Genomic DNA, 72,089 nt, shown 5'->3' with positions numbered 1-72,089 from the left:
GAAGGTGGTAGTCTTTTTAAATTTGACAATGTGTGGAATATTACAACATGGATATTAAATTAAATTAGTTTAGTGAAAATTTGTTTGCTGCGTACTTAGATAATTGAATTCAAAGAAATACATTTTTAGTTAACAAATATGGATGTAAATAAATTATAGGTTATGGAATTGCTACACCAAAAGGTTCACCCTGGCGCGATAAAATTTCATTATCCATTCTTGAATTTCAAGAAAAGGGAAATATACAAATGCTATACGATAGATGGTGGAAAAAAGCAGGAGATACTTGCTTACGTAAAAGTAACAGCAAGCAAACGAAGGCAAATGCTCTCGGTCTGGATAACATTGGTTAGTAATGTTGATAAGACTTGTTTTGATTTTGCACCTTCGCTGAGAACTTTCATTTTCCCCTAATTACAAAGGTTGCTTTGCGTAGAATATTCTAGATTTTATGTTCAAAAACAATATTGAATACAAACATTTTTAAATATATAGAGTTATTTTTTATTGAAGGTGGTGTATTCGTGGTCCTTTTTGTGGGCATAGGTTTGGCCGCTTGGGTTGCTGTATTCGAGTTCTGGTACCACTATCGCACTAGAAGTCGCGGCAGTGTATATTGCGAAAATGAGCACAGCACTGTAGAGAGGGTTATGACTGAAATGGAACTTAACGACTTTGATTCCGTATATAACTGGAACAAAGGAAACTTAGAAGAAATACAGGTTAAAGACCAGAAGCTGACTTGCAAACATATCACAGCATATTGTTGTAAACAACCACCAGCTCAACGTCCACTTTGCGGCGAAATGCTAGACGAATTTCGTTATGCATTGCGATGTATGGACTCACACCGACGTCCAGCTCTTAAGCGGAGTTGTCCAACATGTCATGTATTAAATGATGTTAAAGAGGCTGTTGACATAGAAAGTAGAACATCAATGGCCGTACACGGCAGCCTTATTGGGAGTACACCTAAATATTTATAAATGCACCATACCTCAGGCATCGCTGAGCTTAATTGCTTTATTTCCTAGCAATAAAAACATTGACTAAAATTGCGTTAGTATTTGTATTCTAATGCGCAAATCGATCTAAGTCAGCTTAATATAAGAGTACCCATCAGTTTGATTAATAAATGTAGGACAAAAAAATGGGACTGTGTGCATTGGACGATTTTGACTAACGCTAACACTGGTTGGACGAAACGGAAGCCAACAGAAACTTACGAAAATAGATATTAGAAACGCCCGATCAATGATCAACAGCAAAATACAATTGTAATAAAATTATTAATATTAAATTGTAAATCAAACAAGAAATAAATAATGAATAAAGCTACATATATACATAAAAACGAGTCTTGTTAGTTACTTCATTCATAATTCAATAACGGAATAGTTCATAATCAATACATGTATACCTTAGCCGCAGCAAAGCGTGCACAAGGTCCTTTAGTACATATATAAAATCTTCTCAAATTTAGCTGCTCAACCAATATTTCCACGGAGAATAGTGCGCTGAAAATTCGATGGCGGCACCATTTAGCAGCAGATCCTGAATCCCGTCGACAATTTAGCGGAGTAGCGTTACTTATATGGGTTTTGGAGGCTGTTCTGGCCATACATGTTAAGGTACATTCGCAACCATAAAGTCCCAAGCTCATATGCAGTTTTGAGTCAACCAGAAGTACAGTTAAGTTTTGGCGCAAGCTTGGCATGCAAACAACGATGTTAAGCGTCAACAACGAGTTTGACGAGCAGAATGTAGTTCATTCATGTTAATTACCCCAGGCCCGAAGCTTTCGATGGGACCGGAACGAAACTGCTTAAGGTGAGTTGAAATATTCAAAAATAAATTTGCATAGCTTTTTTAAAATATTCATCACTCAGAAGAACCAGTGAAAAAGGCCCCGTAGGCAGCATAGGAAGCTGACACTTTCTGAACGTTTTTAAGAAAAGTTAATTTTTTGCCATATTGTTATCGCACCTGTAGAATCTTCAACAACACTCGAATAAAATATTAAGGAAAAATTGGGAAAAATTGCAGAGTCCGTGGTACTCAATGCAGTAATTTGTTACTAAATAAGTAATGTAGGAAAATTTATATTGAAGCAGTCAATATAAGATTGCGCGATCTTACCGACCGCATTTTTTTTATTTAGTGGAATTTGTCGCCTCCTTCTGGATCTTTTTCATAAAAATTAAAAAATTGAACTCAATGTCTTCTGAGTTCACAAGAAACACTTTCTAAGTCATATTTAGATTTCACAATACATAAAATTTCATAACATTGTATCATCTCATATTTTCATATGATCAAGGATTTATATGGTTTATACCGGTTCTGCCTGCTTGCTTAAAGTAAGCAGCGAATTTTACGATCATTTTATTTTACGAAATTTATCAGTAGACTAACGGTGTCCGAATCGTTTACGTGTTCTATGTTTGAATAAAAAAACGTTTTTGAGTCCTCATCCCTTTACGTTTTTGAAATTACTGTGTTTAAGATTTTCAAGTACAATGCCTAGGGAGTGCGTAAATAGTGTCAACAGTTTTTAAATCGCAAAAACGTAATTTTACACCGCTTGTGCTAAAAGCTTACGAACTGTATTTTGATGTTAAAGTTGGGGACCAAAACAAAGCATGAGCTCCTCGTATCTGTTGTAAAACTTGTGTAACATGTGAGAGAACCTAAAGACCATGTTACATACTGCTATTTTTGCCTCACGAATATTAAAGATATTGGACCGAAATCTAAACATTCGGTTCTTCTTCTTCTATACTGGCGTAGATACCGCTTACGAGATTATAGCCGAGTTAACAACAGGACGCCAGTCGTTTCTTCTTTTCGCTATGTGGCGCCAATTGGATATTCCAAGCGAAGCCAGGCCTTTCTCCACTTAGTCCTTCCAACGGAGTGGAGGCCTACCTCGTCGGGTACTGCGTCGAATACTTTCAGAGCTGGAGTGTTTTCGTCCATTCGAACAACATGACCTAGCCACCGTAGCCGCTTCCTTTTAATTCGCTGAACTATGGCAATGTCGTCGCATATCTCATACAACTCATCGTTCCAAACAATGTGATATTCGCCGTAGCCGATCATATTCATCATATGTTGTCATCGTTCATGCCTGTGCACCATATAGCAGGACGGGAATTATGAACGACTTATAGAGTTTGGTTTTTGTTCGTCAAGAGAGGACTCTACTTTTCAATTGCCTACTCAGTTCGAAGTAGCACCTGTTGGCAAGAGTTATCCTGCTGACATTGTTGGTGGTGTTTACACTGGTTCCAAGATAGACGAAATTATCTATGACTTCAAAGTTATGACTGTCAACAGTGAGGTGAGAGCCAAATCGAGAGTGCGATGACTATTTGTTTGATGACAGGAGATATTTCGGCGGGCCCTCGTTCACTGCCACACCCATTTGCTTTGCTTTCTTGTCCAGTCTGGAGAAAGCGGAACTAACGCCCGATTGGGAGTCGCCTTGTCTGAAACCTCGTTTTTTGCTGCCGAAAGGAGCTTTGAAATCGACGAAGAGATGGTGTGTGTCGATTCTCCTTTCACGGATATTTTCCAAAATTTGACGTATGGTGAATATCTGGTCGGTTGTTGATTTGCCAGGTCTAAAGTCAAACTGATAAGGTCCAATCAGTTTGTTGACGGTGGGCTTTAATCTTTCACACAATACGCTCGATAGAACCTTATACGCGATGTTGAGGAGGCTTATCCCACGGTGGTTGGCGCAGCTTGTGGGTCTCCCTTTTTGTGGATTGGGCAGAGCCCATTTAAATTCCAATCGTTGACCATATTTTACAAAGAAGCTGATGCTTTCTCCTTATCTGTTCTTCGCCGCCTTGTTTGAATAGCTCGGCCGGCAATCCATCGGCCCCGCCGCTTTGTTGTTCTTCAGGCGGGTAATTGCTATTCGAACTTCTTCATGGTCGGGCAATGGAACGTATGCTCCATCGTCATCGATTGGGGAATTGGGTTCACCTTCTCCTGGCGTTGTACTTTCACTGCCTTTCAGCGGGGTGGAGAAGTGTTCCCTTCATAATCTAAGTATGCTGTGGGCATCGGTGACTAGATCACCTTTTTTTTTTAGCAAATGCGTCCCGCTTCCCTCTTCAACTCTCGGTATCTATCCCATTCCGCACGTGTTGTGGTCTGCGACCCGACACTTCTCATCGTTCCAGCTGTTCTTGTGCTTTTTCCGAAAACCAATGGAGACATCCATTATCATAAGTATAAAACGTTACCAGGGAACCTTTAGTTGATCCTAAGAAGATAGGTGCAAAGATGGTAGTTTGCATATTAAATTGGGTTTAATTAAGAATTTGTTTTAAGGGAATGGACAGAAATGGAAGAGGGTTATTGTGTCTCAAACAAAAATTTCCAATAGTCAGTGGAGCAAAAATTAAGGAGGGCATATTTGTGGGTACACGGTTCCACCAAGACACTTCTGCTATGGAGAAACGGTACCAAGGCAAGTGGAGTGCCAGTTTGCTTGCCGATTACTGTTGGACATTGATCCGAAATATCGCCGAAAAACATCGACAGTAACATTTAAAAAAACACTTTGGTTAATAAAATAATATAACAATAATATATCTATAGGTGGTTAATAAAATAATATATCTATAGGTGTTTTTTTCTATAAAAATCTTCATAGAAAAAAACTACAGGTGATAGAAGAAATCTGTTGCTCTTTTCTGCATTTTTGACATAATAAACACTTTGTTCTGTTCATGTCACAAAAAAGTGAATTTTCGTTTACCGGTGTTATTATGGCAGTTATACTTGTATATTATGAAAGAAGATGAACTCAACGCAGCTGCAAAAAAGTGAACAAAAAAATAATTTGTGGATGTGTTAGATAAGTTATCCAATGAAGCTATTCATCTCAGTCACGTTTACGATGAAAATTTTAAAACCCGTCTTACAATGTTGAAAGCAATCAATGCTCGAAAATTTAGAAGACTTTCCCAAATTTTCCTGTCGTTTGGAGAATATTTTGCACTTTATCCGTTTCTGTTTCAAGCGGTAATCCTTCGTTTAGTGCTATGGCAAGGATCAAAAATTTTGATCGATCTTCGTCACAGGGCAAGATTTCAGGACTAGCTACACTGTGTCTAGTAGCAGACTTAGCCAAGAAGTTGGATTTCCAGACTATTATGGACGCATTCGCTATCGCCAAAGCACGAAAAGCTCACTTCTAAACTTCAAATAATTGAAGATTGGAGGAATTTAAGCTGCATGTTCAAAAATTTAACCATGATAGGTAGGTAGGTAGGAGTGCAGCCCTGTTGCATTTCGGGCTCTGCACTTGTCGTACATCTTTATGTTATTGCTATCCCGTTTCATCTTCTCTTTCAAACCATTTTGCGCTTACGATGGAGCTACTAATTTCCGATATGCTTTGTGTAGACATCCATTCAAGGTTTGGTGCTTGGTGGGTTCCAAATGTTCTGTGTCGGATCTGCGATAGGGCTGGGCATTCACAGAGAAAGCGGAAAACTTTTTCCTTATTCACTACTAGTTCACAGCCTCGACTGATGTTTATGTAGGGCATACCCATTTTGGACGCATGTTCTCCAAATGGCCAATGCCCTATTATAGTAGCAGTTACTTTGTAGATACTGCTCCTGGACTTATTTAAAAAGTCGTTAGTTCTTTTTTTGTCATATGTTGGCCATATCTGTTTAGCATTTTGATATATTTTTCCATCTATTGTTTGCTAATCGTTGAATTTTTATATTGAGCTCTCTCCTGATCAATCCCAGCGGTATTGGTATCCACTCTGTTTCGGATTCGTTTAGGAAAGCTCCTGCTTTTGCCATCTCGTCTGCTTTTTTGTTACCGAAAATATTCCTGTGGCCGGGAACCCAGTTCAAGTCTAGTCATGGGCGACGACAAGGCCAGGAGAGCCGCCTGGCTATCGGTGTATATTGTTTCTTTATGTATCCTTTCGTAGTTATCGAATAGTGCTTTGCAGGCCGTCTCTATGCCTAGTTAGAGAGAGAGATGCCCAGATCGTCGGAATATACTCCGTGCCTACCCCGCAGTCCATTTTGGACCCATCGGTATAGACTGATATGCTATCCTCCTTTCCATTCATGTCTAGAGGGTATCCTCACCTGGAAGAGTCTATTGAAAACCAGCATTGGGAGAATGTAGACTGATTCATTGATGTTTACACTGAGTTGGTTTAGGATATCATTATGTCCATAGTTCTTCTGATTTCAACCTCACAATTCTTTTGTTCTTATTGCAGAACATGCTGCTATTTGGAGAATATAGATCTCAATGGGTAGATGGTGCAGGATTATGCGCGTCAGTCGGACATGACTTGATTGCACCATGAACATTGTACCATTTAGGACGGGAAGTTAAAATTGGGGGATTTTAGTTTTGCTTGTGAACAGCATCAGTTCTGTTTTATTAGGGTTAACACCTAGTCCATTGTTGTTAGCCCATAGGTGCTACCTGCGCTCTTTCTATGATTTCACTAACTGTTGAAAAAAACATGCCTGATACCAACAACACTACGTCATCTGCATATGCTACTACCGTGTCGTCTATCCCACCATCTGTCAGAGAACTAATGATCGTGCTTACTACTATATTACTTACTAAAGGCTCGCTTTATATCAAGAAATGAAACCATTGTGTATTGTTTGTGATGTAGTGATTTTTTAATTACATTTATAACATCGTGAAGGGCAGTTTCGGTTGATCGGCTCTTTATGTGTGCATATTGGGACTTCGATAACGTATGCGCCATGGTTGTTCATACTTAAATGTAAGTCTATTAGCCTTTCTAGTATCTTCAGCATAGTGAGGGTGCGGCTTATAGGGCTAAAATCCCTGGCATTATCGTGTGTTCTTCTGCCTGGTTTTGGAATGAACACCACTATAATTCTTTCCCATCTTCTTGGGATGTAAGAACTTGAATGCTAGCTTTGTGTATATTTTCAAGCCTTAGCTTTGGTTCTTCCAATTTTTGCAGTATTATGGACATAATCCCGTCTGGACCTGCCGCTTTAAATGGTGAGATACTATTTATGGCATATTTGATTTTGCTTTTGTCTACTATCTGGCCTCGGTAATCAGCTGCGCTTGCCTGTGGTTCTGGTTGAACCCTCTTTATAGGCGTTAGCTGACTCCCAAGGAAGTGCGTTTTAATATGTACCTCCAGAGATTCTTTTACAGAAGAGGTACAATCAATTCCTTCCGCCTTAATGTAGGCAGTATTAGTATGTTCATTGGATAGCATTTTACTCAGCCTTGAGAAACCTCAACGCAACTTTCTATCGATGTGCAGAAAGATCGCCATGAGTCATTTTTAGCCAGATTTTGGTTCAAAAACTCTCATTGAAAGCCTCCATATAAGTATTACCAATTTTTTCGAGCATTCACTTGGCCTTGCTCCATATGATTGGTGGTTGTGTGTAAGGTACCTTAGTGAAACCCGGGGAAAATTTTTTTTAGTATGTGGCATATTAGTAGTATATGGGATGAGCAAAAATATATAAAATCTGGTCGATACTGACCCTTACTCAAATATATTCAATATAAAATGCTCGGTTGCCCCCGAACTTAACCTTTCCTTACTTGTTTTATTTGAATATATTGCATTATTATATTAAATCACGCATTTTTATTAATTTCCATTTGTCAAGAATGTCCGTTTATTTGAAATTATTATTAAAAGTATACAAAGATGTTTTATTTGAAGATATTATTAAAGGAATACAGATTTATTTTTAAAATTATTTTCGACGGAATCATAAAATATTCAAAAGACAATTAATTTATTTCCCAGCGCCTGCTAGCACTATGTACTCCGTTTGCTTGCTTGTTAACGAATGCCCTTCACCTGTTAAAACTGTCTGTGACGCATTCAAAAAATCACTTTAAATAATTTTGTCCGGTTTTTGAGACCAAATGCTGCTATATGCGTTGCTACAATTTGTAACTTCAGTGGTATCTTAACATTATTTATTATATTAAAAAAATGGAGACAGTCTTTTATTTTGTTTCTGAAATAAAATGGCAAATTACTGGATTCAACTTCTGTTACTTTATATTTTCTCAAAGTAGTAAAATTATTTATAAGCCATTTAGGCCTTGGGAGGGAAAATGTCTCCCATATCCCCTCTGAATCGGATACTGATATTATTATGAAAAATTGTATAATTTTAATATTAATGGAGTGATTATTGAGAGTATTAAATTCAGTATACTAAATTCAGTCTTTAAATAAAAAAGCAGCAACAAATGAAACACCTCTTTAGCATATGCTGCGTATTGTGATTTCTATTTTGTTCATGGGCGAAAAAGTAAGGTGTAGATGGGCGTAATCGGATCACTCTCACGCCCCGAAAATAATCCGCGTCAAAGCGAGGTTCTTCAACATATCGCTGATTTGCGCCCACGCCCCGACGGAAGAGAAGGACGATGTGACCAAAGATGCCATTTATGAGTGCTTGGAGCGAACCCATGAGAGCTGCCCGTGCCACGATGTCAAAATCGTGCTTGGCGACTTTAACGCCAGGGTGGGCAAAGAAGGTATATTTGGCACTACGGTCGGTAAATTCAGCCTCCACGACGAAACATCCCCAAATGGGTTGAAGCTGATCGACTTGGCCGGGGCCCGAAATATTGTTATCTGGAGTACTAGATTCCAGCATAAGAAGATTCATCAATCTACCTGGCTGTCTCCGGATCGAAAAACCACCAACCAGATCGATCATGTTGTGATAGACGGAAGACACGTCTCCAGTGTTTTAGATGTGCGTGCGCTCCGAGGTCCTAACATCGACTCGGACCACTATCTTGCTGCAGCTAAGATTCGCACCCGCCTCTGTGCAGCAAAAAGCGCACGTCAACAAACACAAGGAAGGTTCGATGTCGAGACGCTGCAATAACAACAGACAGCCGAGCGATTTTCTACTCAGCTGGCACATCTCCTCTTTGAGAGCATTCGTCAACAACTCATTATAAGGGAACTTTGGGACGGCATTTCAAACTCCTTACGTACAGCTGCAACCGAAACCATTGGTTTTCGGAAAGTGGAAAGAACAGCTGGTACGACGAGGAGTGCCGTGTCGCAGCGGAGAGAAAACAGATTGCCTACCTTGCAACGTTACGATCGACCACAACACGTGCGGGATAGGATAGATACCGAGAGTTGAAGAGGGAAGCGAGACGCATTTGCTGACAGAAGAAGAAAGAGGCCGAAATGCGTGAGTACGAAGAGCTTGATAAGCTGGCCGACAGGGGTAACACACTTGAGCACACTCTTGTAGAACCCCCAAAGGTGATCTAGTCACCGATGCCCACAGCATACTTATATTATGGAGGGAACACTTCTCCAGCCTACTGAATGGCAGTGAACGAACATTACCAGGAGAAGGCGAACCCGATTCCCCAATAGATGACGATGGAGCAGACGTTCCATTACCCGACCATGAAGAAGTTCGAATAGCAACTGCCCGCCTGAAGAACAACAAAGCGGTGGGGGCTGATGGATTGCCGCCCGAGCTATTCAAACACGGCGGCGAAGAACTGATAGGGAGCATGCATCAGCTTCTTTGTAAAATATGGTCGGACGAAAGCATGCCCAACGATTGGAATTTAAGTGTGCTATGCCCAATCCATAAAAAAGGAGACCCCACAATCTGCGCCAACTTCCGTGGGATTAGCCTCCTCAACATCGCATATAAGGTTCTATCGAGCATATTGTGTGAAAGATTAAAGCCCACCGTCAACAAACTGATTGGACCTTATCAGTGGGGCTTCAGACCTGGCAAATCAACAACCGACCAGATATTCACCATGCGCCAAATCTTGAAAAAGACCCGTGAAAGGAGAATCGACACACACCATCTCTTCGTCGATTTCAAAGCTGCTTTCGACAGCACGAAAAGGAGCTCCCATTATCCCGCGATGTCTGAATTTGGTATCCCCGCAAAACTAATACGGCTGTGTAAGCTGACGTTGAGCAACACCAAAAGCTCCGTCAGAATCGGGAAGGACCTCTCCGAGCCGTTCGATACCAAACGAGGTTTCAGACAAGGCGATTCCCTATCGTGCGACTTTTTCAACCTGCTCCTCGAGCAAATAGTTCGAGTTGCAGAACTAAATAGAGAAGGCACCGTCTTCTATAAGAGTGTACAACTCCTGGCGTATGCCGATGATATTGATGTCATCGGCCTCAACACCCGCGCCGTTAGTTCTGATTTCTCCAGGATGGACAAGGAGCAAAATAAATAGGTCTGGCAGTGAACGAGGGCAAGACGAAATATCTCCTATCATCAAACAAACAGTCGTCGCACTCGCGACTTGGCACTCACGTCACTGTTGACAGTCATAAGTTTGAAGTTGTAGATAATTTGGTCTATCTTGGAACCATCGTAAACACCACCAACAATGTCAGCCTTGAAATCCTACGCAGAACAACTCTTGCCAACAGGTGCTACTTCGGACTGAGCATGCAATTGAGAAGCAAAGTCCTCTCTCGAAAAACAAAAACCAAACTCTATAAGTCACTCATAATTCCCGTCCCGCTTTACGGTGCAGAGGCTTGGACGATGTCAACAACGGATGAGTCGACGTCGCGAGTTTTCGAGAGAAAAATTCTGCGAAAGATTTATGGTCCTTTGCGCGTGGCCATGGCGAATATCGCATTCGATGGAACGATGAGCTGTACGAGATATACGACGGCATCGACATAGTTCAGCGTATTAAAAGACAGCGGCTACGCTGGCTAGGTCATGTTGTCCGGATGGACGAAAACACTCCAGCTGGAAAGGTATTCGAAGCAGTACCCGCCGGGGGAAGCAGAGGAAGAGGGAGACCTCCACTCCGTTGGAAGGAACAAGTGGAGAAGGACCTGGCTTCGCTTGGAATATCCAGTTGGCACCACCTAGCGAAAAGAAGAAACGACTGGCGCGCGGTTGTTAACTCGGCTATAATCGCGTAAACGGTGTCTACGCCAATTAAGAAGAAGAAGAAGTTGCACAGGTCGTACCCCACAGTTGAATGCCATACATCAAAATCGGCTTTATGACCGCATTATACAGAAGCACTTTGCTGTCTAGGCTAAGTTCAGAGTTTTTATTTAAAAGCCAATTTAATATCGGTTGTTTATTCCATTAGTTTTCCCGGCACTCACCTTGTATTAAAGAAAAAAACTTCGGAAACGAAAATCGAAATTAAAAACTATAGCACGGCGCACGTCTGCGGTGTGTCGATTCGAAAACCAAAAGCGGCTATTGCCTTGTCCGTCGGTCCCTTTTGTTCTTTTTTTGTGTGGTGTCCTCATGTGTGTTAAATTCGTGATGTTGGTATTGTGTGCGTGTGATGTGGAATATGATGATGATGTGGTGTGAAATGAAGGTGTGTTGTGGAATGATGATGTGGTGAATGTAATGTGAGTGGTGTGGAAGTGTAATATTGTGAGGGAGGTCTGAGACTCATTTAGCCATCGGTATTCTGCTTGAGACGATTGTCCCATGTCTCTAATTTTCACAATCTTAATTTAGTGACTCTGTTAGTCAGGAGTCTCATTTTGGTATTCTGGCAGATACAGTATACTACTATACAGTATACTACTATACTGTATCTGCCAGAATACCAAAATTAGGCTGCTGAGTAACAGAGTCACTAAATTGCTATTGCGACAATAAGAGACATGAGACAATCGTCTCAAGCAGAATACCGTTATAAATTTGCAGCTCTAATCTTAATACGTGTCGTTTTACTAGAGTTGTGTTTCTCCACGTGAGCCTTCTATCTATGTGAATACCAAGATATGCTACTTCGTTCACTTGGGGTATTAAAGTATTGTTTATTTTTACTGCCGGGCACATTTTGGGACTTAGCGAAAACGTAAAATGCTTACATTTCTGTTTATTCACATTTATACGCCAGTTCGCTAGCCATTCCTCGACAGAACTTAAATGCTCCGCTAGTATTCTTGGTGCTAAAATGTGGCAATTGTTACGGCTGACTATGGCTATATCATCCTCAAAAGTTGAAGTTAATACATTTTTAGCTGTTGGAAGTTCTGCTGTATGTATTATGTATAGAATTGGGCCTAAAACGCTGTCCTGTGGTACACCAGCCCTTATCTCTCCTTCATCAGATATGAAATCACCCACTTTTACCGTAAATTGTCTATTATTTAAATAAGACTCCAATGTTTTATACAATTGTAATGGTAAAATTTTTTTATTCCTATATAAAAGGCCTTCGTACCACACCTTATCAAACGCCTGAGCTACATGTAGAAATATTGCTGAACTGTACTCCCTGCTCTATTGTGCCATGTTTAGTACGAAATCGGAATTGATGGGTTTGTATTGTATTATTTTCGTGGAGGTAAGGAGACATCCAGTGGCGTAGCTAGGGGTGGGCGAAGGGGGCCGTCGCCCCGGGCGCATCGTCTTGGGGGCGGAAAAACGATCTTCGCTGTTTTTTAATATTCAGAAATATACTTCAACAAATTTTTTTACAAAATTTATTATAAAAGATAAAGAGTTGTACACTCACAATGTAATAATCTGAATAACAATGCAAAATATTAATTTTTACTCGAATACTCTTCAGTTTTTAAATTTGTCTCATATCTTTTGTCTTATATCTTTCTTAAAAAAGTGAAGGAACTTAAAGATGCCCTTTTCTAGCTTTGTCTAGCGACGTGTCACTCTCACAGTTACCCTATGCTTTGAATGTAACAAATACTTTTATTTCTCCAAATTTTCAAAACTAGCATTTAAAAACTCCAATCCAGGAAAAAATTCTTGCAAATTGTGTCAAAAGTGTACAATATATGGTCGAAAATGGGTTTTTTCTATGGCTTTTAATAAGATGTCTTGTAAATTTACTATCAATTCCCTCAAAACCCGTATTGTAAGAATTTTGGAACTTCTGAATTTGTGTGGCTTCTAGTTCCTAAATTTTATATACTGAATATCGAAGATATTTTATAAAAATTCACTTTTGTTCGAACCACCTCATGAAATTTGTAGGTAGGTAGATAAAGGGGGCGGCAGAACATCCTTGGCCCCGGGCGCCCGAAGTTGTAGCTACGCCACTGGAGACAATAGTAATACGTTTTCAAATACTTTAGAAAGACAGGGTAGAAGACTGATTAGTCTGTATGAAGACGGCTGTGGTAAGTCTTTCCCAGGTTTATCTATGAAGATAATCTGCGACTTTTTCCATGAAATGGGATAGTATCCGAGAAATATTATCATGACCGGCGACTTTCTGATTCCAATAATTTCAGAAGGTGCAGTCTTAAAAGACTTCCGCATTTGCTACTGCTTTAGCTCCTCCACCGTTTAATTGGAGTAGTATTTCGTTCAGCGCTACAACCCACAGAAGTGGGGAGAGGACCCTCCTTGAGGATTCCCTCTACTCACATATATTTTGTGTGTTGCAGCGCCTTTTGATTCTATAATCTTTCTATATTCAAGCATCGATTGTATCCATCTGCACACAGTATCGTCTATGCCAACATGTGTTTTATATTATTGAAGGCGCCCTCTATATCTAGAAATGCAGCCATGGTGTATTGTTTGTAGTGTAGTGATTTTTCAGTTACACTTATCTCCTCGTGAAGGGCAGTTTCGGTTGATCGGCCCTTTATGTACGTATGTTGGGACTTCGATAACCCATCCGCCATGACTGTCTTATATGTAAGTCCATTAGCCTTTCTAGAACCTTCAGCATAGTGAGAGTGAGGCTTATAGGCTTAAAATCCTTAGCATTATCGTGTGTTTTTCTGACTGGTTTTTTCAGGAACACCACCTTAATTCTTTTCCAACTTCTTGGAATGTAAGACCGTTGAATGCTCACTTTGTATACATTTTCAAGCATTTGAACTATTGATTTTTCCAGCTTTTGCAGCATTATAGGCATAATCCCGTCTGGACCTGCCGCTTTAAAAGCGTATATAATTTTCCTTTTGTCTATTATCAGGCTCGGGTAATGAGCTGAGTTTGCCAGTGGTTCTGATTGAACCTCTGTTGTCGCCGTCTATTGAAATCCAGGGAAATGCGTTTTAATAAGTACCTCCAGAGATTCTTCTGCAGAGGAGGTCCAATCATTTCCTTCCACCTTTATGTAGGCAATATAGTGTTGCAAAATTTTGTTTCTGAAACTCTCATTGAAAACTTTCCCCAGTTGTGTTCTCAGGCTCTTAAGATCACTATTCCACCAGGGAGGAGACTTTCTCTTTTTCAGGACTGTTAGCGGAAGGGTTTTGCTTATGTTGTTGTTAAGAGATTTTCTATCTTCTCTACTTCATTATCAAGCTCTTGAGGAACGCTGATACTATTTTTAGCTCCTTTTTAAAGGCTTTTTGTTGCTGCTCTTGTAAATTTTTTTTGAAAGAAGTACTGAATTTCTCCCGAATTCTGAGAGAGTATCCAAAAGTGATACGACTTAGATGGCTCACTCTCCAAACATCCACAACAAGACTATCTGAGTCTGTTGATAGCGTGAGGTCCAGCACTTCCTCTCAACCCGCAAACTTTACAGAGCTGGGGAAAATAAAAGTCAACAGATTTTAAAAGAACCGGTTTTTCATTAATTAGATCGGTAAATAAATGTTAGAATCATATGTTTCTGTTTTCTAGCTACATATCTTTATATTCATGTAATAATAATTTGAAACAATATTTTTGACTCAAAGCCTCTGAAATTATTTATACATTTTCAAAACTGTACTCGACAAATTTTTTTCACCCAACATCAACAAGACAAAAATTTAATACAGATTTAATGGAAGCATAAAATGCAACTTCGTATTAGACTTATTTCTCAAAACATAAAGTATTAGGAACATTTCTTTTGAAAGGGATCCCCGCACCGTTTTACCATTGGGCACGGTTTTTCTCTGACAGCTCTGATCAGAACCATTATTAATGTATGTATGTGTACATCGAAATCAGAATCCTACATATATTTAATCATTCACTTAATTGGTAAATACAAGTACATACGTTGTCATAGATAAATGTAATTATTTGAAAATTACCCAAATATTTTCACGCAACGTTATTCTATTCATTTCACTAAAATTATAAACTAATAAATTGCGCCTATTTCACGTATTAACAAAAGTGTTTATAGTACGTCTTTGTTTACAATATACTATACATATGTATATTTATGTTGTTTGATGGCTTCTCATATCAAAAGATAGATAGCCTATATTCCAAATGCTACGCCAACGCACACATATAGGCTAGCAAGCAGCAAACAATAAGCATTATCCGGCAGCGTTAATCCGGATTAACTGGGCACTTAATCAGATCCAAATTTGTAGGTGACAGACGGCAGCTATGCGAGTTTGAAACTCTCGTAAATAGCTGATTGTAATTTTGATAATAATTTCAATGCAAATGGATAGAAGATAAACATTGCGATTGTTAGCCGATCAATTTTTACAAAACCATTTTTTATTACAAAAACATATCAACACGTTATTTTTAAAACTGCGTCATATCATAAATCTTCTTGTATTATTATACAGCTTTCGGTGCTGCTTGTTTTCCTTTCACAATGGATTAATGCAGTTAATCCGGATCTACCAAGGCTATAGAAGAGCATTCGCAATGGAGACTCAAAAGATATTGAACATGTCATTGTTAAAAGAGACGAAAAAGAAGTAAGGCTACCGATAAGCGAACGCAAGAAAGATTTACCAGACAAATAGCCCTCACAGACGACAGCGCTAATATGCATTAGCGGGCTTAATTTACATTTACTTGCGCATTTGACCCATGTTAATGCAAGTTAGCAATGCACAAAAATTTCGAGCATTTAGCTGAATTTACTAAATTTGAGTAGGCAACACTGCCCAAAAATGGCAAATTTCTGCTATGGTTTGACAGATGTCGCTTGAAATCTGCCGCCTTGTTTGTGTTTACAGTTTATGTGCAAGCATATTAACAAAAACAAATTTTAATATTTTTAGATGGCAGAAAATAAACAACACACAGTTTCCCATCCATTTTTTTCAAAATTCCTAACTTTATCGCACACTTTTATTTAACTTGTTTTTTTTAATAAATAAACAAATTTCACTATCAGCTGTCTAAATGCACAAATCTGCCATCTGTCAGAACGCATTAGCGTTGCTTAAGGCGCATTAATTTTGCTCGTCTGTCAGGGATAAAAGTTCTGACATACTACGGTCTTTTTAAGATGATGATGAAGGCGAAAGCGATGTCGAAACAGTGGTGCCGGTTTGTAAAAGTGTGTCCGGTGTCACCCACGGCAGGAGATAAGACAAGGGACAGAATCTTTGGAAGAAAATACACGTATAGTCGGATGGTTGGAGATTCCCTTCTTTTAGCAGCTAAGCCATTCATTCGAAGCAAAAATGATATTCGTAATTGGATATCTCTAAAATATGTGTTGATTGATTTGAAATATAATATTCATCAGTTGAGGCATATAGGCTTTTGAGAAATCGTCAAAAGAAGCAATACGCAACATTTATTGAATTTATATGCTTTAATAGAAATAGGAAGCGAGTAAAACTTAAGGAAATTAGTTTAATAGAGTACTTCATACTGGGGATACCCGATTTACATTTGAACAACACGGTTTTTTACCAAGAAAGGAATATAAGGGAATTAAAAGTACAAATAAAATTTTTTTAAAAAATGGTAAGAGCGGATGGAAAATATCCAACGGGCAATTGTGAACGGCGTATGTTTTAAATGTGACGAAGCTTCGCACATACACAACTTAAAGTTGCACAAATCAACAAATTAGGTGTTGCAAGTGCAAAACGATAGTCCATTAGTGCTACGAATATCCAACGGCTTAAACGAAAACTGAGAAGAATCTGAATACAATAACTGAAGTAAGGTTCATACCTTCAGTTGCAGACCATGTACTAAAGATTAAAGTGGTAAATGGCAGGAAATAAAATTTTTCCAGCTTTGGCAGATAACTGAGGTCTTTGTATTTGATCAGGGCACAACAGAATTTTACTGTTAAACTAAACCAAGATAAGTAACGTTGAGCAGTTCCAAACAAAAGCGAAAGTGGGGAATATTGAGATCGATATCGCATTTCATATTGTGAATAATACGGAGCTCCAATATGCGGCAATATTGGACGCCCAGTTTTAAGTCAAATAGATTTGATAGCTAGCGAAGAGAACGATAGGTTTCTAACGAAAGATAAACCAGATACTCGCCAATTGGATAGCACAAGAGTATGAAAAAAACTGCAACAGGCTGAAATAGCAGATTTTTGTATGATTTGTATGTAGAATAAGCGCCGAACCCAATGCATGATTTTTCACATCTCAATAATGTAAAAAAGTCGCCGATTGTTCTTATGTCTGAAAGGAATAAAAAGAAGCGACTATAGCAAATTAATTGAGAAAATTTTATTGTAAAAACTTCAGGAGTCTTGCATGTCCCTGTCGAAGAAAGCTCTATAAGATTTTCATATACGTTTGTAACAATGAAAGGTCAAAACGTCGTGGAGGTCATTTAATAAGACAATTTCTTGAAATAATCGAATCTCCAAACTTTTCTCGCAATAATTTTCCCAGCCTTGTTAAAAGCAGATGTTTTCAACATTAAATTCTTCAAATTTCAGACATAAAAAGTTGATTATCTCTCCACTGGCAGCAATGGTGTCACCAGCTTCATTTCGAAAGAAGTATGTACCGATGATTACACCAGACCAAAAACCACACCAAACTGCCAATTTAAGTAAAAGTAATGGTTGTTCATGAATAATGTGTGGATTTCCTTTGAACTAGAAACAACAGTTTTGTTTATTTACCGCACCACTGAAATGAAAGTGAGCCTCATAGGGGAACATGACTTTCTTAAAAATATCGTTATCGTTTTCAAGTTGTTCCAAGACAAAATCAGCAAATTCACGTCCTTTACGGTTCCTAAAGGAAGTTCTTAGCGTAGCAACAGACTATATGTTAAGTGGGAAAAGTGCCAATTTTCTAAGCGTTAGGTAAGAGGAGGATGAAGTCGTGTGTAGAAGTTTACGCAAGTGAGGAAAGTTCTCTGAGCGCTATTCCAAATGCGATAGAGAGGACAAGCACTGAGGCGAGTAGATCCTTGTGCCATTTACTACAGTAGCCATATAAACAATTCTTGGTGTGAATGAGACTCCGTGGCCGAGTACTAGCATTCACACCGCTGGATGAACGACTAGCCACAGTCCACTTAAAAGCGAAGTTCTTTAACATATCGTTGAATTGCGCCCACGCCCCGACGGAAGAGAAGGACGATGTGACCACATATGCCTTCTAAGAGCTCTTGGAGCGCCTTTTGAGAGCTGCCTCCGACACGTTGTCCAAGTCGTGCTTGGCGACTTTAACGCCAGGGTAGGCAAGGAAGGTATGTTTGGCACAGCAGTCGGTAAACTCAGCTTCCATGAAGAAACGTCCCTAAATGGGATGAGGCTGATCGACTTCGCCGGGGCTCGAAATATGGTAACCTGTAGTACTAGATTCCAGCATAGAAAAATTAAACAAGCTACCTGGGTGCCTCCGATTCAAAAAGCCACCGACCAGATCAATCATGTTGTGATAGACGGAAGATACGTTTCCATTGGTTTAGACGTGCGTACACTTTGAGGTCTTAACATTGACCCTGACCACTATCTTGTTGCAGCAAAGATAAGCACTGGCCTCTGTGCAGCAAAAAAACGATTATCAACACACAGAAGGCAGGTTCGACGTCGAGAAGCTGCATTCATAACAGATAGCCAAACGATTTTCTATTCCACTTGCACTCCTACTCTCTGAGAGCATTCGTCAACGACTCAGTATAAGGGAACTGTGGGACGGCGTTTCAAGCTCCTTACGTACAGCTGCAATCGAAACCATTGGTTTTTGGAAAATGTAAAGAAGGTACGACGAGGAGTGTCGTGTCGCAGCGGAGAGAAAACAGACTGCCCACCCCCAACGTTATGATGGAAAACAATACGTGCGGCATGGGACAGATGCCGAGAGTTGAAGATGGACGCGAGACGCGAGACGCCCGAAAGCGTGAGTATGAAGAGCTTGACAAGCTGGCCGACAAGAGTAATGCTGATACGGAAAAATGCGGCGACTAACATAAGGTTTCAAGACCGGAGCATACTCTTGTAGAACCCTCAGAAGTGATATAGTGACTGACCTCCAAGGCATACTAAAAATATGGAAAGAACTCCCCAGTCCGCCGAATAGCAGTGAAGGCATCACATCAGGAGTTGGCGAACACGACTCCCCAATTGAAGACGATGGAGCAGACGTTCCATTGCCCAACATTGAAGAAGTTCGAATAGCAATTACCGGTCTGAAGAATAACAAAGCGGAGGGGCTGATGGATTGATGGCCCGAGCTATTCAAACACGGCGGCGAAGATCTGGTAAAGAACATGCATTATCTTCTTTGTAAATTATGGTCGCACGAAAGTATGCCTAACGATTGGAAATTAAGCTGCTCTGTCCAATCCACAAAACCGGAGACCCCACAATCTGCGCCAACTGCCGTGGTAAAAGCCTCCTTAACATTGCATATAAGGTTCTATCGAACGTATTGTGTGAAAGATTAAAGCCCGTCGTCAACACAATGATAAAATCTAATTCTCTAAATCTGGCTTTAGACCTGGAAAATCAACAACCGACCAGATATTCACCATGCGCCAAATCTTTGAAAAGACCTGTGAAAAGAGTATCGACACACTTTTGACAGTACGAAAAGGAGCTGCCGCGTGCTGCTTATGCCGCGATATCTGAATTTGGTATCCAGCAAAACTAATACGACTGTGTAAACTGACGTTGAGCAATACCAAAAACTCCGTCAGGATCGTGAAGGACCTCACTATCGTGCGACTTCTTCAAACTGATGCTGAAGAAAAAACTTCGAACTGCAGAACTTAATCGAGCAGGTACAATCTTCTTTAAGAGTGTACAGCTGTTGGCGTACGTCGATGATATTGATATCATCGGTCTCAACACCCGCGCCGTTAGTTCTGCTTTCTTCAGACTGAATAAGGAAGCATAGCAAATGGGTGTGGCAGTTAACGAGGGCAAGACGAAATATCTCCTGTCATCAAACAAAGAGGCGTCGCACTTGCGACCACGTCATTGCTGACAGTCATAACTTCGAAGTTGTAGTCAACTTCGTCTATCTTGGAACCAGCATTAACAGCAACAATAATGTCAGCCTCGAAATCCAATTCAGAATTACTCTTGCCAGCACTACTTTGGATTGAGTAGGCAATTGAGAAGCAAAGTCCTCTCTCAACGAACAAAAACCAAACTCTGTATGTCACTCATTATTCCCGTCCTGCTATATGGTGCAGAGGCATGGACGATGGGAGCATCTGATGAGTCGATTTTGGAGAGAAAGATTCTGCGTAAGATTTGTGGTTATATACGCATTGGAAACGCCGAATGCCGCTGTCGATGAAACGATGATCTGTATAAGATACATGACGACATTGACATAGTTCAGCGAATTAAGAGACAGCGGCTAGGCTTCTTCATGTCATCCGAATGAATGAAAACATTCCAGCTCTGAAAGAACTCGACGCAATACCCGCCGGGGGTAGCAGGGGAATGCGAAGACCTCCACTCCATTGGAAGGACCAGATGGAGAAGATCCTGTCATCGCTTGGAATCCAAAATTGGCGCCATGGTGCGAAAAGAAGGAACGACTGGCGCGCTGTTGTTAACTCGGCTATATCGCGTAAGCAGTGTCCACGCCAGTAAAGAAGGAAAAGAAACCAAAAAACATCCGTTTGAGAGCCAGCTTAAGTAAGATGCGAATCATCCCTATTCAGGGTTGTGCGCTGGGTTTGGGACCGCCTCGTAAAAAACACCCGCCATGAAAAGAATAAAGCAGTCTTGAATAAAACATTATCCTGTTGAGAACGACCACAGACAACGCATTAAGGATTATGATGTAAGGCCATGCTTCAGGAATGTAGAATGCTGAATAGCAGCTGGTGGTGAACCCGATTCCCCCGTCAATGACAATGGAGCAGACGTTCCATTGCCCAACCATGAAGAATTCCGAATAGCAATTACCCGTCTGAAGAATAACAAAGCGGCGGTGCCGATGGATTACCAGCGGAGCCATTCAAATACGGTGACGAAGAACTGATAAGGAGCATGGATCGGCTTCTTTGAACAATGTGGTCGGACGAAAGCTTGCTCGACGATTGGAATTAAAGTGTGCTCTACCCAATCCACAAAAAGAATCTGCGCCAAATATCGTGGAATAAGCGTATGTTCATTTTTGAACTATTGTAAAATATTTTATTAAAATTAAGATTTCCAAAAAATAAAGTGTCTTTTCCTGAAAATAATGCTTCATTGGGTCTTACAAAAAACTTTCTGGGAAGTATTTGCACGATTTTACCAATTTTTATCATAAGGAAACATCATTATCAGAAAATTATTCTTCCTGAATTTCAGTAACATATCCCTCAGATTGACAGATAATTAAGGTAAAAAAACATAAGCACTGAATGTATCTAGTAATTCTTAACAAATAATGACCCTATAGAATATTAAAAAGGCTTAATCATAATCACTACCAAATGAAGAATCGTCATCTGCACTTGAGCTCACGTCTGGGGTTTATTATATCGACTCTGCACTCAAACCCGTCGTAGAATTTAATACTTTAATTGCCTCTGATGACAATGTGCTACTTTTTTTGGCGGATCTAAACTCAAATGGATCAAATGCAAAAGATCTTTTTTTATCTTTGAATTGATGTTCCAGAATCTTAATTTTGTCGGCCAGGTCCAAGTGCATTTGTTTGTACAAAGCATAAAAAATTTGACGGCGAATGCACTGTAAAGCATTGATTTTGTCTATAATACTTAATTCAAATCGTTTACAACAAAGGGTAAGATCCTTTTCATCATAGTGCTAAAACAACTACAATTCAATACCCTACACCATTTTTTTTTGTTTACAAAGACAAGCAAAGCAGTTTTCCTCGAGCTCCCTTATCAGAGACTCTTAAAGATTGAAAGAAAATTTACTGTTTCAAATTTTACACAAATACCATTTCATTTCTTCTAAAATTCATCAGACTTTCAAAATTTACACGAATGTAATTTATAATGAAGAAGAATATAATCCAATTTGAGTACCTACAAGTATTATGAGAATCAGATGTTTCATTAAAATTTTCATTGGTTTTTTTACAGGCTCTCTACAATTTTATTTTGCCCCGGTTCCAGAAAAAGCACTCTACGTCCCTACTTATTTAGCATTTAGTATATTATACAGTAATTTAATATACTATGCAAAGTCTTTAAAAAAAAACTCATTCAGCTTTCTTGACAGTACACAGCAGGGCCCCTTGAAAATTTTTTAAGCTTTAACTTGATAATTTCCAAAAAAAAATTTCGGGCTTTGGCCAGCTTTTCAGGAAAATCGGGTATAGTGCGACGCTTAGATTTAAAAGTAATTTTTCCATAGAAATAATAAATTGTCGAGGTTATTAAAATACTTCCATAGTATGTTTATGATATATCAAATATGAGTGATATAAGTAATAGTTGCTTGCGATTAGCAATAGGTATACGATCGTATAAATGAAATTATTTAAAACCAGTAAGGAAGGGATAAGTTGCGCAATCCAACATTTTGTACTCTTGCAACTTGCTAGAATCAAAGCCCGGGTAAAACCTTATATTAAGAGGCTAAATTTAATATATTGAGTTAATGTGGAAAACGTGAACCGGGGAGTTCAAGGAATTTTTAAAATATAGAACTCACAAACTGAAATTCTTCATAAGAATATATTGAAGTACCAGTGTATGAGTAAAACACGCTCCCTCATTTTCTTTGAGGTAATTTACATATTGGTTGATATATGCCGTATAAAGTCACCCGGAAGTTCAAAAATCTTTGTAATAGGCGTATGAGAGCTAAAAAAAGTATTTTCCCGATGCAAGCCATTTTTGACATACAGACAAAATATTATCCCTGAATTTCAATTATATATTTAGCTCACACTTTGACCGATATTTTGGTAACAAGTCAATTATAGGTACTGGGGTCCAAATAGTCGGTAGCTAGGGATTGAACAGTTTTAGTTCGATTTGAACAATTTTTTCTCAAAAGTGACATACATAGTTTAAAGGCATTATTCGTGCAAAGTTTTATTCCGTAATATTAATTGCTTCTTGATTTGTACACTGCAAAGTGGAAGAATAAAATTATATTATATGGGCTTTAGGACCGGTTGTAGTTCGATTTGGCCATTTTCGCCCAGTAACATAGAAATGTCAGAACAATGTCACGTACCAAAATAATAAAACCTGTTCGACGGGTCCCCAGATATGTAATTTCACCTAAAATTGGGCAGTGCTACGCCTTTCGATTAAATTTTACGCAAAGCCCATTCATAGTGGAGCCATGCGTAGAAGTTCACACAAATGAGAAGAACTCTCAGAGCGCCATTCACTTGGGAATGGCCAAAAATTATTATTTTACATATGCTCAAGCAGCTCACGATTTCCGGTCTTATTTCAAGTATCCTCTGGGTAGCCTAACAAAATCCGTTTGAAGGCGGACTAAAGTGAAAAGCAAAACCTCCTCTCCCCAGCGTTGTGCGCTGGGATTCGCCATGTAAAAAAACATTATCAACGAAAAGGAAACAACACCCTCGGAATGACCCCCCTTTTTTTGACAACCAGTGCAAACGTGTTAAGTATTATGATTTGAAGCCATTCACGTGGTCTCTTAATTGGGAAGGCGCCACTGCCCAGCTGGTAGATGTCCTCGTTAAAGTAAAGGCTGACATCACCGTCAAAAAAATGTAGTGGACGGGACAAGGACTGAAGTTAGTAAGTCCTTGTGACATTTACTGCAGAGGTTATATAAAAAAGCGCAAATTCGGTGTGAAAGAGGCTCCGTTGCCGAAGTTCTTCGGAAGAGAAAAACGATGTGACCAAAGATGCCTTCTATGAGCGCTGTGAGCGAACCTTTAAGAACTGCCCGTGCCACGATTTCAAAATCGTGCTTGGCGACTTTAACGCCAGGGTAGGCAAAGAAGGTATCTTTGGCATAACGATCGGTAAATTCAGCTTCCACGATGAAACATCCCTGACAGAATTTACCGGACACCGAAATATAGTGTATTACAAGATTCGAAAATAAGAAAACTCATTAAGCTACCTGGATTTCTACAGATCGAAAAGCCACAAACCAGATTGATCATGTTGTGATAAACGGAAAACAAGTCTCCGGTGTTTAAGATGCGCGTACGCTCCGAGTTCCTAAAATTGACTCTGACCGCTATCTTCAAAAAACTCCAGGAAGGTTTGACGTCAAGAAGCTGCAATCACAACAGAGAGCAGAACGATTTTCTACTCGACTTGCACTCCCCCTCTATGGGAAAACTCGGTTTAAGGGAACTGTGGAACGGCATTTCAAGCTCTTTGCGTATAGCTGCAAACGAAACCTTGAGAAGTGACCTGTCGCAGTGGAGAGAAAACAGACAGCGTACCTCGCAACGTCTGAATGGACCACAATACGTGCAGGATGGGACAGACACCGAGAGTTGAAGAGAGAAGCGAAACGCATTTGCAGACAAAAAACAGAGAAACCGAAATGCGTGAGTACAGATATGAGCTTGACAAGCTGGCCGACATGGGCAATGCTCGAAAAGACTAGGCGACTAACAGAAGGTTACAAGACCTGAGCATACACTTGAAGAACCTCCAGAGATGATCTAGTGACTGATGCCCAGAGCATACTAAAATTATGGAGGGAACCGTTCTCCAGTCTGCTGAATGGCAGTGAAAACACAACGCTAGGAGTTGGCGAACCCGAATCCCCAATCGATGACGATGGATCAGACGTTCCATTGTCCGACCATGAATAAGTTCGAATAGCAATTACCCGTCTGAAGAAAAACAAAGGGGCGGTGGCCGATGGATTGCCGGCTAAGCTATTCAAATAAGCGGGCGAAAAACTGATAAGGAGCATCCATCAGCGTTTTTGTAAAATATGGTCGGACGAAAGCATGCCCGACGATTGGAAATCCACGAAAAGAGAGACCCCACAATCTGCGCCAACTACCGTGGGATTAGCCTCCTCAACATTGCACATAAAGCTCTATTGAGCGTATTGTGTGAAAGATTAAAACCCACCATCAACGAACTGATTGGACCTCATCAATGTGCCTTTAAAGAGGATCGATATTCGCCGATTTTGAAGCTTCCGATTTCAAAGCTACTTTGGACAGCACGAAAAGGTCCTGCCTTTATGCGCTATATCTGAATTTGGTACGGCTAATTAGCTGCTGGCGTACGCCAATCCTATTGATCACTGGCCAACAACGTCATTAGTTCTGCTTTCTCCAGACTGAATAAGAATGAGAAGCAAATGGGTCTGGTAGTGAACGAGGGCAAGACGAAATATATCCTGTCATCTAACATACAGTCGTCGCACTCGCAATTTGGCTGTCACATCACTGTTGACAATCATAACTTCGAAGTCGTAGCTAGTTTCGTCTATCTTGAAACAGTGTTAACACCAATAACAATGTCAGTCTCGAAAATCAACGCAAAATAACTCTTGCCAATAGGTGCTTCTTCCGACTGTGTAGCCAATTGGGGATCCAAAATCCTTTCTGGGCGAACAAAAACCAAACTCTACACGTCCCTCAGTTTTCCCGTCCTGCTATGTGGTGCGAAGGCATGGACAATGATATCATCAGATGAGCCGTCCTTAGGAGTGTTTGAGAGGAAAGTTTTGCTGATTGGCCACGGCGAATATTGCATTCGAAGGAACGCTGAGCTGTATCAGTTATACGCCGACATTTACATAGTTCAGCGAATTAAGAGACAGCGGCTGCGCTGGGTAGGTCATGTCGCCCGAATGGATGAAAACACTTCAGCTATGGAAGTATTCGTCTGAGTACCCGCCGGGGGGAAACATAGGAAGAGGAAGACCTCCACTCCGATGGACTGGCGTGCTGTTGCTATAACCGCGTAAGCGGTGTCTACGCCTATAAAGAAGAAGAAGCGGGCTTATTATCCTCTTTCTTCCATTTTTCCATTTTTTCTTCCATTATAGCGTGAACGGTTTGGAAGATATGTGCATTAACACTACTAGGGGTGGGGCCACACCCACTTAAAAAAAAATTTACCAAATTTGTTCCTTGCTACTGCGATGTTTTGTGCCAAATTATAGTTCTTAATCTCACTTTAGTGCTTAGTTATGCTGTTTTATATGTTTTCCCTTAATGGGGTTCTATATCTTTTGTGGGCGTGGCAGTAGTACGATAACGCCCATCTACGAACTTCGTGTTTTGCCAAGGAACACGATATCTTAACTTTTACTCAAGTTACAGCTTGATGGACGTACGAACAGACAGACATCCTGACTTCAACTCGTCTTCCTGATCATTTATATATAGTATATATGTAGATCTTCTATCTATCTCAATCAGTTTTGGGTGAGACAAACAACCATCAGGTCAACAATACCGTTTTACTCTGATGTAACATGTGAATCAGCGAATAGAACAAACTTTGCCAGATGTTCAAATAAACGTGGAAAACTACACCTCTTGTGCAAGTGCAGTTGTGCACTTGACATTCTTAATTGGTGGATAAATTATTTTTAGTAACTCTTTAGTTCGGTTATCTATTAATTAGTTTTTAAAATCAATGAAAATAAATAAATAGGTTTTTTCATTTGGCATTTGATGTTAAAATGTTACCAAAACTTGGTAGCTTGTAAGAATTCAACATTGTTGTGGCTTTTATATGTAATTTTTTTTTTTGGCAAGAGGGTAGCGCGCAAAGATAGCGAGCAGAGAAATGGCGAAAAAGAGGTATGGATTGTGACAATAAAGTATCCGGAAATTGTAAATAAAACGCAAAATATTTAATTACTCATCAATATTTATTTGGTCGCCTTCAAAGTAATCCTTTATCAGATGTAATACGCGTATACAATTTCAGTTTAGGGAACAAGAAAAAACCATACGGAGCCAAATCTGGTGAATACGATGGTTGATCGATGGTCTTCATTGCGTGTTTCGCATTAAATTCGGTCACAATCGCACTCATTTTGAAAAAAATTGAGCTTTTTCGGGATGAGTTGAGCAAGAACGCTTTCTTATCATCTCCCTGACATTTGCCTGACTGTATGGTATGTGACGATATGGATGAAAAGCCGATTATTAATAAAAGTCGAAATAAATAAAACAATAAATACGTATCAAAAATTCATTTCTAAAGTACAACTTAAGTTTACACATAACGTATGCATACTACTGTGACCAAATTGAAAGGTGAATTTGTAATTTATACTTCGCGTGTTTTTCGAATCGGTAAATTGGTAGTAGTGTTAGTGACATCTATGGTCAATTTCACTTCAAAATATTCATTAGTATTTGAGATGCGCGTCGTTTTGTGAGGCTGTAAAAGCGAATTCTTCGATTTGTACTATGCCTGAATTTATTGAATAAAGAAGTGCGATAATGCACCATCTCATACTGCATTGGTTATTCGTGATCACTGCATTTGCCTGATTTACCTTCGTGTAAATTCTGGCTATTCAGCAAATTCACCTGACCACTCCGAGGACACCGTTTTGAATCAATTGAGGATAAAGAAAATTCGTTGGCATAAGTGTATTGCATCGGGAGGGGATTACTTTGAAGGAGATGAAATGAGCAAAATTCATCTTTCCATTTGATCACAGTAGTACATATGTATGTACATATGTATATTAGCAGTATACCATAAATGTATGTATGCGTTTACGTGTACAAAAACTTAAAAGCTACCAGCTTTAAAAAGCGTGACGAGTGGAATTTTGGTAATTCCGTCAAACCAGCCTTACAGCGAATCATTTGAAGTTACGCCATAAATGTTGTCAATGCTACAACTACACACTGGCGCACAGTGGTGCCAGAGCGGAAAAAAAGGATTTTTTTTATCATTCCAAATTTGTACCATCTTTTCAATTTAAGCTAAGAACTAATCAAATAACATTATCCGAATACTTGGGCTTGATATATTCAATGGTTTTTTGTTGGGAGAGCTTCAAAGTCCAAAAAAGTATCAACGCAAAGTTACTCAGAAAAATGTGATGAAAATTGCAAAGGTTAAAACTCAAAAGTTAACCATAAAATATCAATTGTAAAGTTTTTATTTATTAAAACCAATGTTATAGATGTGTTTTACATCATCAAATGTATACTTTTTCAAGATTTTTTTTAATATGATGTTTTTTCATGGTCCAAAAAAATCATATTTTTCACAACTTCAACAGAATATAACTATTGTGCGCAGGAGCGCGCAGGTTAGCCACTTACACAAAATAAACTTTAAAATCTCCTTAATCGATAGAAAAAAAATCAGCTGCAATTAGCTGCCAATTCATGAGTAATTAGCATTTTAATCTACTGCATCTGCAACTGCGTTGTTTGTTTGCTTGATTCGTTGCTTTGTTTTTTTTTTTTGCCTGCTTCGTTGTTTTGTTTGTTTTTTTGATTGTTCGGTTTGTTGCTTTGTTGTTACTTTTTGGAGATGTCTCTCGTTATACAACAACAACAAAATACTAGTTTAGATCAGTGGTCGGCATGAGAGGATCTGTCACTGTGTTGGTAAGCACGAAAAAAAATTAGCCCTGTGAGAAATTGGAATTAAAATGAAGCAAATTTTTTAAATAATTATTAGTATAATGAAAATTAACAAAATATCTTTTAAGGATATATTCCCTATTATCTTTAAAAGACTTGGAACATAAAAGCCATTGTATGGCACCAAAGGCATTTAGAATCATAAAATATTTCTCGCAGGGCATATTTGGTTTTGCGCTATAGTCTTGCGTGATGTTAATTCGTTGCTGGCTCGACAACGACTGAACGATAGAGCGTAAGCGTACGTGTGAAGTTAGTTTAGATGCATTATATTATTTGAACTAATGCATATTGCTTACAACAAACATTTTCGCAAATGGAGAACTGACGATCGTACCAAAAAACTGAAGGCAGATGAAAAAGAACGTATTCAAGCAGATTTGAAGTCATCCTTGGGAATAAATGTTGATGTAGTGAATCAGGGACTGGGTACGACAAATGATGGCAATACCTCACGAAGATTTTTTGTTTGCGTTGACGAAAACCTGATACATAGAATTAAAATAATATTAAATACAATCAATTGTCAAGCAGCAATAGATATTCAAAAATTTTAAATTTATTGCATGAAAACTGCGAGGTTATATGTCAGCCTTTATGAATTTTACTATATGCCAATGACGGTACATAAAGTTTTAATGCATGGAAGTAAAATTGTTTCATCCTCTATTTTACCATTGGGCATGCCAGAGGAGGCTCAAGAAGCTCGCAATAAAGATTACAAGAAATATAGGCTCAATCATTCAAGAAAATGCGACAAAATTTATACAAATCAAGATGTAATGCACTTGCTTTTAGCTTCATCGGATCCTTTTATTAATGGTTTCAGAACAAATCCCAAAAATAAAACTTTAGAATTGGACGATGATGTTAAAAAATTACTTGTTAAATAAATAATTAATAATATATGATCATTTTTGAATATTTATTGGTTATGTTATATGGGAGGTGGGCGTAGTTGTGGGCGGACTTGTTTCATTTTTAGAGAAATAATAATTTTTATTGATTCAAATTCGTTTGACAATTTTTAACAGTCTAGCTGTGATAACAGCGAAAATATTGCAACTTTTGTGATTATATTATATGGGAGATGGGCGTAATTGTGGGCGGATTTGATTTATTTTTTCTGGACAAGCTTATATTTACAAAATATTACATTGTAGAAAATTTTGTTACTGTAGGGTGATTTTTGATTTTTGTGTTATATGGGTGGTAGGCGTGGTTGTGGGCGGATTTTAATAAAAATTTTTTTTTTTCATCTAATTTGGCAATGTGAGAGATGTGTGCCAAATTTCAAAGCCCTACCTCGATTCCTTCTATTTTTTGCCGCGGCTTATATGAAGCGGCACCACTGTGTGCCGTTTTAATTTCCATTTTAGCTTGATTTCTTAAGCACAAACAGTTTACCACTGATCAGTTAAGTCGGCTAACACTGTGACTCATCATACCTAAGAAAGTGGTATTAACAAACAGCCCCCAGAATGAGTCAGAGTATGGTTGCATGAAATACGTGGAAAACCTCAACTACACAGTCCAATATAACTGCAAATATTTAACTCTTAAGCAGAGTTGTTAATGCCAAAGTAAAACTCACTAACAAGTATACACATATGTATATGTTTGTACTTTTATGCATAAATATATGCATCTACATATGCTTGCATAAGCATATGATGCGCCCAAGCAGGCATCATTTAACCAAATCCACTATCCAACTCACCAAAAGACTAGAGCCTTCTGCTTCGTTTAGTCAAGACGTGCCGCCCTTCCGTAGTGAAATCGAATTTTTTGTTGTTCTCTCTTAATCATATTTAAGCATGTTGCCATTGCTCAATTTGTATAAATGGTTTTGCACACATCAAGCTTTTCAGTTATACTTTTTCATAATGTGAAACATCAAAACTAAAAACCCAAAAGAGGTTTTCTTAATTATAAATAATCGTATTGGACTGTAATTTTGAATTAGCCTTAAAATATTTCAAATATATTCAAGTTTATTTTTTAATTTCTACAAAATATCGAGACTGGTGGCAATCCTGCGTTTAAGAGAGCAAACTCGTTTCTGCGGAAAAAGTCCAATTTGAAAAAACATGTACATTAGAGAGACGGTAGAAGTGGTGGTGAGTTTTCATTTACAATGAAACTATAAATTGCTCAAATGAGAACAACTACAACTATAAATCTTTTTACTCGGATGAAATATTTTTATCCCTACATATTTGGTGCATGGTAACTTACACCCCTGCCAACCATGAGCGGGTAAAAACCCAGTGAATCAGTAGGTAGTAAAGTTGGTAAACATGTGGGTAGTTTAAGATTCTACCTACTTTCCCCTCACATGTTCGTATACATGTGATCATACATCTCTGTTGCGCTCATTCAGCAGTGTTATATAAGAAAGTATATCTGTCCTGCTCTAATATCCCCAATCGACGGCAAAAATGCAACTCTGCATTTTTTTGATTCCTACTTTAAAAATTTCTTAAAATTTCAACTTTTTAATTTTTAAAATTTTTATTTTTTTTTTATTTTTTTCATATTTACATAAAATTTATTATAATGTATATAAATAAAAACATATTTAATTAAAAAAAATAATTAATATCTGAAAAAAGATTTATTAAAGAAAAACATTATTGATACCTGAAAATAAAAGGCAAATAATACCTGAAATAAAATAAAGGTTATTAAAACCTGATAATAAAAGAGTGAAAAAAGATTATAAAAGACAAATTTCTGAACAAAATATTGAAACAAAATAAAGGTTATTAATACCTGAAAAAAAATAACAATGAAAAAATAATAATGAAAGATAATAATATCTGAAAGAAAAGATTAATATTATCTGAAAAAGTTAAATATATTAAATACAAATAGAATTTACTCTGGAAGCAAAGATTAATTAAATAAAAATATTGATAAAATCTGAAAAGAAAGAATAATTAAATAAAAATAATAATAACATCTGAAAGAAAAGATAAGTATTATTGATCATTTAAAATATAAAACAAACATTTGTTTTCACATATTATATTAAATTGTGCAAGCCGCCTCAAACGCATAAAATACATACATACATACATATGTACTTATTTTTGCGTATTATATTGGACTGTGCAGTCCACTTTCAAAGTACACACACTTTTTTTCACACACTTACTTAACAATTGATATTTGCTACTTCTGGTGATATTGCTGCAGCTGCTATTTCCATTCATTCTGATTTCCAATGCTATAAAAACAAATGAAGTAATTATTTGCAAATTATTTAAAAAAAATCACATAAAATTCACTTACTTACCTTCTTGTTTTACGAGCCTCTTTTACAATGGTACGATCACGAATGACATGCGTCTTTCAGTCGTTTTTTTATTACCCATTTTGGGATTTTCTTTTGGCACTATTGACAATTATGTTTTCTCCTTCGCACTCATTCAAATAAATCAAGAAATGGAAGAAACTTTTTTCATCGCATTTAGGTAAACAAAAAATAACCCGAAAATGTGCGTTGGTGTTGGTGCATAGAGAAAAAATGTGTAGTTGTATTGAAATTTTTGACACAAGTGGGTAGCCGTGGTTGGCAGGGACGTTCAAACATTGCTATTCACAAATATATACATATATATACATAGTATATGTATATGTGCATGTATACACCGATGTGTGATGGATAAATTATGGTGAATATAGATGTGTTGTGCTCATTTTGGTAAGATACATTTATTTTCAACCATTAAAGCTGTATATCTGTGGTGTTTATTGTCTGCGGCTCAGACTAAGCTCTGCCTATAAATACCAGTCTTTGCACTATTTTTAAATTTAATTCAGTACACACTTTCACCTGCAACAGTTGCTTGTTAAATACGGTTTGGTAGAGCTTCGGATACGAACACTTCTTAATCTGCGATCGTTACTACTCTATTCGTCATAACCGACCAAATCTTTGTTTTGTGTAACGTAGCACACATAACTGCCACATATACTTATATACACAAAATAATATAAATTCTTAAATTATATAATTTTTTTTTACCAATAGTAAACTACGCCGGTACAATCAAAGCCATTTGAAATTAGTGAAAGTCTATTGAAGGTTTTTAAAATTATTATTTAGTTGAGAAAAAATGAAAGCCTTTTTGATAGTTGCTTGTGCATTACTCGTATGTGTTGCCAGCCAGGACGATAAGACGACCAGTCAAAGAAACACTGATAGAGAAATAAAAATTTATAAGCGCCTGATACCAGCTGATGTGTTGCGAGGTAAGGATATACTAACATGTGTGCCTATGAATGAAAAATCCCAACCGTCTTTCTAACTCAAAATTGCTGCAACTTATAATACAAACGTAATAACATATATACGTATGTATATACACACCTTTTCCAAAAAAAAAATTTTAATTGATTGAAAAGTTATCAGACATTTAACAATAGGAGTCGTTTAATTGGTTAGCTCACGTTTTTTCTAGTTGAAGAAATTAAAGCTAGTATAAGAAAATGCACTATGTACCTATTTACAATGCAATAAATTAATCATCCTTCTGTCCGTCTGTATGTACGCCAGCTAGTTGGTAAGTTTTTGAAATATTGATCTAAAAGTTTGTACACAAAGTTGTTCAGATCAGACTACTACACCAATTAGCTGTCATGCAAACTGGTCGATCAATTCCTAAGCAAGTTGTTGCATGGAAAACTATTTTATTTGTGAACGGTATTATAGCTTCCATTCAACCGAAGTTAACATGTTTTCTTGTATTTATTATTATGCAGTTTTCATGTGGGCACATTTGTATACTCAAACTTGCTTTGACAAGTAAAATAAAAGCACAAAACTTTTTTATACCTAGCACATATATACATATATACACATTTGTGTAAAAAATTGTAAAAAGTGTTTTTCTCTTAAATAATTGTAAAATTTTTATTTAATTTATTTCTTGCCCCAAGCATATCGCCCCATTGGCAGTATCCAGCAGTGAAGTTGTATTAATATATCACTTAGTATTAGTCACAAGCGAAACTAGTCGCTGACAAGCTTTATTTTGTAGCATTTCTTCCATGGTCGTTTGGAACGAGATACCAAATATTCAAATACTGCTTGAGAATGTACTAAATCCATACTGTTTCAAAAATATATAAACATTGCCTTTAAGTTGTAGTTACATACAGTGGGATCAAATAAAAACAAGCATTAATAATATTCGTTGAAATTAAATATTCTTATAGCAAATTGCAAATTAAATCAATGAAGTCTATTAAAATAGCGCATTACATTTATGGTTGTATAATTGGACGTAGTAATATTTTTAGAGAATAGTTCGTTTTAGTACCCTTTAAAACTATTATTTTTCAAAAAAAAGCAACTCGAATTTTTGGTTTTGCACTTGTATGATTCCTGACTATGATATACATAAGAGGTCGGCATATTAGCCCTCAAGTGGTGAACACAATGACTGCGACAGACTGCAGCAGCACGACAGTGAACTGAAAACGTCGTTGTTCATCTTACTGCATGTACATTTTGAGAAGCAACAACAACACAATGGCCGGCATGTACACAAAACAACGCAGTTGTCCATTTTGTATGTACAAAATTTCGTTGTGGCCATACTAATTCCTTTCACTTCAATGAAATTTAAATATTTTGTTCAAAGTGAAATTTTTTATGCAAAAAATAAGTAAACAGGTCAATATTTTTGCTTTAAATTATCAATTGTTATTACAAATGATATAATAGAGCTATAATATAGCTATTTTATGCTTTTATTTGTAAAATAACTTCAAGTTTGTTAGAGCTGTGAATAATTTTACATTTTACATATTAGTGGCATCACCCTCTACATCCTCTTTCTATCTTCCATTCTACTGTCAACTCTACTGTCGTCCTACTGTCGTTGGCAAATATAGGAGGATATTGAAGTTAGCGAGAACGACAACTGTCGGCCTGCAGTCGTGTAGTCGTGCAGCTGTCAAAATAACACTGCCCCTAAGAACGTGTGTAATTTAATATTTGACAGATGTGGTTTGCAGTCTGTCGCTCTCTATGTGTTCAGCGCTTCAGTGGCATTTTGCACCGTTCGGGCACAGGGCTAGATGAAAGTATCAACGCGGGAAAACATGAAGAGGGAATTGAGAGCAACGTATTTTACCACTCCTCGTTTACAAATGAGAGCGATCGTATATATGGGTAGTTGCACTGTGGGTAACAATTGTAAAATTGCCTAACAATTTTAAGTTTCTTTATAACCACCATTAATTTATAAAATGTAAAACAAATAATAAAAAGTGTAATAAATATTTCGGAAGATGTTCTTTGTTTAAAGTTCCAGTTGCTTCCAAAATGCATTCTTTAATGAAATCTCCACCGAAAAATGAGTGGTTACCTAAAACCATTTTAAGTGCAATCGCATAGCTAACAAGGATTGCACAGTTACTATCAACAAAACACTTCTAAAAGTACAATATTCCAGATAATCATAATTCACCTGTATACCGATCATATTATTCGTGTTGCGCTTCGTAATGCCTTTGAATGTTGCATTTCTTCATCCGAACATGTTTTTTAAATAGCAGACATTGTATGCTGCCAGAGCTGTCCTGACATACAGACATTTTTTTCTCATTTTACATTAAATTAGTTAATTTTTCTTCTTAAATTTTGGACACTGTTTTCACGCGCTGATAACATTTATGCACATTTAAATTATAACAACTTCAGTTTATGAACCACTGTTTCTTCAAACACATACATATGCACAAACAAACGCTCAGCACACACCTATTAGCATTTGTATTATATTTGTATGCTTAACCACTTTGAATTAATAATGCCATACCGCGCAAATATATTTTTATTTGATGATTTTTTATATTTTTGAAAATATGTGTTCCCTTTCCAAAGTGCGTATTATTATTTTAATACATTTCCAGAGGCAACTTACACCTTCAAAATTTAATTAAACACAGTGGCATAGCTAGGAGGGGTGGGGGGGGGGGGGGGGGGGGGTCCGTCGCCCTGGGCGCAACGTTTTTGGGGCGGCAAAACGATATTCGCTGTTTTTTAAAATGAATAATATTAATTATTATATCTTTCTTAAAAATAGTGATAGAACTTAAAGATGCACTTTTCTAGATTTGTCTAGCGACGTGTCACTCTCACAGTTACCCTATGCTTTGAATGTAACAAATACTTTTATTTCTCCAAATTTTCAAAAATTGTATTTAAAAACTCCTATTCGGGCAAAAATTCCTGCAAATTGTGTCAAAAGTGTACAAGATATAAGGCGAAAATGGGTTTTTTCTATGGCTTTTAATAAGATGTCTTGTAAATTTACTATCAATTTCCTCAAAAACTGTATTGTGAGAATTTTGGAACTTCAGATTGTGCGTGGCTTCTAGTTCCTAAATTTTATAAACTTAATATCGAAGATATTTTGTAAAAATTCACTTTTGTTCGAACCACCTCATGAAACTTGTAGGTAGGTAGATAAAGGGGGGCGGCAGAACATCCTTGGCACCCGGCGCCCGAAGTTGTAGCTACGCCACTGATAAAACAATTATAGAAAAAAACCTCAGTATTTTGGTAAAATTACCAAACTGAAAAATATCAAAAATCATATATTTATATAAGCATTTTCTTTAAATGGAACTGCAATATGTTTAAAAAATATATATTATGGTCACAAGTATCTTTTCTTTTTTATATATGTAGATATATGTATATAAAACTGCCTTGCGTATGTGCGTATAAGAGCCCACGACTTGAGAAAAGATTTCCCAATTATAACTAAAATGAATTTTTGCAAGTGGCATCGTGACCATTATCAGGAACAACAATATAATATTACTAGCTGTTACCCTGTGCGTTTAGCAACACCTAAATCGATTAAAACTCTTAAGGGTTTTTACTTTGAGTTTTATTAATTGTTGTAAACATTTATTAAACATATTGGTAAACACATTTTTGGTTTTTCCACCTGGCGCGTAAATGAATAAGCACCTTGGTGTTCCCACTCTTGAGCAATTGGCCGTGGGAGAAGCACGGTTCTTCCAAATTGACGCCGCACACTTGAAACGTTTAGCCTTGCGATTTGTTGATGGTCATCGCAAAGGCAAGACGTACTGGGAACTGCAAGCGCTTAAATTCAAACGGCATGTCCGTTGGAATCATGGGAATGCGTGGTAAGAGTACAACTTCACCTGCTGCCTTGCCATTTAGTATTGTTGCTTCAATCAAACTTGGCCACAATTTTTGACTGAAAGTCTTGTGCCATTACACAAAGTCGGTGGCTTCAGATTTCGTAGAAGTATAATGGGTGAACCGGCTTTCAGGACCAAACGATGCGGTGGCAGACCGGGGGGATCCAAAGAATTCAAGAATTCAGTTGGATAATTGACTACTTCATCTTGATTTAAAACGCTATCAATCGATGTATGTATGTTGTAGCTTCTCCTGGCAGTTTTTCTTGAATGGCAAAATTGATTTCGTTGACGTGTACATTTTCGGTGCCAATATTGCGCGTTCACTTAAATAATCGTGGCGTTGATAGTGTTGAACAATATTCGGAAATACACTTTCAATCAATTCTTCTTTCGATTGTAAAAGTGTACAAAAGTTGTTCGGCAATGTGATCAAACCGGTATCATCGATTCTATTTTGCCTTCGCCAATGTCCAACAACTGCTTCGAAAACGCCGCTGCGGATCGACCATTTTGCAATTGCACTCGCATGTTGATGGTAAGAGTCAGCCTTTGAACATGTCTCCACAAAACTGACGATTTTAAACATGCGTTTATTTCGTCGGCAGGATTTGATCGAGGAATGACTGACAAAGTTGCCGAAAATCGCCGGATAATAAGACTAATGCTCCGCCAAAAAGTTGTTGCTTTTGGCGTAACTATTCCAGCTCCTCGCAAAACTTTTGCCATTGTTGAATTCCTCGATATATTGCACGTTGGTGTTTCAACGACTTGGATGTTCAACGGTAATTTCAACGCAGAATGTGCTGTTCGGCCGCCATTAAGTAGAGTAGCAGCGATGCCTGACGAAGCAATTGCCAGCGCAATTTTCTGCAGTGACCGTATAGTAGCAAGAATCAAAAAGATCAGAAACCACCGGGCGCATCCAGAAAGTAGAATTTATTGTCAACCGCTCGTTTAATCTTATCATAAGCATTTTTCTGCTGAATATTCAATTTGGTAATTTTAGCTTGTATGAAAGCACGCAATTCATTGCAATCGTATTGTTGTTCACATTGAAGCTCATGGTCATATGCCAAGTTGCGCTAATGCCTTATTCGCAATTGTAAGGCACAGATCTTCAACCAATATCAAAGCATCATTATACATTTGTAATGTATATAGCAAGTCTGCGTCCGATGCTCGATGACGCGCCAAAATTAATAAGTCCTCGGTCATGCAGTCTTTGTACTTATTCCACAGTTCTTGCGGATTTGACAAAAGGCATGTAGATATTATTATGGCGAATAGTACGCGTATTTTTGTATTGTTTTGGATGAGATGTGAGTGATGCGTCATGAAGTGCGGTGTCCCAATGCATATCATCTTCTAACAAATGCAATCGCGGACATGCTTCACGATGCGTCGCACACAACTGACCGTCAACAGTTTTCAAATCATCAAATGATCTTGGTCCGTGCACGTTGACTAATAGCAGACGCAAATAGAAACATTCGGCGTTGTTCGGATGGATGGTGTAAATGCGTCTTATGGCATCGGGTTTACGGACATTTGGATAACCGTCAACACGCTCCCCTTGCTTTCGTCGTTGAAATGTTTTCGATGATGGATTCCAAGTGAAATATTGTGGTATTTCGGAATATAGCAATGTTCTTGCATTCAGTATGCATATTTGAAGTACATAAATAAAAATTGAAAAATTAACCTAAAACTACATCTTAAACTATGTATTTTACCCACACACGCATATGCAATAAGACCCACCAACAGTGTATTTGCCAACCGCATGGAAGCACTTACGAAACAATAACAATTTCATGAGAATTTGTATAGGCGGGATGTATCATTTTTTTTTTTTGTTTTTTGCAAAACGTGCAATGATACACACCTTAAATTTCTTATGTGCACCCTCCAAACAGACCCCAATCACCCCTGAAAATTTCATTGAAATCGGTCAAGCCGTCTAGGAGGAGTATGCGAACAGGAAGTTTTGCCGCTTAATTTTATATATATAGATGAAGTTTTAAAATGTGCTGTTTTCTTATGAAATAAAATTGTTTTTAGATACAAGTATAACTTATATAATTTTTTCCTAACTTCTTCTTCTTCTTAATTGGCGTAGACACCGCTTACGCGATTATAGCCGAGTTAACAACAGCGCGCCAGTCGTTTCTTCTTTTCGCTACGTGGCGCCAATTGGATATTCCAAGCGAAGCCATGTCCTTCTCCACTTGGTCCTTCCAACGGAGTGGAGGTCTTCCTCTTCCTCTGCTTCCCCCGGCGGGTACTGCGTCGAATACTTTCAGAGCTGGAGTGTTTTCGTCCATTCGGACAACATGACCTAGCCAGCGTAGCCGCTGTCTTTTAATTCGCTGAACTATGTCGATGTCGTCGTATATCTCGTACAGCTCATCGTTCCATCGAATGCGGTATTCGCCGTGGCCGACGCGCAAAGGACCATAAATCTTTCGCAGAACTTTTCTCTCGAAAACTCGCAACGTCGACTCATCCGTTGTTGACATCGTCCAAGACTCTGCACCATATAGCAGGACGGGAATTATGAGTGACTTATAGAGTTTGGTTTTTGTTTGTCGAGAGAGGACTTTGCTTCTCAATTGCCTACTCAGTCCGAAGTAGCACCTGTTGGCAAGAGTTGTTCTGCGTTGGATTTCAAGGCTGACATTGTTGGTGGTGTTTACGATGGTTCCAAGATAGACGAAGTTATCTAAAACTTCAAAGTTATGACTGTCAACAGTGACGTGAGAGCCAAGTCGCGAGTGCGACGACTGTTTGTTTGATGACAGGAGATATTTCGTCTTGCCCTCGTTAACTGCCAGACCCATTTCTTTTGCTTCCTTGTCCATCCTGGAGGAAGCAGAACTAACGGCGCGGGTGTTGAGGCCGATGACATCAATATCATCGGCATACGCCAGCAGCTGTACAGTCTTATAGAAGATGGTACCTTCTCTATTTAGTTCTGCAGCTCGAACTATTTTCTCCAGAAGTAGGTTGAAGAAGTCGCACGATAGGGAGTCGCCTTGTCTGAAACCTCGTTTGGTATCGAACGGCTCGGAGAGGTCCTTCCCGATTCTGACGGAGCTTTTGGTGTTGGTCAACGTCAGCTTACACAGCCGTATTAGTTTTGCGGGGATACCAAATTCAGACATCGCGGCATAAAGGCAGCTCCTTTTCGTGCTGTCGAAAGCAGCTTTGAAATCGACGAAGAGGTGGTGTGTGTCGATTCTCCTTTCATGGGTCTTTTTCAAGATTTGGCGCATGGTGAATATCTGGTCGGTTGTTGATTTGCCAGGTCTAAAGCCACACTGATAAGGTCCAGGAAGGTGTCTTCCGTCTATCACAACGTGATCGATCTGGTTGGCCGTTTTTCGATCCGGAGACAGCCAGGTAGCTTGATGTATCTTCTTATGCTGGAATTTAGTACTACAGATAACCATATTTCGGGCCCCGGCGAAGTCGATCAGCCTCAACCCATTTGGGGATGTTTCCTCGTGGAGGCTGAATTTACCGACCGTAGTGCCAAATATACCTTCTTTGCCCACCCTGGCGTTAAAGTCGCCAAGCACGATTTTGACATCGTGGCAGGGGCAGCCTTCATAAGTGCGCTCCAAGCGCTCATAAAAGGCATCTTTGGTCACATCGTCCTTCTCTTCCGTCGGAGCGTGGGCGCAAATCAGCGATATGTTGAAGAACCTCGCTTTGATGCGGATTGTGGCTAGACGTTCATTCACAGGAGTGAATGATAGTACTCGGCGACGGAGTCTTTCTCCCACCACGAATCCTACACCAAACTTGCGCTCCTTTATATGGCCACTGTAGTAAATGTCACAAGGACCTATTCGTCTCTGTCCTTGTCCCGTCCATCGCATTTCTTGGACGGCGGTGATGTCAGCCTTTATTTTTACGAGGACATCAACCAGCTGGGCAGCGGCACCTTCCCAATTAAGGGACCGGACATTCCAGGTGCATGCCCTCAATTCGTAGTCTTTATTTCGTTTGCCATGGTCGTCATCAAAAGGGGGTCTCTCATCCGAGGCTGTTTGCTAATTTTCATTGGTATAATTTTTTACGTGGCGGGTCCCAAACCCAGCGCACAACCCTGCGGAGGGGATGTTTCGCCTTCTCACTTTAGCTCGCCTTCAAACAGTATCCCAGAGGATACTTGGTCAAAAACTGGAAATAGTGAGCTGCTTGAGTCATATGTAAAAAAATCGTTTCTGGCCACTCCCAAGTGAATGGCGATCAGAGAACTTTCCTCACTTGCGTGAACTTCTACATATGACTCCATCCTCCTGTGATTATTATTTCCCACCATTCAAAGGTAAATAAAAAAAATTTATGCGAAGCTCTAAAACCTCCAAATTCTGTTTACCTTTGTTTGTTCACACAACTGTACAATTCCGATATGAAGTAAATTTCCGCTCTTTAATTTGTGTACAATATCAGTATTGCCGCAACCATTCTGTCAGGGATAAAGGGATGTCCAACTATTCCTGCAAAATTTTTTATAACATTTTCCAATTAATAATGCATTACATGACAAAACATTTCATCAATTATATTTATATTTCGTGTTTTCTTTAATTATCGTTGTTTTACATTTTATTTAGTGGTCTAGAGCGAGGCAACAAATCCCTCCGTTAACAAATTTGTACCCTGAACAGGGTATATTAAGTTTGTCACGAAGTTTGTAACACCCAGAAGGAAGCGTCGGAGACCCTATAAAGTACTATATATATATAAATGATCAGTATGTTGAGCTGAGTCGATTTAGCCATGCCCGTCTGTCTGTCTGTCCGTCCGTCCGTCTGTCTGTATGTATACGAACTAGTCCCTCAGTTTTTAAGACATCGTTTTGAAATTATTTAAACGCCATTTTCTCTTCAAGAAGTTGCTCGTTTGTCGGAACTATCGATATCGGACAACTATAACATATAGCTGCCATACAAACTGAACGATCGGAATCAAGTTCTTGTGTGGAAAACTTTCACATTTGACAATATATCTTCACAAAAGTTGGCACATGCTATTTTCTAAGATAATATTGCAATATACGAAGAATTTATTCAGATCGGCTTGGTATATAGCTGCTATACGAACTGAACGATCGGAATCTAGTGATGGTATGGAAATCTTTTGCATTTGACAAGATATATTCACGACATTTGGTATAAATTATTTTCTAAGGCAACAATGTAATCTCCGAAGAAATTTTTCAGATCGGTTAACTATAGCATATACATAGCTGCCATCAAACTGAATGATCAGAATCAAATGCTTGCATGGGAAACTTCCTCATTTGACGATATATCTTCACGAAATTTCGTATGAGTTATTATTTATAGAAATAATGTAATATTGAAAGAAATTGTTCAGATCGGCTCACTAAAGCATATAGCTGCCATATAAACCGAACGATCGGAATCAAGGGCTTGTATGGAAAATTTTCGCATCTGACGTGGTATCTTCACGAGTTTGACATGGATTACTGCTTAAGGTAATAACATAATCTCCGAAAAATTGTTCAGATCGGATTACTATAGCATATAACTTCCATACAAACTGGACACATATTTACTAAAAGAAATGCACCTGCGAAGACTATATTAGCTTCGGTGCAGCCGAATTTAACATTTTTTTCTTGTTAAGGTTTCAATCTGGCCATCCCACATTTCCAATTGTTAAATGTCAAAACCTTCTGAACTTTGACAGCTGATCGAAGTTGACTCTCCAGCTGCTAACAAATCTGTGTCATCCGCAAATGTCTCTGTCATATAACTAGAGTCAGATGGAAGGTCACTGGTAAAAAGTAAATAAAACATTGGCCCCAACACGCTTCCCTGGGGAACACCCGCTTCAATCGGTTGCAAGTTTGAGTATGCATCCTCTTGTTTAGTATGTATCTTTTTAATATGAAGCAATTATTTCGCAAAATTGTTTGGGTAGCATGTATTTGTCCCGTATGCCAAACTTTGTCAAAAGCTTGAGACACGTATAAGAAGGCCGCCGTACAAACGTTCTTTTTATCAATAGTATTTACAACGAAATTAACGATTCGGTGTACTTGGTCAATTGTTGAATGGTGGTCACGGAAGCCATATTGATGTGTTGAACGATTGTTTATGAACGATTATTGGTTTGAGCCTATTTATGAGTACAGTTTCAAAGTTTTTAGAAAAATCTGGCAGCAGCGAAATTGGTCTATATGATGTAATATCGTGTACTGGCTTACCCGGCTTAGGTATCATTATGACTTCAGATACTTTCCAAAGCGACAGCACGTATCTTAGGCATAATGCACTGTTTATAATATTTACAAGGTTTTTTTATACTAAGTGCGATAAAAACAAACCTAATTACAAGATTTTGAAACTGTACTAGAGTAAAAATTTTTTACAAAACAAAAAAAAAATTTCGACCGTGAAACTGTGGAAAAAGAAACCGTGTAAAAAAAGAGTTGGGTGTATATTTGTGACATCTTCAACCTCACAGTACAACTCAACGCCTGTCGATTGTCGATATGTGCTTAAACTTTGGGTCGACTTTATTCACTATACATTTAAATGTATACCAATTAGTGTGTTTACATACATTACATAACTTGGCATGACATATACTACATATATAAGCCAATCAAAGAAAAGTTTGTGTATATTTATATATATGTGTATACCTGTAATGCGACTCCACTACATTGTTCACGGCATACAAGGTGCGTTCCAAAGTAAACTTTTCGAATCTAGCGCCCCCTCGTAGCCATCTATATGTCGACTAGTGCGTTAGAATCTGCCATCTTTATCGAATTTCCAGTGAGAGTTTCATGACATTTCATCGATTGGAAGTGAAGTTATTGCGTTTTAAGTGTCAATATGTTTGAGTTATCGGTGCGAAAATGAGCTTCGAACAAAGAGCTAACATTAAATTTTGTTAACTTTTTGCGAAACGTTTTAATTGATGAAACAAGTTTATGGCGATGATTGCTTATCCCGTAGCAGAGTACACGATTGGTTTCAACGTTTTCCAAGTGGTCGTAAGGACATAAATGACGATCACTGTGCGTGAATTCATCGAAAAGCAGCCGAAATCATCATTGAAATTCATGAAAATGGAATTGAACATCTCCAAAACATCGATTTATCGCATTTTGACCGAACATTTAGGCTTGCGAACGGTACGTATTCGCCCGATATGGCACCGTGCATATTTTCCCTTTTCGGAAAAATGCATTTGCCCTTAAAATGAAAGCGTTATGCAGACGTAGACGGCCATTCAAAAGGCTTGCGCCGGCATACTGACGGCCATACCGGCCAACGAGCTAAAACACTCGTTCGACATGCTTTTGGACCGTGCAAAGAGCAGTATTGAAGCAGAAGGAGACTATTTTGAATAAAATAAATTGATTTTGCCGAAAAAACCATTTGTTCTCGTTTTTTTGAAGTCCTGTTTACTTTGGAATGCACCTCGTACATATATGTATGTATGTATCAGTTTGTTAAAATTTCTGTTTGCAATATTAGTAGAAGTCTACATTAGGGTAGATAAAAAAACTAATGTTTTTTTTTGCTCCGTACTCTGAAAAACTGGTTGAAAGATAGCTCTAAAAATAGCTCACCAAGTATATATTTATTACGGTTTTAAATTTTTTTTTATCAAATAGAAAACTTTATATCTCACTTTCAATTGTCTTTTGAGAGAGCGAAACGAAAAAAAAAACATTCGTTTTTGGCTCCCTCTAATGTAAAAGGCTGACCCATTTCAAACTTCCGTACTTTTTTTAAAAGAAAAAACACAGAAACTACTAATTTAATGGTGATGTTTATTATCATTTGAAAGCACATTCCTTGGAATTAATTTTTTGAAGATTATCTCTTTCAAATGTTGGCCACGGTTACGCCTTAAATGGTCCATCCGTTGAGTTCAACTTTCGATGACTCGTTCGATCATTTCGACTGATAACTGGCAAATAACACGGGTGGTATTTTGCTCCAAGGGCTGAATCGAGGCGGAATTGTCCGCATAAACTTTACATATCCCCACAGGAAAAAGTCTAATGGTGTGATATCTCACGATCTTGGTAGCCAATCGACCAGCCCATAACGTTAAATTATCTGCTCACCGTAGTGCTCTCTCTCTAAATCCATTCACTGATGCGATGTGTGGGAAGAGGCACCATCTTTTTGAAACCTAATGTCGCCGAGATCACGAGCTTAAATTTCAGGTATCAAAAAGGTTGGTTATCATTTCGCTAAAAGTCACCATTGACAGTTACGCTCTCACCACCACCGGTCCATAAACAACACCAAGCCATTGTTTTTTCTTAATGAAATGCGACCTTTTTTGCTCGCTGAACAAAATTTTGCTCGAAAACTCTCCACGGTCTTCATGTACACTCTCAACTACGGCTGCTTTATTTTCTTCGCTGCATGCTGGACGTGGTTTATTCGGTCGAATATTATCTATTTCAGGCTTCCATACTAACATCCATCTAACATAATATAAAAATGCTTTTGTGCACATTCATCAAGGCATGTCAAGGCTCATTAACGTTACTCTTAACCTACATTAAATTTTTAAATAACTGAAAATAGAAAAGTATTAATATTACATTAGATATGGTATAAATGATACATCGAACAAATAACTCTCATAAATGAAATACAAATATACTTGGGTAGCCAAACAAAGATGGAATATATAAAAGTAATAACATTTAAGCGAACTAAATAAATTTCCTGTTGCGTTTATATGTACAAGAGTACAGTTATAAAAAAGAAAAATGTTAAAATCAGTTGCACCTGTGAAGGGTGCATCTTTTATAACATAAAATGGTATAAAAAGGATTGAATTTGATCACTCAGTGTGTATGACAGCTATATGCTATAGTCGCCCGATTTGGAAAATTTTTTTAAATAATTACTTTATAGCTGCGAGGGACAGAAAATCAACGGAAATTTCGTGAAAATATCTTGTCAAATAAAAAGTTTTGTCATACAAGAGCTAAGTTTTGTTCGTTCAGTTTGTATGAGAGGTTTAAGCTACAATTGTCCAATATTACCGTAACAACAAATGAGCAGCTTCTTAGGAAGCAGGACCTGTGCCTACTTTTAGATCGATACTTCAAAAACTGAGGGATTAGTTCGGATATTTACAGACAGGCTGGCATGGCTAACTCGAATCAGCTCATCATGCTGATCGATTGCAGCTATACAAAAACAATTTTTTTTGTACCCTGAACTTAATATATCCTAAGTTTGTCACGAAGTTTGTAACACCCATAAGGAAGTATCGGAGACCCTATAAAGTATATATATAAATGATCAATAGTTGTGCTGAGTCGATTTAGCCATGTCCGTCTGTTTGACTGTCCGTCCGTCTGTCAGTCTGTATATATACGAACTAGACCCTCAGTATTTAAGACATCGTTTTGAAATTGTGTAAACGCCATTTTCTCTTCAAGAAGCTGCTCATTTGTCGGAACTACCGATATCGGACCACTATAACATATAGCTGCCATACAAACTGAAAGATCGGAATCAAGGGTTTGTATGGAAAACTTTGGCGTTTGACGTGGTATCTTCATGAAATTTGACATGGATTACTGCTTAAGGTAATTACCTAATATCCGAAAAAATTGTTCAGATCAGATTACTATAGCATATAGCTTCCGTAGAAACTGAACCCATATAAGTAATTGCATATTTAATATATTGATAATTATCGCCTTTTTAATAATAAAAATTTAGTTTTTTTGTCAGAACTGTTTTGCACTCCTGTTTCACGCATACCTGTGATAATTATTCTCAGACTCCTTACTGAAAATATGTGAAAATATATGCCGAAAGTTTTAAGATTTTACTAATCATCAAACGTCTAGATATCAAGCTTTACATTCCACAAAATATCATGTTTTACTCAGTGTAAAATTCGTTTTCGTTTCAAAAGTAATTCGCATTGACTACTCAGAAATACCCAGATATCGGTACAGCCAACTAATGAAGATGAATAATAGAGTAAAACATCTCCAGTTCTTTTCTCAAAATTAAATCAGTGACTTAATTCTTCTTCTTCTTCCCTTTAATGGCGTAGACACCGCTTATGCGATTATAGCAGAGTTAACAACAGCGCCCCAGTTGTTTCTTCTTTTCGCTACGTGGCCACAATTGGATATTCCAAGAGAAGCTAGGTCCTTCCAACGGAGTAGAGGTTTTCCTATTCCTCTGCTTCCCCCGGCGGGTACTGCGTCGAATACTTTCAGAGCTGGAGTTTTTTCGTCCAGTCGTACAACTTGACCCAGCCAGCGTAGCTGCTGTCTTTTAATTCGCTGAACTAAGTCAGTGTCGTCGTCAGTGTGCTGATCGTTTCATCGTATGCCTACTCAGTCCGAAGTAGCACCTCTTGGCAAGAGTTATCCTGCGTTGGATTTCCAGGCTGACACTGTTGGTAGTGTTCATACTAGTTCCAAGATAGACGAAAGTATCTACGACTTCAAAGTTATATCCGTCAACAGTGACATGAGGGCCAAGTCGCGAGTGCGACGACTGTTTATTTGAAGACAGGAGATATTTCGTCTTGCCCTCGTTCATTGCCATACCCATTTGGTTTGCTTCCTTGCCCGATCTGGAGAAAGCAGAACTAACGGCGCGGGTGTTGAGGCCAATGATATCAATTGTACCTGCTCGTTTAAGTACTGCAGCTCGAATTACTTTCTCCAGCATCAGATTGAAGAAGTCGCACGAAAGGGAAAGGGAGTCTCAATTTGGTATCCCCGCAGAACTTATACGGCTGTGTAAACTTACGTCCGTCAGTATCAAGAAGTACCTCTCCGAGCCATCCAATCAGCATTGTCTCAAACATCCTTTGGTATCGAATGGCTCGGAGTGGTCCTTCCCAGTCCTGACGGAGGTTTTGGTGTTGTTCATCGTCAGTTTACACAGCCGTATTAGTTTTGCGGGGATACCAAATTCAGACATCGTGGAATAAATGCAGCTCCTTTTCGTGCTGTCGAAAGCAGCTCTGAAATCGACGAAGAGGTGGTGTGTGTCGATTCTCCTTTACGGGTCTTTTCCAAGAGTTGGCGCATGGTGAATATCTGGTCGGTTATTAATTTGCCAGCTCTAAAGCCACACTGATAAGGTCCAATCAGTCAGTTGACGGTGGACTTTTATCTTTCACACAATACGGTCGATAGAACCTTATACACGATGTTTAGGACACTTAAATTCCAATCGTTGGGCATGCTTTTGTCCGGCCATATTTAACAAAGAAGCTGATACATGCTCCTTATCAGTTCTTCGCCGCCGGCAATCAATCAGCCCCCGCCGCTTTGTTGTTCTTCAGGCGGGTAACTGCTACCGAACTTATTCATGGTCGCGCAATGGAAGGTCTGCTCCATCGTAATCGATTAAGAAATCAGGTTCACCTTCTCCTGGCCTTGTACTTTGACAGCCATTCAGCAGGCTGGAGAAGTGTTTCCTCCACAATTTTAGAGTACTCTCAGCATCGGTAACTAGATCACCTCTGGGAATTATACAAGGGTATGCTCAGGTCTTGAAACCTTCTGTTAGCCGCCGCATTTTTTCGTAGAATTTTCGAGCATTACCTTTGTCGGTCAGCATGTCAAGCTCTTCATACTCATGCATTTCGGCCTCTTTCTTTTCCTGTCTGCAAATGCGTTTCGCTTCCCTTTTCAACTCTCGTTAGCTATCCCATCCCGCACGTATTGTGGTCGATCGTAACGTTGCGAGGTAGGCAACCTGTTTTCTCTCCGATGCGACACGGCACTCCTCATCGTACCAGCTGTTCTTTTGCGCTTTCCGAAAACCAATGGTTTCGGTTTCAGCTGTACGTAAGGAGTTTGAAATGCCGTCCCAAAGTTCCCTTATACCGGAAAATCGTTCGGCTGTCTGTTGTTATTGCAGTTTCTCGACGTCGAACCTTCCTTGTCTTTGTTGGCGTGCGTTTTTTGCTGCACAGAGGCGGGTGCGAATCTTAGCTGCAACAAGGTAGTGGTCCGAGTCGATGTTAGGACCTCGGAGCGCACGCACTTCTAAAACACTGGAGACGTGTCTTCCGTCTATCGCAACATGATCGATCTGATCTTGATGAATTTTCTTATGCTGGAATTAAATACTACTGCTAACCATATTTTGGGTCGCGGCCAAGTCGATCAGCCTCAACCCATTTGGGGACGTTTCCACGTAGAGACTGAATTTACTGACCGTAGTGCCAAAGATAGCTTCTTTGCCCACCCTGGCGTTAAAGTCGCCAAGCACGATTTTGATATCGTGGCGGGGGCAGCTCTCATATGTGCGCTCCAATCGCTCATACAAGGCATCTTTGGTCACATCGTCCCTTTCTTCTGTCGGGGCGTGTTCGCAGATCAGCCATATGTTGAAGAATTTCTTTTTGATGGGGATTGTGGCTAGACGTTCATCAACCGGGGGGAATGACACTATTCGTCGGAGTCTCTCTCCCACCACGGGTGGTCTTTCATCCGAGGCTGATAGTAATTTTTCATTGGATGAGTTTTTGTACGTGGTGAGTCCCAAACCCAGCGCACAACCCTACGGAGGAGTTGTTTTGCCTTCTCACTTTAGCTTGCCTTCAAATAGATGTTCTTACGCTACTCAGAGGATACTTGGTCAATGACCGGAAGTCGTGAACTGCTTGAGCCATATGTAAAAGAATCGTTTCCGGCCACTCCCAAGTGAATGGCGATCAAAGAACTTTCCTCACTTGCGTGAACTTCTACACATGACTGCATCCTTCAGCAGTGACTTAATACATGATGAATTTAAAAGTAATAAAACAATGTCAAAGCGGTGGACGTAGAAGGATATTGTTTTAGCGAGATTTGTGGCGACTTTCCGAACTTAGTATGGCAAAACTGAAAGGTGATATATCTAATACAGCAATTACTGAAAGATACAGATTTTATGAAAGTTATAACTGATCTTGGAAGTGAATCGTGAGGAAAATTTGTGATCATCCTAGGTAATTCACCAAATTATAAAGAAAATGTGCAAAACGTGCTGGCATACTGTCAGACTCTATAAACAAATTTGAAGTAGATAGACTATCTCCGCAAACATCTGGATAAATTTCCTGATAATTATGGAAATTATAGCAAGGAAATTTTTTTTTAACTTTAACCCTTTCAATACGGATTTTTTAAGCAAAAAACTTTTTTTCATGCAGATTGGGGCACTACTCGAATGTGTTTGTTGTTTTTTTCTTTTTTGCTATTTTCTGTCATAATATTTAAATTGAAAGAAAACAATTTAATAATAATATTTTATTTAGAAATAAAAATCTAAATCAAAAACTTATTTTATTCAGTCAGTGTTTAAATTAAATAAAAATTACAAACCTATGTTATTTAGTCCCAGTATTCAAATTAATGAATTAAGTAACTAGTAAATAAATAGAAATAAGAAAATAATAAACAACAACAACTTATGCGTATAGAAAAATAAATTATCTCGTCTTCAATTAAATTTAAATTGTCTTTAGCACTATCTGAGTGAGTTGAGTTAAGCTGGCCAAGAAGCATACTTTCCAAGAGCTGTAGCACATGAAAATTTTAATTAGCTCTGCTCTCATACCGCTCCCAATTTTTTTGCTACCGGTACGCCAGAGCAGAGCACAGCCCTTCATTTTAGCTATTGCTACAGCTATAGTTTTTTACATTACAAAACTCCGAGCAGAGCAGAGCACATAATTTTACATAGTTCTGCTATGGCTCCCGTCAAAGTGAGAGCGGTAGCAATAGCATAGCAATAATTTCAGAAATTTTGCTGCTACGGAGTAGTAAACGAAAACCCTGATTGTATACAGTAATTTAGTAATGATATTCTATATATAATTAACATTTTTAACTTTTAAACGGAAAAAATATAAGAAACACTATTTAGAGATCGTTGTTAAATAAAAAATAAATTACCAGGTTGTCATGCCTAGCCCTGACAGTCTATTCCCTGCTCATACACCTTTCAGGGAGATATGGAATAAGAAGGAGTCGCTGGAGGAGAAAGCTTGAGAAGAGTGTAAGAGAAGCAATACTGCCAGGAACTATCTATTAACTCCAGTTTGAGGCTTCTCGATCAATGCAGCGTCTTGCAATTGAATTGAAACAAAATTTTACAAACGTCCTTTCTATCGTTGTCGGATAAATATAACTGTCTTTAATTACCATGCCAAATACGAGTATGAGCGCGATCTGTCAACCAGTTTGTTTACAGCAGCTGCTTAAGTCGGTACACCTCAGTAGTGCGTTGCGATTTTTACAATGTATAAAAATGTCGAACAAAGAATTTCTTTAAAATTTTGTATTTCTAACCAAAAATCGTTGCAAATGTTGGAAAAGGCTTGAGTGTATTACATCTGGTGGGAATTACTTTAAAAGCGACAAAATAAATTTTGATGAATAATTAAATATTTTGCGTTTTATTTACAATTTCTGGGTCACAAAATATTTAACGTTTTCTTTAAAATTTTTTGTCACAGTTTATGTGTTCAAATTGGCCTATTTCATGATGATTTCAATAAAATATTTTGAAATATATGATAAAGCAAGGTTTATATTATTCTCTAAATATTTAATATACATATATGGGCTTTCGGCTACGCTGGCTAGGTCATGTTGTCCGGATGGACGAAAACACTCCAACTCTGAAAATATTCGACGAAGTACCCGCCGGGGGAAGCAGAGGAAGAGGAAGACCTCCACTCCGTTGGAAGGACCAAGTGGAGAAGGACCTGGCTTCGCTTGGAATATCAAATTGGCGCCACGTAGCGAAAAGAAGAAACGACTGGCGCGTTGTTGTTAACTCGGCAATAATCGCTTAAGCGGTTTCTACGCCAATTAAGAAGAAGAATATGGGTTTTATAAACTCTATAAGTCTTATTATTTTTTCCTCATATTAAGACGTTATTTATAACCTTAAAATGCAAAATTTATTCTTCAGAATCTATGTCATCCCCCTCAAAGTAAACCTAAATGGCCTCAATACACTTGCGTCAACGTTTTTTCTAATACTCGAAACAGTTCCTGAAGTCAATTTACGGAATAGCTTTCCATAGGCTAGGTGATTCACGTTTAATCGACTTTCATTCGACTCCAAACGGATTCCCCGGAGCGGTCGTTTGAGTTTGCTGTATAGCCAGAAGTCACACAGAGCTAAATCAGGTGAATACGTTGGTTGTTGCGCGATAATGGTTGAAAATTTTGCGAAAAACTCATGCAAAATCTATGTACTATTCAACGGTGCATTATCGTGGTGCAAAAAACACAGCCCAAAATTCTGACCTCTTTTTATGAATAACTTAACGCAAATGACACATAACACTCAAATAGTATTTCTTGTTGACAGTTTGGCCGTGGTCGGAAGGAATTCAGAGTGCACCACACCTCGATAATCGAAAAAACTGTCGACACAACCTTGATTTTTTTCCTGCTTTGACGTGATTTTCTCATCTTCGGCTCGACTTTGTCACGGTAATCGGCCGACTCATTGTATGTTTCTGGGTCGTAAGCATAGATCTAAGACTCACCAACAGTAATAGTACGTTTCATGACATCTTGGTAGTCGGACGGCACTGTTGTACAGACGTTAACCCGACGCTGTTTTTCGAAAAACAGGAACCTCGTGCTTTCACTTTTCTCAGGGCCAAATTATGTTTCAAAATAGTTTTCAATAATTCTTCGGCTATTTCATCGATATCAGAAAGATTTATAACTATGAATCGTCGGTTTTCAGGCACCAATTCCTTTATTTTATTGACATGTTGATGTTGATGGCCGTCCTGGACGTAGTTCGTCGTCAACGCGTTCCCGATCCTCTTTTAATAATTTGTACCAACCAAAAATATTGCCCGTGACAAACAACAATCATCGAAGGCCTTTTACAACATTCTAAACATTTCGGTACCAGAAATTTAATTCCACTCACAAAATTTAATGGAACTTCTTTGTTGAAAAATTTTACTAATCGTAAAAATCGCTGAATGCACTTCATTTACTTCAGAAATGTAAGCGTATACTAAACACTAATGATTATTTTGATGTGTCTAAATGAAGCAAAAGAGTGAATTTGTCGAAAGAACGACGCGACGACAAAGCGTTACAATATCGTAATGTTAGTAGAAAATGCGAACTGTGCCGAAAAAGCAAACGAACGAACGCCGCTTGTCACCACTTTCTTTGCCGCTCTAACAGCTTATAAGCCATCGTAAAAATTTATGAGCAAGCCAACAAATCGCCGCAGATTTTTGCGAGCCGCGGAAATCGACAAAAGCTATGTTGCCACTTTTGTCTCTTTTTTTTTGTTTTGCGGGTATGCGGGTGTTGTTTTCGAGAAATTTCCTCGCACTCACCGTTCGGAATATTATATAAAAGAGGCAACACACAATTCCGCAAGAAATTTTACAAAATGTATTTTATTGAACTTTATGTACAATTTATATATTTAACTCGAATTATAAAATTGATGTTCGCACAATTGATGTTGGAGCTCGCGGGGAATCGCTCGGCTATCGTCAGCGGATCGCAAAAAGAAGAAGGAAGCCCAACTTGTTTCTCCGCCCCTTTTGTTCCCATTTTGCTGTGGTGGAAAATGCAGTGGTATTGTAGTTATGTGTGATGTGGATTGTAGGTGGTGTTGAGATGAGTGTGGTGTATGAAGCGTGTTAGTGACGTATATTATAATGCGGTGAGTGTAGAGTGTTGTTGATGTGGGATTATATGTTGTGTGGGGCAGGAGACTGAGGCTCATTTAGCCATCCCGGCCCCCTAGGCGAATATTTCAGCCTAGAAGTCGCTGCAGTTGCTGGAGCGTGGCTACAACGGTGCTGAGGCCTGAGGTGCGGCGCGGACGAGGCCTTTGTTGCTGGCGTCGGGTCGACGTCCCATTTTGTGGCCGCCAGATACGGGATGATGATGTGGTTGGCTCTCGACGGGACCGTGCATCCCGGCTTATTGGTGGTCGTCGTACTGCGCCACGGTGGTGGCCACCAGAATGCTGACCGATGTCGTGTCTGGTGGTTCGATGCAGCATCGTACGATGAGGCCACATACATATCTGGCACTGGTTTCCCGAAGTACACTCCTGGGTGGTGTAGGTAGGTGCCAGACAATTAAGGCAGTGGCCGTGTGCCTGGACGACGCGCAACCTTTGCTGTGGTGGCAATCCTTTAAAAAATGGCGCAGTGCGTCAACTGGTGCTGTCGACGACATATTGGGCACCTAATGCGCTGAGACTCTGCTGCTGATATGGGCGTTGACGGCAGTGCTGGCGTTCCACTACGAGGACCCCTTGATGTGGTGTTTCGGGAGCTGCAACTGGGGCTGCCACTTGGCGTGGCACATGGATAGTTGAACGAATGGTTGGCGTCGGAGTGAGCATGTCTGCATCCATGTTTATCTGTATGGAAGAGTGTTATTTTAATTACAAATTTGTTGCATAGAGTGGATATGGCTATGGTATGGCTGCCACGTTGTGGCAGAAGTGGATCGTCAAGTTGATAGAGCATTAGGTTGTTTTATTTGTTATTTTAAAATATTTATTATATCGGGTTTATTTGACGGTTTTATCGTTTACGTTTCGATGGTATCGGCAGTCGGTAAAAAGCATAGTTTAACGCGCGGTCTGGTTAACTTTCCTGATTGCGTACGGAGATCCACTACGCGAATATGACCGTCGGAGCCTTGGTAAAGCTTCTCTATGCGGCCAAGCCGCCATTCGGTAGGGGGGAGATATTCGTCATGAATCAGGACACAATCTCCAATCTTTTGCGCATTTTCTGTAGTTTTCCATCGGTACCTCTTGTGGAGGTCCTTGATATAGTCTTCTTTCCATCGGCGACTGAAATTGTGATGGAGAATTTTAATACTTTCCCATCTATTTAGTAAGGATAGCGACTCCGCGCCTAGCTCAGGTGTGGCCAGAGTTAGGGCTGTGAAATCAGAGGGCTTCGATTTTAGTTAATAATGTCGTGATTTCTTCATAATTAAATTTGTAGCTGCCAGCTAGCTTCTTGAAATGAGATTTGAAGCTCTTTACAGCTGATTCCTATAAACCACCCATGTGAAGAGCGCTTGGGGGTATAAATTGCCAATTGATACCTTGGGGGGCGTACTTTTGTACGATGTCAGGTGACACTTGTTTAAAGAAATCCAGAACTGTTTTTCTGTGGCTCGTTGAGCTCCAATGAATTTTTTGCCATTATCGCTCATGATTTTTTATGGGAAGCCACGACGAGCGACGAAACGAGCAAATGCCGCGAGAAAAGCCTCTGTCGTCAGATTAGTACATAGTTCAAGGTGTACTGCCTTTGTCGTGAATCATACAAAGGCAGCCACATAGCCTTTCATGAGAGTCGGAGACCTTAGCATGGACGCCTTTATTTGAAAAGGCACCTATGGTGGTGAACGGCAGAGCGAAATTACAGCGTTCAGGTAGAAGTGCTGCCATAATCTTCGTTCGCATTTTTTGCTTATGCATAGTGCAGATCTTGCACATGAAAATCCATTTCCTGATTTGGGGCTTCAAACGAGGAATGTAATACTCTTGGCGTACCATATGTTGCATGAGGCGATGTTCGGCGTGTAGCATTAATATGTGGATGTAATTCAGGAATAATGTGGCAAACGGAGACTTCTCAGGTATGATTATGGGGGGGCGTTCGTTGTATGTTAGGCTTGAGTTAACAAGCCGACCATTGGCACCAAGCAGACCTTACGTGTCAAGAAATGGGTTTAGAACTTAGAGTGAGCTCTTTTTGTCAATCGGCTTCGATTCCCTTAGTAAAGACATATCGCGGCTGAAGTAGCGCGTTTGGGTTGATGCGATAAGAGTGACCTTTGCTTTTTGTAAGTCTTGATGCGTCAATATATCGCATTGGGGGCAAGTTGCTCCTTTAGCTTTAAGTTTAAGCCGCTCTAAGAACTTGAGCATATAGGCGACTACTCTGAGCGCTCGGGGGAAAGATGAAAATCCTTCAAGGATGTCATTATCATCCAATATCGTGTGATAGGTGTCGATTTTTCGACTTTCGGGGGCAATAATGTTGCGCATTGGCGATTGTGGCCAAGGATCGGGAGATGCTGTTAACCATCGGGGGCCATTCCACCACAGGGTGGCGGTGGCGAGGTGCAGGGGCTTAGACCCTCTTGTACCTAGATCAGCAGGATTGTCAGCACTGGCTCCAAGTGGCTGATCCTACTAGGTCAAGTATTTGCGACATTCGATTAGAAATATAGGTTTTCCACGCGTGTGGTGGCATTTTTAACCAAGCTAGAAGTATTTCGGAATCGGACCATAGATATAATTTGTATTTCGCCATGTTTAAGTGGGTCTGCACCATTGAAGCTAGTTTTGCTAGTAGCAGAGCGCCACAGAGTTCAAGTCGTGGAAGGCTTAGCGTTTTTAGAGGCGCAACTTTTGCTTTTGCCACTAGTAGGTGGCTTGTAATTGCGGTATCGCTTTGTGTGCGCACATATGTATATAGTGGCACAATATGCCTTTTCAGAGGCGTCGCAGAAACCGTGTAGTTCCACTTTGTATTCGGGGGAATAGTTTACCCACCGTGGAATTTATATCTGCGAAATATCAGTCAGATTATTAGCGAACTGGGACCATTTTTCTAAGCGAAGAGGTTTCACTTGTTCGTCGCAGTCGGTTCCGTCTAACCATAATTCTTGGATCAGGATTTTCGCTTGTATAATAATTGGCGAAAGCCATCCTGCGGGGTCGAAAAGTTTTGCCACCGAGGATAAATTTTTTCTCTTTTTATTGGATGCCCAGTGTTTTTGTTGTACTTCCCTTTTCTGATATAAGGAAATTAATATCCAACAAATTGTCGTTTGGTAAATTTTTTAAGATATTTGGGTGATTAGCTGTGATCTTTTTTAGGGGAGACCCTGCGGTGTTGAGAGCCTTTATCCTTGTGATAAGGACTCGTATGCTTGTGGCTGTGGCTCCCAGACAAGATATCGTTTACATACGTTTGTGTTTTAAAGACTTGTGTAGCCAGAGGAAATTTTGACTTTGTGTCTTCTGCCAGTTCGTGGAGTGTACGGATGGCTAGATATGAGGCACAGTTTACGCCAAAGGTAACTGTTTTCAATTTAAAGTCGCGTAGTTGACTATTGGCAGAGTTTCGGAAAAAAATCCGTTGAAAATCTTGATAATCTTTATGAACAATTATTTGTCGATACATTTTTTCGACATCCTCATTGAATACGTATTTGTACATATATACGCCAATTTAATATAAGGAGCATTAAATCTGGTTGGAGCGTGTGTCCCGTAAATAAAATATCCTTTAGGGAATTCCCCGAGCTAGCGGATCTCGAGGCATTAAAGACAACTCTTACCCTTGTGGTTTTTTGTCAGGCCTTACTACTGCATGATGTGGCAAGTAGAATGAATAATATTTGCCTTTTATGATTTTTTCGCATGGGCTTACTTCCTCCATGTGGTCTAAATGGAGGTATTCTTCTAAGACACCGTCATAATCTTGTTTAAGCTCACTTTTTCAAAGTTTGTTTTTTTTCTATACTTAGAAACTGCTGTATTGCAGAGGTGCGAGAGTGGCCTAAGGCAAGTCTGTCTGGAAATTGTTGTTTTAGTGGTAGTCGTACGACATATCGACCATTACCTCATCTAGTAGTTGTGGCTTTGTAAAAGTCTTCACAATACTGATCTTCTGGTGTTGTAATTGAAATGGGGGGGAGTTCTTCTGACTCCCAAAATTTTCTCAATTGTGAATTGAGGTACTCGTTTGAGATTTCCTCAACTTGAGTTGTCATTGTTGTGACTGGTTCCGCAACTAGTCCACTTAGGACCCAACCGAAAATGGTATTTTGCGCCAGAAGTGCTTTCGAAATTTTTTCAACACCTTCTGGTATAATTTGTGATAAAAGGTCGCTGCCTAATAGAAGGTCTATTTGAGCGGGGGTGTTGCAGTTGGGATCTGCTAGATTTAGGTGTGTAACCTTTTGCCAATGCTTGCTATTTCTATGATAGCTTGGAAGTATGTTCGTGAGTTGCGGTAAAACTATTGCATCTGCTTGAATGCGCTTATCTGCTTGGGAGGAAATTAGGGTAATGGGACAGATTTTATTTGAGTTTTGTACTACTCTTCCGCCCATTCCTGTAATTTCATAACTGGCTTGTTTTGTTGGCAGTTTTAGCCTATTTTGTGCCCTAGACGCTATGAAAGATCGTTGTGATCCTTGGTCTATTAAGGCCCTGAGATTAAAAAGTTGTCTCGATGAAGACAACTGCTGTGGGTAGTAGTACCCTACTTTGAATATCGCTGTGCAGCGTTTGAGTTTTTAATGCCTTAGATCAGCATGGTGTCTCTTGGCAAAATTCGGGATTTTGTGTTTCGGGAGTTGCGGTTGCAACTAAACCCGTGGCTCTTTTTGAGAAAGTGCTACTTTGGGTGAGTTATTCAAGTGCAACATTGAATGATGCCTTTTTTGGCAATACACGCAGTTGAATTTGCTTTCGCCATTATTAAGATTGTGTGAGGGGGACAAGCAGTTTGTACAGAGTCTTTTTGATCTGACAAAGTTGTCCCTTTCTTTACTTTTAGCTTGTGCCCTCCTTTACACAGGTTACATGACGTTTGTTTAAATTGTTCGGATGTGAACTATTGGTTTTTAAAAAGGCTTCTGTTTAAATTGTTGTTGTTACTAGCTTGGGGTCTAATGAAACATCGATTTAGGTCGTGTTGGACGTTTTTAGTTCTGACCGTTTTTTTATCTACCCTTTCCGCAATTTCATATTGGGTAGTTAAGAAATCTTTCATTTTTTGCCACGTTGGGCATTTTTTTCGTGATGAGTGCGATTGCTTCCACAAAAGCAACGATTTTTCTGGTAATGCCGCGGAGCATATGTTTACCAGTATGGGGTCCCAATTGTCTGTGGGAATATTCTGTGTCGATAGAACCGACAAACAATTTGAAACAGTGGACTGAAGTTTTATGAACTCTTCACTTGTTTCTTTCTAATATTTTGGTAAATTCATTAATATGGTCACTTGTTTGTCGACCAATATTCTTTCATTCTCGTATCGTTCTTTTAGAGCTTCCCAAGCCAAATTGAAATTATTGTCATTAAGAGCGAACTGTTTTACTATGACGCCTGCTTGACCTTTTGTTTTGTATCGGAAGCGATACAATTTTTGCGCTTGTGATAATTTAGGATGGTTTATGTAGTGAAATATATTTTAGTAACAATAAATTAATAAAAGTGAAATATATTTTCCAGTATAAGTTCAGATGAATGATGATGATGAACCCGAAAACTCTTTTACGTAGATAAGAGTTTTTATTTCCTCATTAACAATTATTTTATTGAAATACGCGTATGTCGTTTTACGTAGTTTTTTTTTGAAATATTTAAGCAATATTATAATAAATATATTGTAATTTTTATATGTGTGTATATATATACTATATATATGTTTTTTTTTGTTTGCGGACCTATTTGTGTGCACTCTCGTAATTACAGCCGTCAATACCCTTTGTGTATGTGCCTGGTCTGTATTTGATGCGCTATAATATAAATAAAGGTATAAAGTGAAGACAAAAGGAAATGTTTGCCAATGTAAATATATATATTTGTTGTTGTACCGGACCGTTTATGTTTTTTCAATAATGTCAGATACTTACTATTTTTAAATTCGATTATTATATATCTAATACTCCCCTATGGTACATAGTACATATGTATATTAAAGTATACTTATATAATGTTTGTATCGTTTTTATACTCTCGCAACAATGTTGCTAAGTTGCTCTGTTCACATAACGGTTGTATGTAAGTCCTAAAACTAAAAGAGTCAGATATAGGGTTATATATACCAAAGTGATCAGGGTGACGAGTAGAATTGAAATCCGGATGTCTGTCTGTCCGTCCGTCCGTCCGTGCAAGCTGTAACTTAAGTAAAAATTGAGATATCATGATGAAACTTGGTACACGTATGTCTTGGCTACATAAGAAGGTTAAGTTCGAAGATGGGCAAAATCGGCCCACTGCCACGCCCACAAATTGGCGGAAACCGAAAACCTATAAAGTGTCATAACTAAGCCATAAATAAAGATATTAAAGTGAAATTTGGCACAAAGGATCGCATTAGGGAGGGGCATATTTGAAAGTAATTTTTTTGGAAAAGTGGGGGTGGCCCCGCCCCCTACTAAGTTTGTTGTACATATCTCGGAAACTACTATAGCTATGTCAACCAAACTCTGCAGAGGCGTTTCCTTCAGGCATTTCCATATACAGTTCAAAAATGGAAGAAATCGGATAATAAGCACGCCCACCTCCCATACAAAGGTTATGTTGAAATCACTAAAAGTGCGTTAACCGACTTACAAAAAACGTCAGAAACACTAAATTTTACGGAAGAAATGGCAGAAAAAAGCTGCATCCAGACTTTTTTTTAAAAACTTATGGACCAAAAACCATATCTCAGGAACTACTCAACCGATTTCAATGAAATTCGGTATATAATATTTTCTTAACACCCTGGTGACATGTACGAAATATGGGTGAAATCGGTTCACAACCACGCCTTCTTCCAATATAACGCTATTTTGAATTCCATCTGATGCCTTCTCTGTATAATATCGGGTGATTTTTTAAGAGCTTGATAACTTTTTTTAAAAAAAAAACGCATAAAATTTGCAAAATCTCATCGGTTCTTTATTTGAAACGTTAGATTGGTTCATGACATTTACTTTTTGAAGATAATTTCATTTAAATGTTGACCGCGGCTGCGTCTTAGGTGGTCCATTCGGAAAGTCCAATTTTGGGCAACTTTTTCGAGCATTTCGGCCGGAATATTTTATCGACAAATTTTGTTCAGCGATGAGACTCATTTCTGGTTGAATGGCTACGTAAATAAGCAAAATTGCCGCATTTGGGGTGAAGAGCAACCAGAAGCCGTTCAAGAACTGCCCATGCATCCCGAAAAATGCACTGTTTGGTGTGGTTTGTACGCTGGTGGAATCATTGGACCGTATTTTTTCAAAGATGCTGTTGGACGCAACGTTACGGTGAATGGCGATCGCTATCGTTCGATGCTAACAAACTTTTTGTTGCCAAAAATGGAAGAACTGAACTTGGTTGACATGTGGTTTCAACAAGATGGCGCTACATGCCACACAGCTCGCGATTCTATGGCCATTTTGAGGGAAAACTTCGGAGAACAATTTATCTCAAGAAATGGACCCGTAAGTTGGCCACCAAGATCATGCGATTTAACGCCTTTAGACTATTTTTTGTGGGGCTACGTCAAGTCTAAAGTCTACAGAAATAAGCCAGCAACTATTCCAGCTTTGGAAGACAACATTTCCGAAGAAATTCGGGCTATTCCGGCCGAAGTGCTCGAAAAAGTTGCCCAAAATTGGACTTTCCGAATGGACCACCTAAGACGCAGCCGCGGTCAACATTTAAATGAAATTATCTTCAAAAAGTAAATGTCATGAACCAATCTAACGTTTCAAATAAAGAACCGATGAGATTTTGCAAATTTTATGCGTTTTTTTTTAAAAAATTTATCAAGCTCTTAAAAAATCACCCGATATATACATTAGGAATCAATGCTGATAGCGGAATTAAACTTTACACAAATACGGTATTTGAAAAATATGTAAATGACGGATAATGAAATCTCGATTATCACTTTATCATGCGAGAGTTAGAAATGTTCGGTGACACCCAAACTTAGCCCTTCATTGCTTGTTACGTTCTTCCGTTGTTGTAGGCGCGATGCGAATCAAAAGGAGAGTTCACCATGCGCAAGTGTTCACCTCTTTATGCTTTGTGTTTTTTTTTGCTTTAACTTCGTACAATAATACGACGTTGTTATTAGTTAATATGTATGAATGTATGTTCGAATTTATTATTTCTTTAATTTCTCTTCTTGTCTTTTTATTCTGCCTTCTGCTTATTTATTTTAGATACATATACTACTGCTTACTGTTTTGAGGAACAGAAGGAGTATTGCGGAAAATGTTGCAAGTAGAGACTTCAAATTAGATTGTTGTTTGATTAGCTTGTTATGTGTGCTGGTAACACAGGGGTAAGCAAATAGGCAAATACAAGTTTTTTTAATGTTTTATATATATAGATGATATATATAATTAAATTTTTCCCGGTTTGTACCGTTTAAACGGATTATCTTAAATATAAATACGTTTGTTATCATACATGAGTACATACATATAATAAATAGAAATGAAAAACGATACACTTACTTTATCTCGCCTCCAGGGAGTTTTTTGGGGGAAAGTATGTTTTTGGTCTGTTATGCCTGTGTGCTCCGGTTTTCCTGTTGTGTGTTGTTACTATGTTGTATTAATGGTTTTTGCCCGATCGCGCCAGAATTATTAGATCAGAAATGTATTAGATTATATTAATCAGATTTTCACTTTAACTTAATTTTGTTTTTTTTCTTTTTCTTTCGTCACTACAGTCGTTTGTATTAAAATTTGTTTTTTTTTTGTCCTATAGTGCCTTTCTGTAGGCTCGAAGGACCATGTTGTTTTCGAGTAATTTCCTCGCACTCGCCGTTCGAAAAATTATAGAAAAAAGGCAACACACAATTCCGCAAGAAATTCTACAAAATGTATTTTATTTAACTTTATGTACAATTTACATATTTAACTCGAATTATAAAATTGATGTTCGCACAATTTGTAAAAGTTGTGTGGGGCAGGAGACTGAGGCTCATTTAGATAGCGGGGTTGACACTTTTTCCTTCCGGAAGGTACATCAAAAAGTTGTTCAATTTATGACTTTTAGCAGTATATATAACAGCGAGCCCATGTTATCACCGATAAGTGATAATATCGTAATTCTATTTTTTCTTTATTGACGAAGACACCACTTACGCGTCAATTAGAGATTCCAAGTGTAGCCAGGTCCTTTTTCACGTGGTCTTTCAAACGGTGTAGAGGTCTTCCTCTTCTTTCCCCCTCGGGTACTGCGTCGAATACTTTCATAACTGGAGTGTTTCCAACCCTTCGGTTGACTTGAACTAGCCAGCGTAGCAGATGTCCCTTAATTCGCTGAACTATATCAATGTCGGCGTGTAACTCGTACAGTTCATCGTTCCATCGAATGCGAATGCCAATGTGCAAAGGACCATAAATCTTCCTCAGAACCTTTCTCTCGAAAACTCGTAACATCGACTCATCAGATGTTGTTCCATGCCTCTGCACCATATAACAGGACGGGAAGACTTATAGAGTTTTGTCTTTGTTCGTGGAGAGAGCTCTTTACTCTCAATTTCCTACTCAGTTCAAAGTAACACCTGTTGGCAAGAGTTATTCTGCATTAGTGTTAATACTGGTTTCATGTTAGGCGAAATTATCTACAACTTCGAAGTTATGACTGTCAACAGTGACGTGAGAGCCAAGACGCGAGTGCGAGTGTTTGATGTCAGGAGATACAAGTATTTCGTCTTGCCCTCGTTTACTACCAGCTCCTTTTCGTGCTGTCTAAAGCAGCTTCGAAATCGGCGAAGAGGTGCTGTGTGTCACTCATCTTTAAATCCACACTGATAAGTGTTGACGGTGAGCTTTAATGTTTCAAACAAAACGCTCGGTAGAACCTAATATGCTGTTTTGAAGAGGCTTATCACATGGTATTTGACACAGATCGAATCCAATCTTCGGGTATGGTTTCATCCAAACATATTCTACACAGAAGCTGATGCATACTCCTTAGCAGTTCTTCGTCGCCGCTCGGCCGCCAATCTATCGGCTCCCGCCACTTCAGATGGGTAATTGCTTTCTAAATTCTTAATGGTCGGGCAATGTATCGTTTGTTAAGAATTAACAACAAAAAATTTATTAAAAATCTAATAAATTCAACAAAATATGCTCTCTTTACAATTGTATGCTACAAAAGTAAAACTTATACTAACTGTAAATAATTTTAAATAACGCAAATAATGTGAAATTTGATATAATTTTGTTCAAACACAAAATTTTTTTTATATAAATAAAGAACCACAATTCACTTACAAAAACAAAACAACTATGGGTGTAAATTTAAAGCTTAATATATAGGTATGTTTATATAGTTAATAATGTTATTTAAAAAAAAACTATTGGGAGCAAAAATTACAAAGAACGTTTCATCTGTCCCATCCTTTCAATGTACATACCTGTTCTTCTAAAGTGTCGTCGTTCTAATACTCTTCAGGAAGTTAAGCAGCTCGGAAAACACTTTCTAATAATTTCTCGCTTACTGCAGCTATCCCTTTATTAATGGATTAAGCTTCTGTCAATGAGAACCAAGGATTTATGAATAGCGTAAGCCACTTCTACCTCGGCCATCCATTTTTAAACCTAGTGAGATAACGTTAACTTACTCATTTCTGTTTACGCTCTTAGACTTTCATTTGTACAAGCATTCGGAGCAACTTCAACAGCTCAGTTGGTCTTTAAGTGTACCTCATAAGTTCGAAAATGAATAAAATAAATGACCCAAATCAAAAACCGAATAGTTTTAAATTCTTTGGCTTTCATGGAATCTCTTAAACGCGGACAAATCGTTTTACCGTATCTTTCCATTGGTATAAAATAGCGTTATTAAACGGAGTGTTTCCACCAATGTCTTTGATTATTTTCTGGATCGTTTTCAGAAGATTTAAGTTTGTAAAAGAAACTTACATTGGTACAATATCCAGGACACAATGATATAATTTATGATTATAACTGCTCATTTGTCGGAACGGCCGATATCGGACCACTATAACATATAGCTGCCATATAAACTGAACGATCGGAATCAAGTTCTTGTATGGAAAACTTTCACATTTGACAATGCATCTTCACCAAATTTGGCATAAATTATTTTTTAAGGCAAAAATGTAATCTCTGAAGAAATTGGTCAGATCGGTTAACTATAGCATATAGCTACCATACAAACTGAACGATCGGAATGAAGTTCATGTATGGAAAACTTTCACATTTGACAAGATATATTTACGAAATTTGGTATAAATTATTTTCTAAGGCACCTATGTAATCTGTGAAGGGTATATTAGCTTCGGTGCAGCCGAAGTCAACGTTTTTTCTTGTTTTGACATTAAACTATAGTACGAGTATATTCAAAATTATGCGTCCAGTTAATTTTGACGATCTTATATTAAGTATATAGATAGTATTGACGCGATTTTATCTATTTTTTGCCAATACCACATAAAATTAAAAAGCCACAGGCTAATAATATGCTCCCAAGGTTTCATCAAGGTTCCTCACATTCAATCACCAACCATTTGGAGTGAAGTCAGCCCGCTATTCGAAAATCCTATATTAGTTATATGGAGGCAAGGTCACGTTGTCGCCCAATTTTATCTATTTAGGCACAAACAAACACCGTTATAAGTGAAACTCCTTCTCTCAATTTTATTAAGATCGCTCAGATATTGGCCGATATATGCGGTATAAAGTTCCCAGAAGTTCGAAATTCTTTATGTTGGTATATGGAGGCTAAAGAAAATATTGATCCGATTACCCAATTTTAATACACAGATATAATAGTATTAGGAAAAAAAATTCTCTGAATTAAATTATAATCTCACACATTGGTCGATATTTTCTGTCAAAAGTCAGTTTTGGTCCGAATTGGCCAATTTTTGATCATAAGGTTGTATGAATATCGTTATATTAATTACTTCTTGATTTGTACGTATATCGGAAAGTAAAAGAAACAAAAGGAATTTAAACTTGTGTTATATGGGAATTATGCGTGTTTGTGAACCGGCTTCGCCCATTTTCATCCTGTGACATAGAAATATTAAGATAATGTTATTTACCGAATTTGATTCAAATCGCTTGAGCAAGTCTCGAGATATAGGCGGTGCCGCGCCCATTGTCCAATTTTAATACCGGTTGTTATAAGGCTGTCTAATACCATATGGGTGGTAAAATTTACTGTCGCTGGAGTTTTGGTTATTGATTTATCGCGCTTTCAGTAATTTTTAATACTACCGATATATGGGGAGTGAGCGGAGTTATGGTCCGATTTGATTCGTTTCAACACTGTAGGTAGGGGCTAGTATAGAATTTATCTGGAGCGAATTTGGTAATTTTGGCTTGAACAATTTGAGAGATATGTACATTAAACCTACTAGTGGGCGGGGACTGAGAGGATGGAGTCATGTGTAGAAGTTCACGCAAGTGGGGAAAGTTCTCTGACCGCCATTCACTTGGGAGTGGATAGAAACGATTCTTTTACACATGGCTCAAGCAGATTACTGCTTCCGGTCTTTGACCAAGTATCCTCTGGGTAGCCTAAGGACATCCGTTCGAAGGCTAGCTAAAGTGAGAAGGCGAAACATCCCCTACATAGGGTTGTGCGCTGCGTTTGGGACCCGCCACGTAAAAATCAGTACCAATGAAAAAGACAAAACAGCCTCGGATGAGAGACCCCCCTTTTGATGACGACCATGGCAAACGAAACAAGGACTACGATATAAGGGCATGCACCTGGAATGTCCGGACCCTTAATTGGGAATGTGCCGCTGCCCAGCTGGTTGATGTCCTCGCGAAAATAAAGGCTGAAATCACCGCGGTCCAAGAAATGCGATGGACAGGACAAGGACAGAGACGAATAGGTCCTTGTGACCTTTACTACAGTGGCCATATAAAGGAGCGCAAGTTTGGTGTTTGATTCGTGGTGGGAGAGAGACTACGTCGCCGAGTACTGTCATTCACACCGGTGGATGAACGTCTAGCCACAATCCTCATCAAAGCGAGGTTCTTCAACATATCGCTGATTTGCGCCCACGCCCCGACGGAAAAGAAGGACGATGTGACGAAAGATGCCTTTTATGAGCGCTTGGAGCGAACCCATGAGAGCTGCCCCGCCACGATGTCAAAATCGTGCTTGGCGACTTTAACGCCAGGGTGGGCAAAGAAGGTATATTTGGCACTACGGTCGGTAAATTCAGCCTCCACGACGAAACATCCCCAAATGGGTTGAAGCTGATCGACTTGGCCGGGGCCCGAAATATTGTTATCTGGAGTACTAGATTCCAGCATAAGAAGATTCATCAATCTACCTGGCTGTCTCCGGATCGAAAAACCACCAACCAGATCGATCATGTTGTGATAGACGGAAGACACGTCTCCAGTGTTTTAGATGTGCGTGCGCTCCGAGGTCCTAACATCGACTCGGACCACTATCTTGCTGCAGCTAAGATTCGCACCCGCCTCTGTGCAGCAAAAAGCGCACGTCAACAAACACAAGGAAGGTTCGATGTCGAGACGCTGCAATAACAACAGACAGCCGAGCGATTTTCTACTCAGCTGGCACATCTCCTCTTTGAGAGCATTCGTCAACAACTCATTATAAGGGAACTTTGGGACGGCATTTCAAACTCCTTACTTACAGCTGCAACCGAAGCCATTGATTTTCGGAAAGTGCAAAAGAATAGCTGGTACGACGTGGAGTGCCGTGTCGCAGCGGAGAGAAAACAGGCTGCCTACCTCGCAACGTTACGATCGACCACAACACGTGCGGGATGGGATAGATACCGATAGTTGAAAAGGGAAGCGTGACGCATTTGCAAACAGAAAAACAAAGAGGCTGAAATGCGTGAGTTCGAAGAGCTTGATAAGCTGGCCGGTAATGCTCGAAAATTCTACGAAAAAATGCGGCGGCTTACAGAAGGTTTCAAGACCGGAGCACACTCTTGTAGAACCCCGAAGGTGATATAGTGACCGATGCCCAGAGCATACTTAAAATATGGAGGGAACACTTCTCCAGCCTGCTGAATGGCAGTAAACGCACAACGCCAGGAGAAGGCGAACCCGATTCCCCAATCGATGACGATGGAGCAGACGTTCAATTGACCATGAAGAAGTTCGAATAGCAATTACCCGCCTGAAAAACAACAAGCGGCGGGGGCCGATGGATTGCCGGCCGAGCTATTCAAACACGGCGGCGAAGAACTGATAAGGAGCATGCATCAGCTTCTTTGTAAAATATGGACGGACGAAAGCATGTCCAACGATTGGAATTTAAGTGTGCTATGCCCAATCCATTAAAAAGGAGACCCCACAATCTGCGCCAACTACCGTGGGATTAGCCTCCTCAACATCGCATATAAGGTTCTATCGAGCGTATTGGGTGAAAGATTAAAGCCCACCGTCAACAAACTGATTGGACCTTATCAGTGTGGCTTTAGATCTGGCAAATCAACAACCGACCAGATATTCACCATGCGCCAAATCTTGGAGAATCGACACACCACTTCTTCGGTTTCAAAGCTACTTTCGACAGCACAAAAAGGAGCTGCCTTTATGCCGCGATATCTGAATTTGGTATCCATTCAAAACTAATACGGCTGTGTAAACTGACGTCGAGCAACAATAGGCAATTGAAAAGTAAAGTCCTCTCTCGACGAACAAAAGCTAAACTCCATATGTCGCTCATAATTCCCGTCCTGCTATATGGTGCAGAGGCTTGGGCGATGACAGCAACCGATGAGTCGATGTTGCGAGTTTTCGAGAGAAAAATTCTGCGAAATATTTTTGGTCCTTTGCGCATTCGATGGAACGATGAGCTGTACGAGATATACGACGACATTGACATAGTTCAGCGAATTAAAAGACAGCGGCTACACTGGCTAGGTCATGTTGTCCGGATGGATGAAAACACTCCAGCTCTGAAAGTATTCGACGCAGTACCCGCCGGGGGAAGCAGTGGAAGAGGAAGACCTCCACTCCGTTGGGAGAACCAAGTGGAGAAGGACTTGGCTTCGCTTGGAATATCCAATTGGCGCCACGTAGCGAAAAGAAGAAACGACTGGCGCGCTGTTGTTAACTCGGCTATAATCGCGTAAGCGGTGTCTACGCCAATTAAGAAGAAGAGAATCTGAAAATGAGAGAGCGTGCTTTACTGGGGCGAAATTAGTATGTGGCATGTTAATTGTATGTAGTATTGGCAAAAATAAATATAATTCGGTCGATACTACCCCCAACTCCCATATGCTTCATATATATGGTACTACATATGAAATTTTTTTTTCTAACAAACCTTATATCGAAAATGTAGGTCAGTGCATCAGCTGTTATATAGTGATATAACCAGAGGATTGCAATGCAAACACATATACGAGGTATGACAATTAAGAAATGAGACTGATTCCATAACAGCCGTATATTTGAAAATTATTCTACAACTCTGCCATCCCCTTCAAAGTAGTCCCCTTGGGCAGCTATACAGCGATTCCAGCGCGTTTTTCATGCTTCGTAACATTTCTGGGACGCTTCGACTGGGATGTCCGCGAGTACTCCCGCCTGGATGTCCGTAATCGACTCAAAATAGGTTCCTTTGACCACCGATTTTGTTTTAGGAAACAAAAAAAGTCACAGGGTGACATGTCGGGCGAATAAAGCGGCTGTTGCAACACGGCGATCCCTTTAGAGGCCAAATACTGGGACACGCTGAGAGCGGTGTGGCACGGCGCGTTGTCGTGATGAAGGATCCCCGGTGCAACGAATTCTTTGTGGACGATTCCACGGCTATCAAAAAAGGCAATAATCATCGTTTTCACCTTCGACTTGCTCATGCGAGCTTTTTTCGGGCGGGGGCGCACGGAAACAACCATTGTGAGCTTTGGCGTTTGGTTTCTGGGTCGTATTGGAAAAACCAGCTCTCATCGCCTGTAATAACTCGATCAAGCAGCGTGGCATCGTTTTTTACTTGTTCCAAACAGTCTTCTGCGACGGTCATTCGATGCTGCTTTTGCTTTCGTTTTTCCATTTTCGTGACGAGCACTACAAACACACGTCTACTCAACTTGACGCAGCAGGCGAACTAAACAAGCTAGAGCGATGGTACATATATCAAAGGAGAGGGAAGGGATGCGGAAAAAGAGAAAAGGAATTTCAAGGTCACAGGTTTACCACAAGCGCGGCAATTAAATCAGTCTCATTACTTAATTGTCAAACCTCGTATATACATACATATATTTATCGTTTTGCACCTTAGGGTATTTCTCCGGCTTTGGTTCTTGCAAGTTGCAAGCGCAAGAGCATAAAATGTTCGGTTGCACCTGAAATTAGTCCGTCTTTACATACTTAGTTAATATAAAATTTTGCCAACACCTGAAGTTATTTCCAGAGCTTTTGTACTTGCAAGTTGCAAGAGAATAAAATTTTCGTTTACACCCCAACTTAGCCCTACCTTACGTTGTTTGTTTACTATTTTCAGATTTCCCTGGAATGTGTTTTGCTTCCACACGTTGTGCTACTGTCGAACCTACGAAGACATGGGAGCTGACACCCTTTTGCGGTCGCTCAACTTGTGTTCTGAACGAAGAAACCCCATCCAAGTATTATTTATTTAAAATTAATAGTTATTATTTTAATAATTTCAATATCCGTTTTCATAATTTTCACTCTTTTTTCATTCCAGGTTATTGGAGTTGGTAGAAGATTGCGGCCCACTACCGTTAGCGAATGATAAATGCAAGCTGGACACTGAAAAAACAAACAAGACGGCACCTTTCCCGTATTGCTGCCCTATCTTCACCTGCGAATCTGGTGTTAAACTTGAATATCCTGAAATTCCAGAGGAAGAAACGAAAAAGGAATAGTTGTTTATAGACATGGGAATATTTTGTTGTGGTTAATAAATCACAACCATGGATCGATTACGATTTGCATGCATTTGTCTGCACCTAGCGATATAATCATAATTTGACATTAATAATCATAATTTGATAATACAGTAACTCAAGGAAATATCAAACGTACCAATTGTATTATACCTTAAACGATTTTACTTCTTCCCTCTTTTGACATATTTGCCAATTTACATGCAATCTACAATATATTGTACATGTACATACAAAAACATTATTATCTTTATAATTTCAATTAAACAGAAAACTTTAAGTGTAATAGTATCTGTCTCCTAAAATTTACTCTTAAAAATATGACAGCAATGAGAAACTAAACCAGTTTTTGGATATTTCACTACTATTGCTTTACATACATATAGTGTTATAGCGGGATAACAAGCTTTTAATGGGCTTATTAATTAATAAGAAAGTAAATTTGTATTATCAACAATTATATTAAATAGGAACAAATTATTACAATTTCAACTATTTATACGTACTCGTATATGAAGGCTGCGTTAATGTAGTTCCGAATAAAGTAGATGAACTTAAAATTGGCCAAATATCAAAATCAAATAAAACAAGTAAGAAAGCACTAAGTTCGGGTACAACCCAACATTTTATACATTTGCAGGAATTAAAGCCAACACCTAAAGATATGAAACGTCAACATGAGGATCGGACTCTAATCAATTTTATATACATATATGGAAGTAAACGACCCGATTACGTCTATTAACTATTATCATGCCACATACTAAAAATATGTTCCCTGAGTTCCATTAAGGTACCTCACATGCAATCACCAATCATATGGAGTAAAATCAGGCGGATGTTCAAAAATCCTGATATTATTTATATGGGTGCTTCGTCAAGATTTCGTCCAAATGTATCTATTTTAGGCATAAAGATACATTATCATGAAAAAAACACATTTTTAAATTAGATAACTCCAATATTGACGGATATATTCGGTATATAGTCACCTGGAGGTTCGAAAGTCCTTATATTAGGTATGTGGGGGCTCGGGGCTCCCTGAATTTCAATTGCATATCTCCCGCATTGACCGATATTTTAGGTCAAAAGTCAACTATAGAAACTGAGGTCTACATATTCGGTACCTATGGGCTTGAACCGTCTTGCTAGGATTTGATCTATTTTGGTGATAAGGTTGCATACTTTAAAGTAACTATAAGTGCGAAATTTTATTCTGTTATTATAATTCCTTCTTGATTTGTCTACTGGAGGGTGAAAGAAACAAATACAATTTAAAATGTTCGTATATGGAATATAGGCGTGGTTATAGTCCGATTTCGCCCATTTTCGCACTGTGACATAGAAATACGTGAAGCATGCTACGTACTAAGTTTAGTCCAAACCGGTTGGCCGGGCCCGTAGTATATAATTCCACGAAAAAGTGGCGGTGCCACACTCATCGTCTAATTTTTACACCGGTTCCCATAAAGTTCCCTAATACCATCTCGGAGGTAAATTTTAATGTCTCTGGCGTAATTAGTTATTGATTTAT

General features: G+C 38.9%; 2 protein-coding genes across 10 annotated transcripts in view; both read left to right on the top strand.

Moving 5' to 3' along the window:
• Positions 1 to 1,357, top strand: part of LOC126765667 (glutamate receptor ionotropic, kainate 2-like) — a 133,043-nt gene extending 131,686 nt beyond the window's left edge. For 7 of the 9 annotated variants that reach the window (XM_050483259.1, XM_050483258.1, XM_050483255.1 and 4 more), the window contains 2 exons: positions 160 to 348; positions 514 to 1,357. In XM_050483259.1, the coding sequence (XP_050339216.1) occupies positions 160 to 348; positions 514 to 986 (662 nt within the window). In that variant the 3' untranslated portion in view covers positions 987 to 1,357. Of the gene's footprint in view, positions 1 to 159; positions 354 to 513 lie in introns of those variants that run through there. The other 2 variants (XM_050483254.1, XM_050483256.1) reach the window with 2 other exon arrangements.
• Positions 1,358 to 32,513: 31,156 nt separating this feature from the next.
• On the top strand, positions 32,514 to 70,897 carry LOC126765757 (uncharacterized). The gene is made up of 3 exons (XM_050483499.1): positions 32,514 to 32,944; positions 70,150 to 70,270; positions 70,354 to 70,897. The coding sequence occupies exons 1-3, from the start codon at positions 32,809 to 32,811 to the stop codon at positions 70,532 to 70,534; spliced, it is 438 nt and encodes a 145-aa protein (XP_050339456.1). The 5' UTR covers positions 32,514 to 32,808; the 3' UTR covers positions 70,535 to 70,897.
• Positions 70,898 to 72,089: the final 1,192 nt, after the last annotated feature.

The sequence above is a fragment of the Bactrocera neohumeralis genome, unplaced genomic scaffold (assembly GCF_024586455.1).
Source record: "Bactrocera neohumeralis isolate Rockhampton unplaced genomic scaffold, APGP_CSIRO_Bneo_wtdbg2-racon-allhic-juicebox.fasta_v2 cluster11, whole genome shotgun sequence".
Classification (NCBI taxonomy): Eukaryota; Metazoa; Arthropoda; class Insecta; order Diptera; family Tephritidae; genus Bactrocera; species Bactrocera neohumeralis.
This window is presented reverse-complemented; position numbering and strand designations above follow the sequence as displayed.

Bases quoted from the DNA above. Each gene is read 5' to 3' on its own strand.
- LOC126765757 (XM_050483499.1), top strand. From the start codon at position 32,809: ATGAAAGCCTTTTTGATAGTTGCTTGTGCATTACTCGTATGTGTTGCC. The intron at 32,945-70,149 runs GTAAGGATATAC...TACTATTTTCAG, and splicing joins ACCAGCTGATGTGTTGCGAG to ATTTCCCTGGAATGTGTTTT. The intron at 70,271-70,353 runs GTATTATTTATT...TTTTCATTCCAG, and splicing joins AACGAAGAAACCCCATCCAA to GTTATTGGAGTTGGTAGAAG.